The sequence below is a fragment of the Diceros bicornis genome, chromosome 7 (genome assembly GCF_020826845.1).
Source record: "Diceros bicornis minor isolate mBicDic1 chromosome 7, mDicBic1.mat.cur, whole genome shotgun sequence".
Classification (NCBI taxonomy): Eukaryota; Metazoa; Chordata; class Mammalia; order Perissodactyla; family Rhinocerotidae; genus Diceros; species Diceros bicornis.
This window is the reverse complement of record NC_080746.1, coordinates 68,010,914-68,068,910: the sequence shown is the minus strand read 5'-3', so window position 1 is coordinate 68,068,910 and position 57,997 is coordinate 68,010,914. Positions and strand designations below refer to the sequence as shown.

At 36.1% G+C, this 57,997-nt stretch overlaps 1 protein-coding gene, 1 long non-coding RNA gene and 1 other non-coding gene across 3 annotated transcripts; all 3 read right to left on the bottom strand.

The window, feature by feature from the left end:
• Nucleotides 1-5,061: 5,061 nt before the first annotated feature.
• On the bottom strand, nt 5,062-52,708 carry IPO7 (importin 7). The gene is made up of 25 exons (XM_058545958.1): nt 52,515-52,708; nt 37,571-37,652; nt 36,546-36,699; nt 35,541-35,699; nt 31,871-32,027; nt 29,976-30,065; nt 27,125-27,219; nt 26,926-27,010; nt 24,626-24,760; nt 23,849-23,948; nt 23,013-23,089; nt 22,737-22,853; nt 19,673-19,762; nt 19,070-19,235; nt 18,706-18,866; nt 17,494-17,622; nt 15,791-15,857; nt 15,582-15,707; nt 15,045-15,142; nt 13,091-13,186; nt 12,012-12,232; nt 11,708-11,913; nt 10,699-10,905; nt 8,790-8,906; nt 5,062-7,644 (listed from the first exon to the last, which is right to left on the bottom strand). Exons 1-25 carry the CDS (start codon nt 52,596-52,598, stop codon nt 7,547-7,549), a joined length of 3,117 nt encoding a protein of 1,038 aa, XP_058401941.1. The 5' UTR covers nt 52,599-52,708; the 3' UTR covers nt 5,062-7,546.
• On the bottom strand, nt 19,317-19,498 carry LOC131409185 (small nucleolar RNA SNORA23). The gene has a single exon (XR_009220864.1). It is a non-coding gene; the product is annotated as a small nucleolar RNA SNORA23 (small nucleolar RNA).
• On the bottom strand, nt 44,667-52,498 carry LOC131408868 (uncharacterized). Its single transcript, XR_009220818.1, has 3 exons — nt 50,057-52,498; nt 47,051-49,840; nt 44,667-46,434 (listed from the first exon to the last, which is right to left on the bottom strand). It is a non-coding gene; the product is annotated as an uncharacterized LOC131408868 (long non-coding RNA).
• Nucleotides 52,709-57,997: the final 5,289 nt, after the last annotated feature.

Sequence of the window (57,997 nt, the reverse complement as noted above, 5' to 3'; positions counted from 1 at the left end):
CTTTAGTGGTCTACAGCAGTGGTTATTAAGCACTTGGATAACTCCTTTGAGACTCAGAAGAAAGCTGTGAAAAATACACTAAAAAATTTGCAGTTTCGTAGGGCACGTAGACCCAGAGTTGAGTGTCGTCGGTCTGTAGACTAAACTCAGTTCAGTTAATCTCCTCTCTCAGCTTCCACACTGAAAGCATTAATTAGAACATACTTTTGGAAGTGTGTAGTTAGGTTACTTAAAATGTTCCTTTCCAATCTCAGATAAATAGTTCTCAGTATATACACTGCCATAAGCATGGATATGATACAACTGGTAATGTTTTGTTAGTGGCTGATTGCATGATTCCCTCATTTCAAGCTGGTCTATAGTAATTCCAGTATGAATGCAATTTTTCTCTTTTTACCAACTCTATCCACGGACCACCTATTAACCCCATTCATTCCATCTCTGAAAATATCACCCAATAGTGAGCTCCAAGTTTTATCAATTGTGGTTAATGTGTTAAGTTTAATTTAGTGGCAAAAAAGAGAAAAATACACTCTTAATCTACAAAATGTTATAAATCTAAAACCCCTGAAGATTCCAGGTGTCTCTTTTGTGTGTGTGTGAGGAAGATCAGCCCTGAGCTAACATCGATGCCAATCCTCCTCTTTTTGCTGAGGAAGATTGGCCGTGGGCTAACATTTGTGCCCATCTTCCTCTACTTTATATGGGATGCTGCCACAGCATGGCCTGACGAGCGGTGCATTGGTGCATGTCCAGGATCCAAACCCGGGCCGCCAGCAGTGGAGCTTGCACACTTAACCGCTATGCCATGGGGCCGGCCCCCTAGGTGTCCCTTTGAAACTGGCTATCTCCACAGGATTCTAGCTATCATTCTAACTTCTAATTACATTTGCTTAAATCTAAAGTAGAGCATTCCAGACAAAAGAAAAACCAAGTTTCATTAATATACGTAGTAAGTATACAGTGTTTCAGCTGTAGAGTTAAATAGTGGGTAGTCCAGAAATGAAACCACTGTTTTTCTTTTGTTTTGTTTTTTTTTGTGAGGAAGATCAGCCCTGAGCTAACATCCATGCTAATCCTCCTCTTTTTGCTGAGGAAGATGGGCTCTGCGCTAACATCTATTGCCAACCCTCCTCCCTTTTTTCCCCCAAAGCCCCAGTAGATAGTTGTATGCCATAGTTGCACATCCTTCTAGTTGCTGTATGTGGGACGCAGCCTCAGCATGGCCGGAGAAGTGGTGCGTCAGTGCGCACCCGGGATCTGAACGCGGGCTGCCAGTAGCGGAGCGTGCGCACTTAACTGCTAAGCCACGGGGCAGGCCCGAAACCACTGTTTTTAATGTGATTTTATTTTGGGGGGCAAACATACTCTTTGAGACAAAGTGAGAACATTTTTTTATTTTTTAAGGTGAAGCTTATGTCTCTAAAGCAGTAAGATTGATACCATTTTATAGAAAAACACTAAGTGCTGTAATTTTTTGGGAAAAAACGTTTGGCTCAAATTCCTAATACTGTGTATTACATTGAAAGATATAACAGAGATGCAACATTTACAGAAAAATAGAAGTTTAAGGATTCCACCCCCCCAACTTTGGCACCAGCTAGGCTGTTTGATAGGGTGATGAGATTTAAAAAACAAACTAGTAGCAAAACAAAATATTGGGGGAATATGATCTTGAAGACTATTTTTCCCCTAATATGGGGACAGCTGTATAACCATGAGTAATACTGTTCTTAGCTTGTATTAAATGCATAAACATTTCATATTACCCTTTGGAGAACTTGAACTAAACCAATTTGAGACTTTTAAGAAAGTTGAAAATTATTGATATTCATATAAATTAACCATTTTAAAGTGTAGACTTCATCAGTAGTTTCTAGTATATTCACAAGGCTGTGAAGCTATTACCATTATGTAATCCAAAATATTTTTATCATCCCCCCCAAAAACCCTGTACGCGTTAGCAGTCACTCTTCATTTCCTGCCCCCTGCCCCTGGCGACCGCCAATCTACTTTCTGTCTCTGATTTGCCAAGTCTAGACATTTCATATAAATGGAATCTTTTGCATCTGACTTCTTTCACTGTTTTCAAGGCTCATCCATGTTGTAGCATGTAACACTGCTTCATTCCTTTTTATTGCCAAATATCCAATTGTATGGATACCACATTTTGTTTATCCATTCATCAGTTGATGGCTAGTTGGGTTGTTTCCTCCTTTTGGCTATAATAATGCTAGTATGAACAACTGTGTACAAATTCTTGTATGGACGTATTTCATTTCTCTTGGATATATATATATATATCTAGGAGTGGAATTGCTGGGTGACACTATTTTCAACCTTTTGAGGAACTGCCAAACTTCCTCAACAGATAAGCATTTATTTATTTACTTATTTTGCTTCAGGAAGATTGTCTCTGAGCTAACATCTCTGCCTATCTTACTCTATTTTCTATGTGGGACGCTGCCACAGCATAGCTTGATGAGTGGTGTGTAGGTCCATGACCAGGATCCAAACCTTCGAACCCTAGGCCGCCAAAGCACAGCAGGCAAACTTAACCACTACTCCACCGGGTCAGCCTCTGGATAAGCATCTTATATCCTATCAGCAATGTATGAGGGTTCCAGTTTCTCCACATCCTCACCAATACTTTAATTGTCCACCTTCTTGACTATATAGACATGCTAGTAGGTGTGAAGTATCTCATTTTGACTCTGATTTGCATTTTCCTAATGACTAGTTATGTTGAACATCTTTTCCTATGGTGCTGGTCATTTGTCTTCTTTAGAGAAATGTCTACTCAGATTCTTTCCCATTTTTAAATTGGGCTGTTTTTTTATTGGGCTGAGTTCTCTGTATACTTAAGTATTTGCAAATACTTTCTCCCATTCTCTGTTTGTCTTTTCACCTTCTGCAAGGAGTCCTATGAAGCAGTTTTAAATTTTGATGAAGTCCAAGTCATTTTTCTTTTGTTGTGTGTGCTTTGGTGTTATATCCAAGAAACCTAATTCATAGTCACAAAGATTTATGCCTATATTTTTTCCTAAGAGTTTTATAGTTTGAGATCTTACATTTAAATCTTTGAATCACATTTTTGTATATAGTGTGAGGTAAGGGTCCAACTTCATGCTTTCGCTGTCTCAAAACCATTTGTTGAAGATTATTCTTTCCTACATTGAATGGTCTTGGCACCCTTGTTGAAAATCAGTTGACCATAAATTTAAGGGTCTATTTCTGGACTCAATTTTATTCCACTGGTTAGTATAAGGTGTCTATCCTTATACTAGTACTAGTCATGATTACTAAATCATGTTTGATTTCAAGATTGTTTTGGTTATTCTGAGTCCCTTGTATTTCCATACAAATTTTAGGAGCAGTTTGTTAATTCCTGCAAAAAAGGTAGCTGGGGATTTTATAGGAATTACACTGAATCTATAGATCAGTCTGGGGAGTATTGCCATCTTCATGAAACTGTGTTCCAATTCATGAACATGAGATGACCTTACATTTATTTAGGTCTTCTTTCAACAATACTTTGTAGTTTTCAGAGTATAAATTTTTCACTTTACTATATTTATTCTTAAGCATTCTTCATGCTATTGTAATTTTCTTAATTTTACTTTCATTTCATTGCTGCTGTATAGAAATACAACTGATTTTTGTATACTGATTTTATGTCTTGCAACCTTAAAGAAGTCCTTAGCTCTGTATGTGTGCGTGTGTGTGTGTGTATTCCTTAGGGTTTTCTGTAAGATCATGTCATCTGCAAATATAGTTTCACTTCTTCCTTTCCAATCTACATGTCTTTTATTTCCTCTTCTTGCCTAATTGCCCTGGCTAGAACCTCATGTATAATGCTGAATAGAAGTAGCAACAGAGGGCATGCTTGTCTGGTTCTTGATCTTAGGCAGAAAAGTTTTTAGTCTTCCATCATTAAGTCCATTAGCTTTAGGCTTTTGGTAGATGCCTTTTTTTCAGGTTGAGTAAGTTCCTTGTATTTCTAGTTTGAGTTTATTAAAAGGATTTAAAAAGGAACTACTTTAAAAGACTCTAATAGGAAATATTTACATATAGGATTCAAATAGTCAGTGTAATTGACAAATTTCAATCTATACATGAAAGCAGAATCTATAAATATATAAAGGAATTTTATCACCTGTGCCTTAAAAAACCTGGAGGGGGGATTACTCACAAAAGAATAAAATCCCTGGATTTCTAGCTGGGTGCCTAGTTTCCCTCTGTAATAACCACATGCACCAAAGTGTGAAGTGTCATTGCAAGGGTGGCCAACCTCATCAAGGATAAAACCTAGAATTCACGAGGGATGCTGATAAATAGTCACAATCTTCACCAAAACTTAAATTATATAGAACTTTTTTTTTTTTTTTTTTGGTGAGGAAGATCAGCCCTGAGCTAACATCCATGGCAGTCCTCCCCTTTTTGCTGAGGAAGACTGACCCTGAGCTAACATCTGTGTCGATCTTCCTCTACTTTATGTGGGACGCCGCCACAGCATGGCCTGACAAGCGTTGCATCGGTGCGTCCCCGGGATCCGAACCCGGGCCACCAGCAGCGGAGCGCGTGCACTTAACCGCTATGCCATGGGGCCAGCCCCAGAACTGACATTTTTATAACTGATATGTTTAATGTAATTTTAGGTCATTTTATAAACTTATGGAATGCCTACTATCCTTAAGGCATTGTGCTAGATTTTCCCAAAGACATGGTTTAGTCATATTAATACAATTCTTAATGACTTTTTCTTCACGCTTGCTTCAGGGGCTACATCAGGGGCTGAATAGCAGCATATAGCCATAGGGCTGTGGTTTGGCCACCCCTGCTCTATGCTTTGGTCTCTTCCAGGGCTGAGCAGAGCAGTCATTATCTTGATAAAGAGTGCAGATTAGTAATCACCATTTTATTACCTGCAGAGAAACAGATTAACTTCCTTTATTTAATACTGATAAATGATTTTTTAAAGAAAATGGATGGCTTAAGTTTACAAAAAAATCAAGATTTTACGCTGTCAGCCATTAAAAAAGACAAATACTGAAACTCAAACAAAATCAGAATTAACTTTTATAAATTAAAAAATAAGTTATAGGTCAATGAAACTGTGGGAAAAGCTGTATATTAAATAAATAAAACCTATATGCAATTAATTACAAGTTTGTAAATACTCTCAAAAAGTTATCCAAATGTACTTCCTACAGCCTTATCTAGAAACACTGACACATATCAAGATCCATAACCTGTTAAGAAACTATAATTTGATGTTAAATTTAAGGAAATACTGAAAATAATTGAGGTATATATTTGATGCATTAGAAACTACCATTTGAACACTAATATTAAATATAGTTTAATTTTAAGGTCTTTAATTTCCGTTAAAATCCATAAATGGAGATTACTTTGGATTGTATGACAGGAGACAATAAACTTGTTCTCAAAGACATGCCAATACATTTTCTTGAAATAAAACCTCAGCAAACGAGAATTTTCATACTGTGCATGGGAATAACTAAACCTTTATTAGATATGGTTTTCCAATAACAATGTGAAAATTGGAATTATCAATTCAAAGAGCAGTGAAGTCTGAAATTTAAAAAAGACTAGGTATTAGGGGATAAAAGGTAAAGGAAGACGAAAATGTTTAATACTATTCAATATCTCCCCTCTGTACACAATGTTGCATATATACAACTACTCCATTTTAATTTTACTGATTTTATATAATAGTGAAATCCCCTTAAGCAACCTAGAGTATACAGATGGTGTCCAACTTGGAGGAAAGAAAGTAGAAACACACTTGATTAACAATTTTCACCCACACATTTTAGACATTTTTTTTTCTTTTTTTGCCAAGATTTTCATAGTAAATTCATAAATATAGGAAATACTTTTCACTCCTTCAGTGTTAAAATAGAAAACCAAACAGTGCCAGCAGTAGTGGCTTAATTATTGGCATACAAGAAAAACACAACACCAATGGGTTTTCTTCATTATGCATTTTAAATATCAATATGTGCATTTGTTTCATTTTTACAGTTATAAATTTTCTAGTCTGTTATAGACAACAGCATTTACTAGTTTTTACTCCATTGAGATGTTGCTTTCAATTTGAAATTTGTGTGTATACATGTATATTAAAAAAAAAAACCCAAAGTATGACTCATCTGACAGATGTTTAAGATCAATAAAGACTTATTTTTGAACATGCTGTTAGGAGAGAGGGAAGTAAGCCACCCTCTCTACATTGTCTTGTTGCTGGCTTGTTTTTACAGTGGTATCAATAGTGGTTTTTGGAGGGAACCATGTACCTTCAGCCTATCTAGTTAAGATCAGATACCACAATCAATATGAGGGGTAGGAGACAGATGGGGAAAAGGGGGGGTGAGCAGGTGTCAAATTTTAAAGTTGTGCACTTTGCACTCTTTCTAGGTACAGGATAAAAACAGGCCAATGAGGAAAAAAATTTATAATTAGGAAAAAACTGCAATCAAATCAAGACATAATAGCCGAATTAAGTTCTTTTAATAGATTGCATATATAGATGTTTAGCCATACTCTTTGATCAACTCTTTAAGAGTAGAACTTTATATCCAATTTACATGCTTCAAATATCACCTTTCTTATTTGTTACAGTAAAGTCTTGTATCCAAATATCCATCCACTTGCACACTGAGAGCTTTAAGAAAAAACAGGACAGAGGGAGTTGCCATTTTTTAGCAGCAATGAAATATCACTAACCCCTTTTAACATACCGAATTCAAGTCACTGTCAGAGGTGAGTGCACCACAAAGTCATCAGGTACAAAATTGCTAGTTCATTTTTAAATTAATAACTTGAAATTACCCTTGCCCCCCACCCCATTACATCCCTTCTTTTTATAAACAGCAAACATTTTGCTATTTTATACATAGGCTAGCAGGCTTGTTTCAATATGAAAGTGCTAATTCATTTACAGATTTTTTTTTAATCAGTTATGTAGTGCTACAATAAATGTCCAATAATCTACATAGGAACAATCTTTGATGAATGAAAATGATGAAGATTGAATAAGGCTATCGATTACCTTATCTTATTTACATATAAAGAACAGATACCCAATGGTGAGGAAGAGACAGAAATTGGACAAATACTCATAGGTGTAAAAATTACATCTACCTTTGAGCTTATACTGTAAATGAGACGTTTTAAATAGTCCTGTAGCCCATGCCTATTTTTTCCTCAGAAAAAGAAAAGCTGCCTTCATGACATCCCCTCTTGTTTCAATTTCCACAGTGTCACTTGAACTTTCAGTCAGAATCTTACTTTCTTCAAAAAAATAAAGAAAATACCCCCCCCCCCCAGAACACCTCCCCACCAAATCCCTCTGGTTTCCTCTTCAGTGCCAAGTTCATGATCAGGTCCCACCTCCTGGGTTTTTTTGTCCATCTATTGATCAATTAGTTTAGAGTAGATAACATGAACCAGTTCTGGAACCGCTACTAGGAGGAACACAAGCTCTTCACTACAATCACACAGCAGGAAAGAAAGTGATAACTCAATTCATCCCTGGTGCCGGGCCTCCAAAATTGAAAGAACTTGGCACAACTGGAGCACTGAATTTGTATCCTCCATGCTTCTCAATCATTTTGGATTCTAGAAGACAAATAAGTGAAAGTTTAAAAGAGCATTCGATCATCTTACTACTTTGGAAAACAGAAGGAATTGACAGACATTAACAACAGCTTAACCACTACATTAGCCAGGAAGTTCCAAAGTTGGTCTCTGTTCTCCCTCCAAATGTATAGGAGCAAGAGGAGAGTATATTACGTAGAGAAAATAAACTCTTGTATGCTGTAGACTTCTTAGCCAATTTTCACTTCCCATTGTTAAAAAAAAATCTTTAAATACCCGATTTTGAGTCAAATCCTGAAATCAGTAGGATCCAATCTCCAAAGGGAATAACAGCAATGAATCTAATGCAGGCAAATCCGAATATAAAATACTTTAGAAAGCCGTGCCTTTATAAAGAGAACCCACCCTTCTTTGAATATAAAACTAGTTTGACTAATAGTATTAAGACCTATAGAAAACTGTTAGGCTGTGTGTCCTTTTTTGAAATGTATACTGAAATGTTTAAAGATGAAAATACATGATGATGTCTGGAATCTTCTTTAATATAAGAAAAAGAACAGTTTTCACAACTTTTAAAAATTTTACACTTTTTTTTTTTGCTGAGGAAGATCAGCCCTGAGCTAACATCCATGCTAATCCTCCTCTTTTTGCTGAGGAAGACCGGCTCTGAGCTAACATCTATTGCCAATCCTCCTCCTCTTTATTCCCCAAAGCCCCAGTAAACAGTTGTATGTCATAGCTACACATCCTTCTAGTTGCTGTATGTGGGCAGTGGCCTTAGCATGGCCGGACAAGTGGTATGTCGGTGCGCGCCCGGGATCTGAACCTGGGCCGCCAGTAGCGGAGCGTGCGCACTTAACCGCTAAGTCACAGGGCCGGCCCGAAAAATTTTACACTTTTAATAGAATTTTCTATTAAGCCATCACCATGAGCTTGAGCAACCTTTTTAAAGCTACTGCACATTGAAAGTAGTCTTCAACCACACTTAAAATCAGTAACTGTAGTCAAAACCAAAATTCATTTCTTCATTTGATCCCTTCAGATTAGAGTGAATTCCTATCACCTGCAACAACTGTAGCTTTTATATAATTTTAAATCATTTAATATTAAATTTTAAAGCTGTATCAAGTCATTAATTAAAGAGGGGTTGTGGCCAATTAACATACCATGGGCTGCTCTTCTTTGATCAGCCAGAGTTGCTATATCCTGTAACTGTTTTCTTTGTTCTTCATTAAGACCATGAGTCAGAGCCTGATACCACACAGGATTACGATTTTGTATAGCTATCAAAAAGAAAACAAGGGAAAAAAGGGCAATAGTAAGAGAGGCCTGGTAGTTCCTTTCTATTGTTTCCTCTATGCCACCTCCAGTACTGAAATTCTGATCTATTTTTATATTCTCCCAATAATAATCTAAATTACTTGTGAAACAAAAGATATAGGGGGGAAAATTCCAGTTTAGCTTTATGCCTCAAAAAAATCTAATCATTCTCATAATATATCTCTAACAAATAAGGATTCAGAGCCTAAACCAGTTCTAGGTAACAAACTAGGGAAACTTGTGAAATAAAATTAACCCAATTCCCTTAAAAGATTCAGAGTTAAAGCAACTTGAAAATGATCAAGGGTACTTTGATTAGAATTCTCAAATCCCTAAATTAAAAAACAAAAATCAGAAGCATTAAATAGATGCAAGAGAGGGGTGAATGATAAAAAATAAATCCTTTATTTTTTTCTGCATTGCCTATTCAAAAACCTTTCTTAAATACATCTACTGTCTTTCCATAGAAAGGCTGCTCTGAAAAAATTTAAATGCTCACACATTTTTATATTATAGCCTAAATAATGGTCAAACTCAATCTGTGACAAAGGGAGAAGAAATCTTCCCAGAATGTCACAAGACGAGGTGTTAAAATCTCATACTGTTTCATGAAAACATGCACTAGATAAGCTGATATATAATGTAGCAAGTCTGACCATGCACTTCCCTATTTCAATTAAGTAGCTATACAAAGGAAGGTGTGTGTGGTGAGTGAGAGAGAGAGAGAAAAAAAAAATGTTCTCTATAAAGGCTTTCCCCAAAAGAAAATTTTTTACAGAGTAATTCCAAGAATGAAAACTGATTTCCTCATGTACTAGGTGCCAGGTATTTTGTGGGGGAAATCTGACATTCAAGCACATGATTTTCTATTTCTACCTCATTGCATTGACTGTCCATGGGCCCTCTATTATAAACTATCCTTTATGGATTAACGTATATTTAAGTCTATAAAATACAGTCACAGACAAAAGCAAGTCAGTAGTTCTTGGCACCTCAATCAATTCTTGCTACCTGTCATGTACCTCAGAAACCATTCCTTTGTGTTTCTGCAACCATGCGTCAAAATTGCTTTGTCAGTGTGCCTTGGTTATCAGAGAATTTATTCTACATCAAAGTTCCTAATGCAAAGGAATGATAAATAGTCAGCATAGTACAAATATAGTGCCAGTTTTAATTTCTGGCTGGATGGTGGAACACAGATGTTATATTTTGTTGAAATGCAAGTAAAGGATGGTAAAGAACAAACTGGCACCTAGTATTCGGTAGCCACACACACTGTGACAAAGGAAAAAAGCAAAGGGATTCCAAGACCATTAATGTTATAAATGGTCAAATTCTCAGACAGGTAAGTGTGGGTTCGGCTGGAGAAAAAAAAAGATACACAAATACATAAACACTCAAAAACAGATAGGAGTGGATACTTCTGGGGAAAGCTAAGAGGCTAGAATGCAGCAGTGGGAAAGAAGTATTGTCACTGTATAAACTTTTTGAACTACATTTTCCTATAATGTGCATGTTTCAAATTTACAACCTAAATAAAAGTAAAACAACTGGATGAGGAAAATACTCTGAAACTCTATGGCAACAGTAAAAATAACTTTGGTTACTTTGCCTAACAATCCTAAATCATATTCTAGTTTGGGTTTGATATACTCAAAATCCCTTCTTCAAGGGGCAGACACAAACAAGAACAGATTGGTTCAGGGAAATGGATTACATAGAGCTATCTGAATTACATATAACAAGTTGACTTACTTTGAAATATAGCTTTAAATATCTGGTACTCATCAACAGGATTATCTTCATCATCAATGACTGTAGAATAGCCTTCCAGAGCAGTCTCCTCAGCATCATCTTCTTCCCAATCTTCATCATCTCCATCTTCACCTGCTTGCTTAGCCAGAATCTCCAAATATTCTTGCCCATCTTCATCAATATCATCTTCATCACTCCCCAGTTCCTCTGCCAAGTCATAAAATAGGTGCTTTTGTTAACAGTGAAATATTGTTACTCAACAAACTGACAGTGATTACTGCCAGTAAATTACAAATCACAAGTGAATAAATTCAAGGAAAAGTTCCAGGAATTGGTGTTTAAATACATATTCAGCAATAAATAGAAAAAAAATTCTCATAGAAATCCAAGAAACCCAGCAATGATGGTTAATACTAGAGGTTTGAAAAAAGATGGCATAATATGAGATTCAGCACTTGTGCTCTGGGCCTTATGGTAGGTATATACCAAACCAAATACCAATAGTAAAGTAACATAGTTCATGTTATCCACAGATCACTTTTGGTGAGATTTTTTTTTTTTTAAAGGCTGGCTAAGTTAATAAATGATAAAAGACAAAAATGGCAATAGCTATCTAATTTTGGAACAATTACAATAATTTCTCTTAACCAACATTCTATCAATTTATACTCTTGTTGTCTCTAGAGTCTTGTGGATGAAATGTATTAGCCCACATTTAATTAATTTTATAGTGCAGGTATACTTAGGTTTTAGCACTAATAGATGATAGATATTTGCCAACACTAAAAACCATAAATAACTAGAACTGCTTTACATGTTGGAGATATAGCTGAAGATATGCCTTACACTCTAGTGGGAAGATCAGATCATCTTTCTGTGAATGAATGAACATGAGAGCATTTGGCTACGATCCCATATGTCTTTAGGAGAATGGCTAAAAAAACAAGGCACATCAAGTGATATTTCCAACTAGGTAAAAGTCTGGCATCCTCCATCACAAATCCCTTACCTGTTTCATCATCATCTTCAGCTTCATCATCGTCATCACTGTCATTCTCGTGTTCTGCATGGCAGGCATATGCTCTTTTTAATCCATTAAATAAGAGGATAAAAGCTGGCAAAATCTGTCCAGAAACCTGATTTAACACTTGTGGTATTTGTTCCATATCAATAAGAGCACATAAGCCCAGAACACACATCTTTCTATCATGAAGCCTAAAAAATAAAATAAAGATTTTCTTCTTTTTCTTTTTTTTAATAAGCAGAGTTCCTCACAAAGTTAAATAAACAAAGATCCAATATATGTCACTTACCCCAAGAAACAATCAACATCATTAAGCCACTGTGTAATAAAATGATTTGTAACTGGTTCTACATTATTAGGGAAACGAAGATTTTCTAAGGTGTTGAGAAGCAGGTGTGGATTATAATACAAAGCTGCAATGGCAACTTGCAGGCACATTGTTCGAAGTTCACTTGTCTTCACTTCTCTTGTCAGTCTCTCTAAAGCTGCTTCCACAAATAAGGGAATGCACTGTAAAGAAAGATAGCAAAATATTCCAAAACTGTAGATAATAGCAGTCTAACTATCCTACCCATGATCCAATAGTTTTTATTGTTGAGGCATTTCACTTGGGAAAGGCAGGTCTTCACTGAGATATTAGAATCTCACCACAATAGCAACCATAGATTCACAATATTACTATCGACTAACCTTATCATGGTAATCATTTTGCAATATATACATGTATCAACTCATATTGGACACAAACTTATACAATGTTATATTTCAGTTATATCTCAATAAAGCTGGAAAAAAAAATCCTATTGAAACTGACCATGAAAATTTAATGACTATGGGCCGGCCCCGTGGCTTAGCGGTTAAGTGCGTGCGCTCCGATGCTGGCAGCCTGGGTTCGGATCCCGGGCGCGCACCAACGCACCGCTTCTCCGGCCATGCTGAGGCCGCATCCCACATACAGCAACTAGAAGGATGTGCAGCTATGACATACAACTATCTACTGGGGCTTTGGGGGAAAAATAAATAAATAAAAATTAAAAAAAAAAAAAATTTAATGACTAAATCTATCTTACTGCAAAGTGATCATGTGGCAAGCAATACTCTCACAACATACTATAAAAATATCTTAAGTCAAAACTTACCTTGCGTGATAAGTAGCCATAAAACTTGTCATTCATATTTGCATACACAATAAACATATAATTATTATTATATTGGTTAAATTTAAACCAATTAAAAAATGTTATCTAGGTGTCATAATAAACAATAATGTACAGAATACATAACAAATGACCAACAAGAAAAAAGTGGAGGGAAAGATTCCCTCTCTGAAGCCTCATATACAAATCATTAATAGTCAGCCTCACTGACCTGGTCAATGCCACGCCCTTTGCACTGTAGAATGATGACCTCTAACAATTTTGCTGCATGACACTCTGCATCTTCTCCTGCAACTCCTGTAAGAACCTGATCAACAAAGAATATAAATTGTAACAATGCACCACGAAACCTTTAAATCAGAATTTCCATCCCCTGTCTACAGTCTCTGGAGTACTTAAGATATTCTTATGAGGGCCGGCCCCGTGGCTTAGTGGTTAAGTGCGCGTGCTCTGCTGCTGGCGGCCTGGGTTCGGATCCCGGGCACGCACCGACGTGCCGCTTCTACAGCCATGCTGAGGCCGCGTCCCACGTACAGCGACTAGAAGGATGTGCAGCTATGGCATACAACTATCTACTGGGGCTTTGGGGGAAAAAATAAATAAATAAAATTATATATAAAAAAAAGATATTCTTATGAATATGAATGATTGCAATACTCACTGTACATACTATAGTATAAAGCACCTGTGAGGATTTAGGGTGGTTCATCTATCTGTCATATTCCAGCAATCTGGCATCTTGGTCGATATAATCAAAGCACCTCCCCTGTAGTGCCATTCTGGACTTTAGCATGTTGACAACCACTACCTTCGCATACAAATGTGGTAGCTAAAGCACCTTACCTTTCTTAGGCTCTTATGTAAAGAACTACAAAGAATTAAGCTGATTATTGCTAGGAAAACCTTTTCTATACACAAGTCTCATAAAATAAGAAATACTGACATTGGAGAGGAAGAGGAAGGAAGAGGCAGCCTGTTGATGGCAAATCTTGTCCCCAGACAATAAAAAACATGACCTGCTATGCTAGTTAGCATTAGAGGACTGTAAGTGTTAAGGGTAAGTGTTCCGGAATAGGAAAGCAGATGGTATAGATACCTCTGTTTCCAGAGTATTAAACAATATAATTGGCAATAAATAATGAGTAACATAACTAAATGATTATGTTGTGACTAAGTGTTCAGAAAGGAAAGATATCAATGAGAACAAGCACATCTAAAAATTTCATGGAGCAAAAGCATTTTTTAAATGCCTAATGTTAAACAGCCTGCGCCTCTTAATAAACGCTGCTAGAAATTCAAATGCTGCCAATTACATTGACTTTGATAACGAAGGACCCCAATTCAACTATTTTATCCCCTACCTCTTGTTTAAGAAAAGCATTTTTTTTAAAGTAGCATTCACCATAAATTTATCTTATGATTTTCTAAGAAATGGTACAGTACTTTTGACTTTTTCTTTTTTTGGTAGGGAAAGATTTGCCCTGAGCTAACATCTGTTGCCAATCTTCCTTTTTTTCCCCACTCCCCAAAGCCCCAGTGAATGGCTGTATATCCTAGTTGTAAGTCCTTCTGTGTAAGTCCTTCTAGTTCTTCTATGTGACCCGCTGCCACAGCGCACAGCAACTGACAGATAGGTGGTGTGGTTCCGCAACCAGGAAACGAACCCAGGCTGCCAAAGTGGTGAGAGCATGGAACTTTAACCACTAGGCCATCAGGGCTAGCTCTTGACTTGTTTTTTTAAATGAACCCTCAGATTTTACAATCTTGCTATTTACTAAAAAATTACTGTATAGCCTCCATAAACCCACAGTCTCCAAAGATTTTCTTTATAAGACATCTCTAACCATTCCTAAACCTTTCAAAAATCTCTCAAATAAATTCTTGATTCCTTCCTTCTTTCTGTTCAAAGCCTAGCAAATAATTAGGCTAAGGCAAGCTCCAGGCACCCTAAAAATGAAAAACATCAATTAAATGTCAGAGGGCAAATACTTGCCAAAGCCATTAATTACTATGGCATCTAGGAATCAGTAGACAGAATAGATAGAATCTTATTCTGTCAGACCCATAGAGTAATATGTTCGCCATAATGCGATATTCACAATTTCATACATTTTATAGCACCAGCGTTATGACATATGTTCTTATATTAACTAAAAATGACCTACCTTTTTGCACATACTGTATATCATTTCAAGATACTTGGTATCAGACAGAAGTGTGTCTGTATCAACTGTTACATAATTATGAAGCAGAGGCATCATATCTGTATTAATAAAAGCCATCAGTTAAATTAATATAAATGCTTATTTTCTGAAAAATCTCCTTAGAAAAAGAAACAAAATCTGAGATTATTTTGTCCCCAACATTAACTTTTAATTAAAGTATATTCATTTATAATTAAATGTAGAAATGAACCTATTATTAAAGTGAATTCCTTTATATTTAGTAGTTAAACACAAAGATTATACAAAGACGACACAGGGGGCAGGAGAGTAAGAATATGTGTTAAAGAAAAAAATGTAAAGTGATAACTAAACCAAAATATCTAACAGATATCAATGCTATGGGTCATCCTTGAGCATTAACCGCTACTGATAACTTATCCAAACAATGAAGCACTTAACAATATTCAAAAGTATATGTTCAAGTGATATATTAAAAATGAATCAAAATGGGGGAAAATCTATGCTGACTTGATTTACCTGTAAAGTAATCAAAGCCATCTTGCTGGAAAACTTCAAATACCAGAGGTAGTAGCTGCCACATCTGCGGAGACACCTGTTGACATGTCAAACTATGTGCTAAAGAGAAGATCTCCTCATAGAATTCTAAAAGAGAATACTGAGTCATTAGGACAATGCTTGCTGATGTGAAACAGCAGTAAATTCTTAGCACAATCAGAGGTATATACCTAAGACATGCTGTTGTAAAACAGTTCCAATGACCTGTAAGCAGATTCCCTCAAGCTGCTGGGTTATCTAAAAGAGAAAAAAGGATATGGAATTGCAGCACACTGAATGAATTATTAAATAATGTATAATGTAATCCACTGCATTTAAATATAAAGTCAATATTAAGAAATCATTTTAAGTCTGTTTTGAAATGACTCATATTATGAAATTGTAAATCAATCTGGGATTGAAATTTAATGAGATACCATTACAATGAGACAAACACCAAGGAATAACATGCACAGTTTACCTAAAAAGGAAAGGAAAAAATAATATCCTGGAAAAATGCAAATAATTATAAAAATAAAGGAGCCACAATCATTCTGCAGACTATAGATCTTTTTGTGTGTAAATATAGATTAATTCAGCCTAGATGTCATTGAAAAGTCACTGTCAATGGCATACAGAAAAATTGTTTGAAAGAAGGCATTATTCCCACCACTCCCAATAATTCTTAAGTCACCTCCATTTATGTAATTATATTAGCTATAGTGAACACCAGGTCCCCAAGTCCTACAAGACAGACAGAAAATACAAATTCCTCTTTAATTGTCAGTATGGTACTCAATTGGATCCCAAATCCCGAAAGCCACTGAAATGTTTTAAAAGGGGGGAGGAGGAATAAGATAAAATTTACTAATCAGATATAAAAGCAGGACATCCATTTCAAATACATATATTTAATATATTTTCAACTCTTCAAATATAGTAAACGACTGATTTGTTGACCATAATTAGCTACAGGATTCCTCATAGCTTCTGCCTATCTCCAATTATAATCTAGAATACAAAAATAGTTTACTGAAAATCTCATGTTGCAAAAGGCAATTTGTAGATAACTTGAAAACATATGATTTATAAATATAAATATCTGCATTAGAATTATAAACACCAAATTCAGGACATCGGTTACTTCTAAGGGAAGGAAGTAGGGAAATGAGATTAGGAAGTGGTACCCCGAGGGCTTCAATTACATCTATCTGAAATTGTTCTTCTTACCGGAAATAAAGTCTAAAGGATATATTGTAAAATGTTAAAACCTAATAAATTTAGGTGATGGTTAAGGGGTACTGGTTACAGTTTTCTCTGTTCTTTACTCTTTTCTGTATGTTTTAAATAATTCCATTTTAAAAAATTCATGATTACAATTCTCGTACCTTTCCAAAAGGCAACAACAGTAAAAGAAGAAAACTAGGAAGATGGTGGTGATGGTTGCACAATGTGAATGTGCTTAACATCACTGAAGTGCACACTTAAAAATGGTTAAGATGGTAAATTATGTTATGTGTATTTTACCATAATTAAAAAAATTTTTTTATTAAAAAAGAAAGCTAGGAAGAATATGTTTTCCGAGGAATCACCACACTTTTTGGATATGGGAAAGGTAACCTAAGAGGGAGCCAAATCCTTAGCCTTGAGGTAAAGACATGGTAAGACAAATACATCCTTCCTATTCCTTCTAATACTAAGGAACCTACAATATTTATAAGGTACCAAACTTATCCTTACAAAAGGGAGCTAATTAAAAGATGGCAAAATCAAGGTGTGTGAAAAGATGACCAGAGAATTATAAAAGTCAGAACCATCCAAAAAGCACAGAACAGTTGATGAAGAATGGCTTGAAATTTCCTAAAATGTTTACCACACTGGATCATTTTCTTACCTCTTTATGATCTTCAACTACACTAAGAAGTGTATCGATAGTATTGAGGATTCCCATAGCAGTAACTGCTTTGTCATCGCTTCCTTCTTCATCTGGCCCAGTCTGGATTACTTGATTAAATGTCATTGCCTAGATTCAAGAGAATATAATTTAAGTCTGCCATTTGGTTAAAACTTTTAATTTTTAAAATGTTCTCATTGGCATAAGACAACTGATCAGTGTCTCCAAATTGATTAATAATAGTTAAGAGCTTGGGCTCTATAATCAAATGGTACTATTCTGCCACTTACTAAGTGACCTTCAATAAGCTACCTGACCTGTTTTCTGACATCTCATCTGGGAACTTCACAGAGATAATGTGAGGATTAAATGAGGCAAGGCATAGAAAGTACTTAATATATTAGTCATCAAGGTTATTTTTTGTTGTAAAATTCAATCGTTTTGAAACAAACTTCCGAGAAGTAAAGGAAGGACTCATGACTAATAATCAGCTTAATATATTATAAATACAATATACATACTTAGTGAATGCTATTGTATTTATTCAAATGTCCTTATCCATTTCAAAATCAGCTGTTAAGAATATGCTTTTTTCACAAACCTCTTTGCCTTTGCTTAAATCTACAACAAATACCAAGAGTTAGATTCTTGAAACCTCAATACTTAGGAGGAATATAAACAGCATCAAAGAAATTATTGTATAGGGAATATGGATGGATAATTGTTGGGTACATCTTCATACTTTCTATTATCCTTAAATAATTTACATTGTTAATTCTCAGAAGTTTGGGGCTATGTACAGTAAACAGGTCAACTATAAAATAATTACTATTTATACAAATTTCATTTAAAAAATCTATTTATAACTATTATTGCTACTTCTTCTTTAGGTTGGTCAACAGTATTCCAGGCAACCACACAAACAAGGCAGTCATGATGCAACATAAGGTAGTAGCTAAGAACATGCATTGTGGACCATACAGCTCAGGTATGAATCCCAGCCCCACTCCTTCTAGCTTGGGCAAGTTATTTTAACCTTTTTAAACCTCACATTTTGTGAGTATAGAAATATTCCTCACATAGGATTGTGTGAAAATTAAATGAGTTAAATATATATCAAGGGCTTACAACAGTACCTGGCATACAGTAAGCTCTGTGAAAATACTTGCTATAAGGCAAGTAACGCATAAATGATTGGTTCAAATAACATACCAAATGTTGTGTCATTTCTACGGCAATAGGAGTAACTTCTTCACTATACTCGCAGATCATTTTCTGAATTACATTGGTAAGATCATCATTTTCTGTTTCTCTTATAATGTGAAGAAGAGCTTGCATTACAGGTCTGATGAATGGTGTAATGTATTCTTTAGCTGTAAGAGAAAAAGAGAAAAAAAAAATTCGGCCAAAAGAGCTGTAATTCCTTAAAACCTGATATAACATATGCCAAGGAGTAAAAAGTAAAAAAGAGACATTTTCACATAAAAAGGAAGATAATGTATCAAGTTTCTAAGATTATGCCATATACAATTATGTGTAAACACACTGCACTATTTTTGAGACATAAATCCTTTACCTTTTTCTTGATTGCTGATCAACACTTGAAGTGCAATGGCAGCTTCCACTTTCACAGGCATTTCCCTATCATCAATCAGACACCTTCGTGTCAGCTCTAAGGCCGTTTGCAGGTTCTGGTCACTTTTGAACTTCACTTCACAAAAATAGTGAAGGACCCAACAAGCCTTTTTAAAAAAACACAGTGAGTTATTATAGATGTCTTACATTAAATTCCCCCAAGGTACAGTATCTCTATTCCCAAAGTTCTGTGTGTGGGAATTTGGAGGCTGGCCAGTGGTAGATATGTCCAGAGACAACACTAGACCAGTACTATGATCCCAACTTACTCTTTGGCTGCATGATGTTTGTGTGGATAGCAAGATCTGAATGCAAAACACAGACAGACACTGCTATCAGACACAGATGGAAACTATGCACACATTACAGCAGCCATTTAAAGATTTACATGAAACAGAAGTCTAAAATGGAATCAAGTGAACATCTACAGTTTTCAGTAAACATTTTTAAAGTGAACATTCAAAAGTTTCCATGTAAAAGTCCACATAAGCAGTCATTCATTACACGACATAAATATACAAATTAATACAGCTTCAAAACATACCCTCGCTCTCATGTAGCCTAGTTCACTGCTGAAGAGAGGGAATACATGATTCTGCAACATGTATTCCATCTGATCTTTGTAGATCTTTTTCTGTAAATATAAACAACAATTATTTTTTAAAGAGTTCCAAATATAATCATCTCAAATGCCAAACAGATATGCCAGTGTTAAAAATGACCACTGTTGTCAAAACATATTTATTCTGGTTCTTTGAATCTACATCCAGTTTTCTAATTCTCAAATTTTACCATCATAAAAAACTTAACACATTTTTTTTAAATCTTTTTACACTCTTTAGAAAGTAATTATACCAAATGTTAACAGCAATGGTGTCTGAGTAATGGAAGTGTGGTTAATTTTACTCCTTACCTTATAAAACTTTTATAATAAAAAAAAAATCTCTGGAAAGGTTCTAAATGAACATAACATAGTTTGAGAAACACCCTGCTTTCAAGTTAATAATCTGGATGTCTAAAGAGATACTCTCATGAATCTTAGAGTATTTTCTAAATGATAACAAGCTTTTAAGAAGAGTTCCTTGAATAGCATATTAAATCAACATTAAAAACTGATAAAAAAACTAAGAAGACTAATGAGACCTAAGAACTAAATGCAGTGAGGGATCCTGGACTGGATCATGGGCCAGAAAAAAGGATATTAGTGGAAAATTTTGTAAACTGTAAAAGAGGTCTGTAGATTAGTTAACAGTATCATAGCAATATTAATTTCCTGGTTTGGAAAATAATGGGAACTATTTTTGCAATTTTTCTGTAAGTCTAAAATTATTTACAAATAAAAAGTTAAAACAAAAAATCTGAATGTGCCAAGACAGCTCACTCAAGATTCTCAGCCTTCTATACAACAAATAATCACTGTCTTTAATTTATATTTTATAAACTAAGAGAAGGACGGGTAGACAGATATAGAAAAGCTGAAAGATACACAAAATATACCCACAAATCAACTGTGACAAATTCAATGGAGCATGATATGGAGCAAGATTTCCTGGGAGTTGGATGGTACTGTGACTAAATATTTACTTACACTTTTTTTTTTTTTTTTTTTTTTTGGTGAGGAAGATCAGCCCTGAGCTAACATCCATGCCAATCCTCCTCTTTTTGCTGAGGAAGACCAGCCCTGAGCTAACATCTATTGCCAATCCTCCTTCTTTTTTTCCCTTTTTCTCCCCAAAGCCCCAGTAAATAGTTGTATGGCATAGTTGCACATCCTTCTAGTTGCTGTATATGGGACACGGCCTCAGCATGGCCAGATAAGCAGTCTGTCGGTGTGTGCCTGGGATCCGAACCCAGGCCACCAGTATCGGAGCGCACACGCACTTAACCGCTAAGCCACGGGACCGGCCCCCCACTTACACTTTGAATAGTTACCATTTATTAACTTTAAAGCAAAAACAAATTTCAGATCTTATTTATGAAGAAGTCAGAACAATGTGTACAATTAAGTTGAGGTTTCTAAACATAGATCTAATCCTGTCAGTCATTCTTTACTAGAAAATTTGTGTCAGGAAAGCTTGATGTTCCCAGTCTGCAAATGGTTGCATTCACGTTTACAAAATTTCCTTAAAGATCAATTTTTTGGAGAAGAAAAAACCCAGATTTTATAATTATCTTGCAACATGGAAAGAAAATAACACACAAAAAGAAGTACCCTCAGCACGAGCAACAAAAGAAAATATAAACTAGACATCATTTCAAAATCATATCAAAACTTCTCCTTCAAAGGACAACATCAAGAAAGTGAAAAGATAACTAACAGAATGGCAGAAAATACTTGCAAATCATAAATGAAAACAGTCTAGTATTTAGAATACATAAAAACTCTAACAATTTAACAATGAAGACAAATAACCCAATTAAAATGGACAAAGAATTTGAACAGACATTTCTCCAAAGAAGATATATGATAGCCAGTAAGCACATAAAATGTTTCTCAATATAATTAGCCATCAAGGATATGTAACTCAAAACCACAATGAGATACCATTTGACACCAACTGGGATGGCTATAATAAACAAGACGTAACAACAAGCGTTGGTGAGGACACAGAAACTGGAACCCTCATATAGTGCTGATGAAAATATAAAATGGTACAGCCACTTTGGGAAACAATCTGGCAGTTTCTCAAAATATAACCAGCAATGTGATTCCTAGGTATGTATTACCCAAGAGAAATGAAAACATATGTCCACATAAAAACATACACACAAATGTTCATAGCTCCATTTGTTTATAATAGTCAAAAACTGGAAACAAAGCAAAAGTCCGTCAACTAATGAATGGATAAATAAAATGTGGTATACAAATACAATGGAATATTATTTGGCAATAAAAAGGACCAAAGTACTGACATGTGCCAGAACATGGATGAACTCTGAAAATACTATGCTAAGTGAAAGAAGACACTCATAAAGGACCATGTGTTATATCATTCCACTTAAATAAAATGTCCACAATAGGCAAATTCATGGAGGAGACAAAAAGTAGACTGGGGTAGCCTAGGGCTGGGAGGTTTGGGGAAAAATGGGAAGCGATTGCTAATAGGGTTTCTTTTGGGGGTGATGAACAACTTTTGGAATTAGAGGTGATGGTTGCACAACTCTGTGAATATAAGAAAAACCAGTGGGGCCGGTCCCGTGGCTTAGAGGTTAACTGTGCACACTCTGCTACTGGCAACCCGGGTTCAGATGCCAGGCGCGCACCGACGCACTGCTTCTCCGGCCATGCTGAGGCCACGTCCCACATACAGCAACTACCAGGATGTGCAACTATGACATACAACTGGGGGGCTTTGGGGAACAAAAAAGGAGGAGGATTTGCAATAGATGTTAGCTCAGAGCCGGTCTTCCTCAGCACAAAGAGGAGGATTAGCACAGATGTTAGCTGAGGGCTGATCTTCCTCACAAAAAAAAAAAAAAAAAAAGAAAAAAGAAAAACCAGTGAACTTGTATATCTTAAATGGGCGAACTGTATGGTATATGAATTGTATCTCAATAAAGCAGTTACTAAAATAAACCACTTGCACAAACACACATAAAAGAAATACCTTCAGAAGTATTTCAGCTAAAGAGCCAATCATATGCAGGGCTCCATCTTTTTTTCGAGGATCAGCATTTGGTTCTGTAAGAATCTGGTAGCAAAATCCCATAGTCTTTTGTAGTACCTAGATTAAAAGAGAAAAGTAACACTTCACTGGATATCCCAACAGTCCTTAAAAAATATTAATGACAAAATGACTTACATGGCTAACATTAAAAACAATGTATATCTGAACAAATTTTAAACATTAAAGCAAAAGTTATCTACACATTAAATAACCTACCTCTTTCCTCTTACTACAGGCTGTAAACAAAAGTGTCTGGGCAGCAGTGGTAGGAGAAATGAAATCTTCAAACACATCTAGAAAATAAATTTAAAATTAATACAGAAGACAGTAATTTCAATTTCTTCAACAAACATTTTCATATAATTTACAAATGATGATGCTCTGTAGAAAACAAGGATATTAAAATTTTGCTAAATCTTCACTCAAGGTGAGTATGAAAATGAACACAGATCCCCATAAAATTTTGTAAAAGACATTTCTAAGTGTCTTTTCTGTACAAATTAAATGTTAATCCATCAATTTCTCCTAACGATTATTTTCTTTCCTACAAAACATTACCACTGTGAGAATCTTCATAATAGGGTCACAAAAAGACAAACCACTAAAAGTACATAAGATTGAAGGAGGACTAATACTCAACATTAGCCAAAGTAATATTCTTTAGTTCCATGCAGAAACTCCACGTGACTCCACCTTCCAGTACGCGTCTTCTCAATTCCCACACATATGATGACTGACATGGGATCCAAAAGTATAGTTTAGATACTTAGTGTTAAGGTATAATCTTGAATTTCTAAGTTTTGGCATGTGCCAGAAGCACATCCAATAATCAAAATAACATTATTTTATTTGTGTCTGCTAAAAATGAGATTATCATTATCAAATGCCATAACTAATGAATAGCCCCCAAAAGTCTAAACAATGGATAAATTACATTAAAACAACAAAGATTTTTCAGTACTAAAGGTGAGCCCTTAAAACCCTCTAGGTTTACTATACAAAACCTTAATTACTGACTCATTTTGTTTCTAAAAAAAGTGAAAATTCCTTACCAAACTTCATGCGTATATATTCATAAGGGTCTTCCTGCCAAAGTTCCTCATCAGCATCTGTATAGCACATCAATGGAAAAATAACATCTTGGATAATGCCCTGCAATTTAAAAGTTAAGAAGGTAACAATCATAAGTCAGTCTTCAAATTTAAACCTTCAAATTTCTGTTAAGTGCGAAAATAAAAGTAACCCTGTAATATGTATTTTAAAGTTTAATATCAAACTTTAGTAATGCATTTAATGCATTCTCAGGTCAACTATCAATATAAATATTCTTACCCTCTGTGCAACAAATAATTATAAAACAAGACGTGTACAAAGGTAGCAATTAAGTATTCTGAGGAAATATAATATGACTTTTAGTCCATCAAGTCCTACAGTTCTAAATAAAGCAAATAAATTACTCATAGAAATAGTATATAAACCAATTATCCTCAAAACTAATCTGGTAAAAGAGTCCTTTGCTTACTCCCAATTACATGACTAAAATGGTAACTAATCATAATCCAACAGAACTTAAATCCATAAGAACTTAAAGGCAAGTTTTAAGATAACAGTTTTAGATTAAAAGATAATCTGAATATTCACAAAATACCTTTTGTAAGTTTATGTCAAGGTGTTAAAATATCTCATTTTTCTACTATACTCTCAAAACAATTACCAAAACTAGATTAAGTAACACAGGTCAACAAAAAATGGATTTTTCAACCTTTATGGTAATTAATGTTATTTCCATTATATTTTCTAGAAAAAGATTTCAGATAGAAAATTATTACTTGTATATGAGGCTTCAGATTCTTCCAGGTGAGGGCATGAGAAACTCCTTGATTAATATAATTTAATGTCTGCTGTAAAACGCGAGGAGCCATATACTGCTTTTCCTTGTACTGATATAACACCTTCAATAAAACCTTTGAGAAAAAATTTTGATCAAAAACCAAAGTTTAAATAGAAATTTTAACCACTTATAAGCCAGCAAAAACATCTGACACTTATCTTAATACCTAGGTCGTCATCATAAAATAACAACCATATTCCTTTAAAAAGAAAATAATTTTTAAAATTATGTATTGGAGAATCAAGGCATTTAAATAAATAAATTGAAGTAATACTGTGTCAAAGGACTAGTTTCTGATTAAGTATAAAAAGAAGAGAAAACCATACGCCACTTATTGAACATACCACAATATTCTGAGACAGCCCTATATTAAAGTCACACTCTAGGAAAATCTTACCCAAACCATTCACCTACCTATCTAATGTGTGCCAAGAGTTCAAATTCTACTTCCTATCTCAGAACAGCAGTTGTCAAAATGTGGTCCACAGACCTCTCAAGAGGGTCTGCCAGGTCAAAGCTATTTTCATAATAATGCTAAGATGTTATTTGCCCTTTTTACTGTGCTGACACTTGCATCGATGGTATAAAAGAAGTGGTGGTAAAACTTGTGGTGCCTAATATGAATCAAGAGAGTGGCACTGAAGTGTACTAGCAGTCTTTACAGCCACAAAAAGGCAGAACAAGCTTTCCTTAAAAATGTCTTTAATGAACCAGAAATATTATAAATATTATTTTAAGTTTTGTTTTTTTTTTTTTTTTTGGTGAGGAAGATCAGCCCTGAGCTAACATCCATGCTAATCCTCCTCTTTTTGCTGAGGAAGACCGGCTCTTAGCTAACATCTATTGCCAATCCTCCTCCTTGTTTTTTTCCCCAAAGTCCCAGTAGATCGTTGTATGTCATAGTTGCACATCCTTCTAGTTGCTGTATGTGGGACTCGGCCTCAGCACGGCCAGAGAAGCGGTGCATCGGTGCGCGCCCGGGGTCTGAACCTGGGCGGCCAGTAGCGGAGCGCGCACTTAACTGCTAAGCCACGGGGCTGGCCCTATAAATATTATTAAATGGGAAGTATATATATATAGCACTTCTGCTACATGCCAAAGTACACTGGTTGGAGGAAAAGCTGAAAGAATAGCTTTGTCCATCAAACACTATCATATACTTGAAAGAAAAACTGATAGACAAATTATGGTTATTTATACTTGTGCATTTGGCAGATTTTTTCTCAATAATGAACAAAATGAGCCTGTCACTTCAAGGAAAATAACCAAAAATATGTTACTGGTATTAAAATCTGAGCTTTCAAGCAAAAATTAGAATTCTCAAAATCCTAGACCCACCACTTAGATCCACTTGATAGCTTTTCAATAATTAAAGTATTTCTGATGAGATCAGTGGTGATATTAACAAAAGTGATTTTTAAAAACTGCATAATGAAATATATTAACATTTGGAAAATCTGCATTAACTCAGTGAGTCAACATTTTCCAAATGACCAGTGCAGGATGTTACAAAATCATGTATGGATAAAAGACCCATTCAAGGTGCAACAGTCAAATCATTTCCAGTCAACATACATATCACAATGAGTGTTAATGTAATAGACTATGAAATGTTCATTGTTACAGTTTCAAACTGTACACTGCAATTAACCTTTAAGAAACTACCATTGTCAAATTTTGGTGTGATATCAAAGAATTTCCACAATTACATGAAAAAGTCTATTAAAACAGTCTTTCCTTTTCCCAATTCTTATCTCTGAGGCCAACGTGTCTTTATTTACGTCCACCAAAACAAATTAAAACAGACGGTATACAGAGGTAGATGAGTATACAGCTGCCTTTTATTAACCCAGACATTAAAGCTAGTAAAAATGTATAACAATGCCATTTCCTCTGCTAAAAATTTTTCACTTTGGAAAATAGTTACTTCTAACAAAAAACATGTATTCTATGTTATTATGTAAAAGGTCTGTTATTGTTTTTAAACTTTGTTTTAATTTCTAATATGATAAATATCACTAGGTATAACCCACATAAATGGAAGCTTGTTGGGGTTCTCAATAATATAGGAGTGTAAGGAGGTCCTGGGACCAAAAATGTTTGAGAATTACTACAGGGTTCAAAATGTTAAAAATTGCTTCATGCAATCTTTGGGTGCCGAAGAAACTAGAAATAAGCAAGACAGAAATTAACCTAATAATGCCATACTTCTACTTAAAAAAATTATCTTAGACTTACTTGCTGGACACCAACAGCAAATGCCTTCAGAAATACTTCAGCAAATTCATTATACTCCTTGGAAACATTGCCAGGGCTTCCATATCTAAAAGAACATTAAAATGCCCATTGTTTCTTTATGATGCTTTATAATAGCACTTATAAAACCAAAAGCTTGAGAACAATAAACTTAAATCATCATATATGGAGAGGAGCTTACCTTTCAAAAAGCCTTGCTAAGATATGTAAAGCCCACTTCTTACATTTCCACCATGGTAACTCAGGTCTATCATCTTCTTCAACTTGAAGTGTTTCCTTTAAAGAGAATTTATTTAATGATAGTAAGCGATGATACAATCTAAGAGGAACAGCACTAGGCGAGAACAGATTCACAAAAACGTGAATGCTCCTCCAGTGTTGGCCTTTCATAATAAAAAGCTAGATTTGGAAAAGTACTAACCCTTATTTAAATATAAGAGGCATTTTCACTACTTCACTACTTGGTTATAAAGGATACGCTTTTTTAAATTCTTATAAAAGACCCATACATTGTAGTCAAGGCCATGGCAGGTATCTTAATTAAAACCAGTATAGCTCAAATCAAAAGGGCATGAGAAACTCCATTTCAGAAATCTAGTTTCAGGAGTATTAGTATAAGTACACAAAGATAACAGATACGAGAACATTCATTTACAAAAGTATTTGTAATAGTGAAAAACTACCAAGAACCTAAACATTCATTAATAAGGGTATGTTTAATTATGGAACATCCATAAAAGACTACTATACAACCATTAAAAGAATGGATTAGAGCATTATATATTGACCTAAGACATCCATGACATATTTTAAAGTTACAATTGGGAAGTGAAACTGTGGAGCAACTAAAACTCCCATACATTGCCAGTGAGAGCAACGGTGCAACCACTTTGGAAATCACTTTGCAAGTTACTTACGAAGTTAAACATACACCTACCCTATGACCCAATTCCATTCTTTGCTATTTACTCAAGAAAAATGAAAATATGTGATCACAAAAAGACTCGTGTAAGAACATTCATAGCACCTTTATCTGTAATCCTAAAATCCTGAAACCACCCCGATGTCCATTAACTTGTGAATGGATAAATAAAATATAGTATATCCATACAAAAGATATTTCTTGGCAATAAAATGGAACAAACTACCACAACACAACATGAATACATCGCATACAGATATTAAGCAAAGAAGGTACTTTTACATTAAGTTCTAGAATAGGCAAAACTAGCCTATGGTGCTAGAAATGAGAATGGCGATAGTAGGGATGACCAGAACTAGCCACAAGCAAACATTCTAGGTGATGGTTACATGAGTGCATATGACTGTCATAACTCACTGAACTGTTTACTTATATTTTACTTTTATTATTTTTTGTGTGTGAGGAAGATCAGCCCTGAGCTAACATCCGATGCCAATACTCCTCTTTTTGCTGAGGAAGATTGGCCCTGGGCTAACATCCATGCCCATCTCCCTCCACTTTATATTGGACGCTGCCATAGCATGGCTTGACAAACGGTGCGTCGGTTCCCACCCGGGATCCGAACCTGTGAACCCTCGGGCTACCGAAGTGGAGCACACGCACTTAACTGCTACGCCACCAGGCCGGCCCCGAACTGTTTACTTATAATGTGTGCATATTTATGATTATAAATTATACCAAAAAAGGTACAGAATATATGAAACTTATAAAGTTATATTTTATACCTATTAAATGTGTACAGAAAAATACACAACAAACTAGTTCCCCACCGAGTAGAAGAAATGTCCTATTTATTTCTTCTGCACTGTTTTTTTCAAATAAATATTTGAGCAATAAACTACAAAACAGGAGGTTGGCCTCACTTATTTCACTAATAAAATTATGTTGGATAAATTACAAAACCCTTCCATGTCTCTGTTTAAATTCAGAAGGATTTTGAGGATTAAATAAGTAAGGTATGTAAAAGCACTTAAAACACACTAGGTAGCAGGACTTGTAAATTTTCCTACCTCTCTAAAAAACTAAATTATAAAGAAAAATTGTGGTTATTTTAAAAATCGTGATTAAATGTTAAAAAATAACAGTTGGATAATTCTGTATGTACTAAAAACCACTGAATTGTATACTTTGAATGGGTGAATTTTACTGTGAGTTATATTTCTATAAAGTTGTTATTTAGAGAAACAAGTAATAAAACTAACTACAAAGTTTGACCAACTTGTAATTCAAGTTCTTCCCCTGTTCATGGGTGTCTGACAAATTATTAGAATAAAATCTAGCTTTGGACTTTTTTTTTTTTGAGCTATAACTGATATACAGTCATGCATTACTTAACAACGAGCCTATGCTCTGAGAAATGCACCTTTAGGCAATTTCATCACTGTGTGAACATCATAGTGTACTTACACAAACCTAGATGGCATAGCCTACTACATACCTATGCTATATGGTTCTAATCTTAAGGGACCACTGTCATATATGTGGTCCATCATTATGGGGCTCATGACTGTATAACGTTGTATTAGTCTAAGCTGTAGAACATAATGATTTGATATATGTATATATTGTGAAATGATTACCATAGTAAGTTTAGGAAGGTGGTCAAAAGATACAAACTTCCAGTTATAAGATAAATAAGTTCCGGGAATACAATGTACAGGATGGTGACTATTAAACAATACTGTATTATATATTCAAAGGTTGCTGAGAGAGTAGATTTTAAAAGTTCTCATCGCAGGAAAAAAAGTTTGTAACTATGTGAGGTGATGTATGTTATGAGCTCTTAATTAAAAACTAAGAAACAGATGAATTAGGATGAAATAAACAAAGAGCTATATATAAGCACTTACACAATAATATATGAAATAACCCTTCGCAATTTTTTACTTACTATATGAACATATGTAAACAAAGAAACGGTGTCTCTTTACCTAGAAAAATTTGCATCATGAATTATAAGTTCATAAAGAATGTTACAGGAAATAATTGAAATTCTCAAAAGATAATTAAATGTTTGTGTTTAGTAACATAAGAGAACACACACACTTACATTAGGTACATCTCTGTTCACAACAGTCTTTAAAATTTCTATCCATTCTGTCAGGTTCTGTTGGTTTATCAGCTCCAGTGGTAGTGTATACTAAATTAAAAAATCAAGAAATCAATATTTTAAAATCCTTGCAAAAGAAAATCCCAGTTCCTTTTACTCTTCACAAAACCTACAAAAAGTATTTCATTCAATCCACATTTCCTGTTTTTAGTACATAGGCAAATTTCTTATCTGGCTGACTTGATTAGTTATCTACAATGGTGAAATGTGGCAATGACAGTCCTCATCCCTATCTTTTTATAAAATTACTCAGAATATATCTTATTCTCACCATAAAGTGTGATATTTATTGTGGATTTCTAATGAACATCTTTTATCAAGTTAAGGAAATTTCTATTCTAGGATTCTTAGAGTTGTTTTTTCTTTTAAGCAGGAATGGTTACTAAATTTTATCAAATACTTGATCTGGTATCTTAAAGATGGTTACAGGTCTCTCTTTTCACGTAATTTATAAGAGTTAATCACAAAAATTGATTTCTTACTGTTGATCCATTCTTGCATTCTTGGGATAAATCCTATCTCTTACTAGGCTCATACAATCAATATCCTATTTAGGATTTTAGGACATCTATTTTCACAAGTGAGACAGGGCTCTATTTTGATATCAGGGTATGCTAGTCTCAAAAAATTAGTTGGGGAGATAAATATTTTGTCCTATGCCCTAGAACAATTTATAAAAGAGCTTATTTTTAATCTAAAAGTTGTGATCCTACCAGTTAGGAAAAAAAAAATGAAAACAGTATAGATATTGTCTATCCAAATCACTTAAAAAATTATATAAGAAGGAGCCAATGAAATGGCATTAAAGTGCCCTTAGGTTAAGACTGGGAGACACTAGATTGTCTTTATAAATCTGGCAAAGACATACAAAATCCAACCAAACAACAGAATGAGTCAGTTACAATCTTAGTGGAGGTAAAGTCACAGGTCTATTTAAATGACATTTTAAAGTAAGTACATAGTATCATGAATTGAATCAAAGGTCCTGGTAGATGAGGTGAATCTTTCTATGGCTATATGGCACAAAAAGAACCAGAATTTTAATCCTGATCAAAAACTCTGTTTCATAAGTAACTATATTCCCCTGGGAATACAGACACAAACATTTCTTTAGTGGATATCTTTTATCCCAGGAAAATTTAGAACAATATACAAAAATGATGAAGCCCATTTATTGTACGCCAATTAAGCCCACAGTATTAGCATTTTTGTGTTAAGCTTAAGAATAGTTTTTGTAATTATTGGGACAATCTATGTATATTTGGCATATCAGAGTATGTGTTAGATGAGAACTGTAATCAAGTAACTGATTTTCAGAGTTGTGAATTCTTAACATGAAAAGTATAAGAAAATTTTACTAATTTTGTAAATAGCATTGGATGGTTTAAGAGAACTTAAGATTGCCCATTTATAATTTAAGATGTATAAGAGTTGTTTGTGTATTTGGAGAAGTGTGCTTGGTTAGACTTTTTTTGTGTGTGAGGAAGATTGGCCCTGAGCTAACATCTATGCCAATCTTCCCCTATTTTGTATGTGGGACGCCGCCACAGTATGGCTTGATGAGCAGTGTGTAGGTCCACACCCAGGATCCAAACCTGCGAACCCTGGGCCGCCAAAGTAGAGCACACAAACTTAACTGCTACGCCACTGGGTCAGCCCCTGGTTAGACTTTTAATATACTTATGATTTTGGCAATTTATATTTTACCATCAAATCATCCACTTAATCTAGATTTTCAAATGAAATTATTATTCAGATGCTGTAATTCTTTATCTTTCAATGTGGCAAATGGTAGACTGCCTTTTTATATACATAAACTGCTTTATAAAAATTACCTGAACAAGAGCATAGAAGATCTTGAAAATTTGTTTCTGAATGAGGACAGATTGATCAGACTGATCAGAAAGAAGCTGGATAAAACGGTCCTTTAGAACTGGCAGGAAATGCTGCATTGCTGCTACCAATGGACTCCGTTCCTCTGGTTTCTTGTACCTTTGGGTAGGAATACAAACTAATTCTGTAAGAATTTATTTCACAATTATATATATATATACACATTAACATATATATGTATATATATGAGATATAAATTTAAACTACTTGTTCGTTCACACAAATATAAACAAATACCTCCTAAGCAACTTTAGATTCCTAGAAAAAGAAAAACCTACTATGGAACCAAACCACCAGCAAAAGCAACTTGAGAAAAACCTCAAATAATAATAGGATATCTAAAATTTACTGAGCATTTATTATGAGGTCAATAATCTTCAAGGCCCCACTAGTATCCTCACTTCTACAGTTGAGAAAACTGAGGCACAGAGAAGTTAAATATCTTTCCCAGCACACACATACAGGTATGAACCTCAGCAGCTGAGATCCAGGGTCTGCCCTCTTAACGGCTTCACTGTGCTTTCTCTAATTGTGAATCTTGATAACACTGAGAAGCTACAATGATTTGGCTTTTAAACATTAGCGGCTGATATAAAATCGATTATATATCATCAACCTTAAGTAATGTACATAACGAGCATTACAACACAAGTGGCATCTATAAAATGGAAAATATTCTATTTCTAAAAGCACTATAAACCAGAATTTCTTTTGTAACCCATCCAGCAACAAAACCTGACCTCAACAGGCTATTTATGATCTTCATTTGTCCAATTTGGAATGAATATTCACATATTTTATAGCAGATGTAATAATAATGTGTTTGACTACTGGGTGGTGGTATAGATTTCAGTAAGAGTGCCACATAACGTTTATTATGTGAACCTTGTTACCTTTCTAAACTCTGAAAAACTCTGAATTCCGAATCACATTTTGCTCCAAGAATACGGGTAAAGAATTGCTGACCTAACTGAGACATTTCCAAATATAGATTCCTTAGCATTTTAACAGTATTGTTAAAAGGTCTGTTGGTTTATTTTTTTTAAAAATTAAATAATCGAATTTATAGTTTAGAACTATGAGAAAGAAACTCCAGCTTCCCTTATTAAAGAGTCAACAGGCAGAATAGCTTTGCAAAATACAGACTAATGGTTAAGAAGTCATTATTTTAAAAGGCACAGCTTATTGTTTTAGATTGGTTTAGATTATGTGAACTGTTTTAAATTGGTTTTCCCTATCAGACTCCAGTTTTATCTATTGGTAGCCTTTTTGAAGGGGAAAAATGTATTTAAAAATTGAACATATGAGCACATTTTTAAAAGGTCAAGATAGACCCTCTTAAAAGGCTAGATTCTTTTTTCCTCCTGGGTGAAATGAGAACCAAAGTAAATTGCCAAGAACAAAAAACACCAAGAAAAATGTTCACACTAATAATGATTGAGACTATTAAACAATTAACTGACAGATTATTTTAAATATTATTTTAATGTGCTGAGAAATTACACCTAGCATACATTTTTAAAGGTTATCTGTATGTTTCTTTGAGTCAACAAAATAACAATTTATAAAAGGAAGCCATTTGCACTCTCCAATCTGATTATACAAACTAATAATTATAATAATATTCTTTTAACAATAAAGGTGAGAACTACATTATGCACCTCTCTCCATTTATCTAACACATTAAGAGAGTTTGAATACTCATTCCATATTAGATATTCTTCTCTCCTATCTCCCTCTCTACATTGAATAGTAGACTGGAAGCTGGGTGATACTAGTTGGTAATCTAAGCCAAGGGGTATAAAAGTAATTTATGGTAGGAAACAAATTACTATCCCATAAGACCTGAAAGCTCCTGAGAGCATGAAAATGTGACACTAATAAAAGCCTACTACCACAAGTTAGTGTGTCAATCTGGTGAGCCATGCTAATAGGAAATCCTTAAATACTAGCTCATCACTTTTCTGTTTAAAAAAATAAAAGAAAATTCAATGGTTCATCAGTATCTAAAAGATCATATCCAAATTCCCCATCATGGCATTCAAAACCCTCTTTAACATGGTCCCAATTTACCAGTCCAAAATTATCCCCAACCTCTCAGCAGAAATTATCCATACCATTTAGTGGTCTCCTCACTACCCACTAAAGACAGTGTCTCATTCCATCTCTGTATCTTTCTTTCTTTGTTCATACTACTCCAGTGTGACAAGCCTTCCTCTTCAAATGCTCCTTCTGTGCTCCTTCAACTGATAAGCATTTCCTGAGGTTCTATGCTCCTGAGGGCCACAACTTCCAATTTCTCCATGAATTTTCTTAGCACTGCTTCAGTCCACACAGATCCCTTGTGAACACCTTGTGCTCCACAATTGAACACTGGCTGAAAATGAACTGGAATTCCAATACTGTAGCAGCCTCCTATGTCTCCCATTTAAAAAACCCCTGTCACACTCTCTCCTGCTACGATTATAGGACAGGAGAGACTTGAACCTCAATGACAATGACAGCTTATTATTGTTATTCTCTCTCGTTTTAGTCACTCACTTACCAGAACTACAACAACTGGCACTCTGACAGAGGTTGGAGCAACAGCTGGAACATTCCTTAGCAGGAAGATGGGTAGCTGGTGGGAACACAAGAAAACACCAGTACCAATGCTGTAAATGGTGTATTTCTCTCCTGCTCAGAACAAAAGCAGCAGTTCATCAGCTACTTTGAGTTGGGACCCAAAAAGGGTATCGGAGGCTAACTACAAGCCCCACAATTACAGGGCTCACAATGGCATCTGTGTAGCTGTTAGGACTGGAAATAAAGCCACCATCATGGTGTTAGTGTTCCTCATGCCTTCCTCATAGTTTTCTGATATCAAAACTTTCAAGTGCCTACCAATTTCATTACTGTCACTACACACTTAAGAGAAAATCCCTTCAACATCTGGCTTACTACTTTTAGTGCTACACCTCAACTTCCAAGGTTAGATTTTTTTTCTGATCCCTAAACCCAGATCTAAAATGATCCCTTGGCCTAAAACCTTTCTTGCTGATACTGATTACTTAACATGAACTATAATTTGCTCAAATATGCAAACACTGAAACAGGTGACTGTGAATCCCTCAAAACACAATGATTAAAAATGATCATGTGAAATTCCAACATATTCTTCTTAAAGAATTAGAGGTGGGTTCTTGAAACTTAACAAGAACCCAAATTAAGATAAAAATTCACAGAAAGCCAGAAGTAATAAAGAGCTCTAATATTCAATGTACTCTGATCCCCTTCACATTTTAAAAATATTTATCTTTAGCCCTTTTATCAGCACATATTGAGGAGCTCATATTGAAGAGTTAGAGATAACTCGGTTTTTGAATAGGAAAACAGATAATGATTAAGAAAAAAGGGCACAAGGAGTTATTTAGTTGAATCAACAGAAGAGCTTGCAGAATTAAAATAAGAATGCTATTTCAAAAACAAAACACTGAATTAAAAATCAACATATAATTTACTAATTTTAATATATATACCAAATGTAATTTTAGATGTTCAAACAAATTAGCTTAAATTTTCCAAACTTTTCCTACTTCTCAAAGCTCTATAGGAATTGAGAGAGACACTTACTCATAATTTTTCACAAGCTGATAAAGGCAAAGAAGAATTCCTAGCCAACAAGCACTGTTATCAGACTGAAGATAAAAGCCAATTTTGTCTACAATGGCAGTCCAGCGGCTTGGATAATCATGTTTGATGATATGATGAATACAGGTAGTAAGCTGTACCCTGAAAGTCAAAAATAAACAATAAGGAGGAAGAAATGCTACCTAGATAAAATTTTGCTAACTCATACAAAGAAAATGGCTATTTAGACAAAATAAGTCACTGAACAAAAACTATCTGTTAATACTGATTTAAAAGAAACTCAACAAATGTTACAAATGCAAGTGATTTTATTTTTCTTATTTTTCATCTCTATCATCAACTGACAAGTTTCATTTAGAACATCAACTATTCTCAATAAAAATTCTGCAAAATCATGGGGCCAGCCCAGTGGCGTAGCAGTTAAGTGTGCGAGCTCCGCTTCAGCGGCCGCGGCCCGGGGTTTGCAGGTTTGGATCCCAGGCACGCGTTGACGTACCGCTTGTCAAGCCATGCTGTGGCAGCGTCCCATATAACGTAGAGGAAGATGGGCACGGATGTTAGCCCAGAGCCAGTCTTCCTCAGCAAAAAGAGGAGGACTGGCATCGGATGTTAGCTCAGGGCTGATCTTCCTCAAAAAAAAAAAAAAAAAATCTGCAACATCATATAGAAATAAGTGTTTTAAAATATCAAAAGACTATACAATATAAAGTATATGACAACATTCTGTAGTTTTCTTTACCCTCTTTCATCTGATCACAGTATGTTTTGCGAGTTTTACATGAAGTTTAAAAGTTTTTGGTTTTATAAATATAAAATTCAATTGCAGTAAGAAAATAAAAAGGAATTCTCCTGTAACAGCATTTAAGTTTTCTGCTACAAAAATGACAGGTTTGAATGTTCTGAAAAGACCTCTCTCCCCCTACTCCACACCCCCAAAAAACCTTGCAAATTATATACTGCAACAATGGATAAGTTTAAAATATATACCTGATGAGTTCAGGAGAGTGGATAATGGCTTCTACAATATTTTCTCGAATACAATGTCGATCTTCTTCTGGAATAGTATAAGGGGATATATCCCCTGGTGCCGTTTCGCGATCAGGCCAATACTGTGTTATCATATTTTTCAAATAGATAACACCTAAAATATAGATCAAGAGAGTATTTACTGTGATGGCACTGTAAATATCCCTTATAAGTGTCCACACCTCAATTTCTTTCAGACCAACCATTGTTAGTAAAGCTATCCTTTTAAAAACAAAATACTGCATTCTATTATTTTAAAAGTTGATAATCAAAACACAAATTTAATACTCAACTACAATAATCACCCACAAAGTTATTATTAAACATATAGCCTAAGACAACTCTGCAAATAAACACACTACAAACAAAACTGTTAAGACTTTTTTACATCACATTTATTTAATAACACTTTTTATCCTGTTTTCTGTAGGCAAGCTATTTAGATTAATTTTACCAAATCAGTTTTCTAAATGAAGCCTCTAATGACAGAAACATGTAGACATACCAATATTTTGAAGACTAAAGGTAAATCAGAAGTAGTATGCCACATTTTCACAGACTTTGTTTGATACTGAGGGAACTGCTCAATGTCTTGTTGAAACCAGAACTAAGATATAGTACATTCTAAATGGTTAAAATGAAACAGTAAAAGCAAACAGCTGTGAGGAACAACTGCATAAACAAAGAGGTTTGTATCTTAGAATCATCCATCAGGGAGGGAAGCAGGAAATACATAGAATCTTTTAATAAACCCCATCAATTTCTCCTTCCAGCTTCTCTTTTAATTCAATGAAATATCACATTCCTTTAAACTCTGCCACCAAGTATCAAGGCACTTGCTGTTTGTCGGAAACACATGAGGGTAAACCAATTTTCAGGGAAGAAAAATCACTAACGGGCCATCCCAAGATATTTCTGCTATTCAACTATGAACCTTTTAAACAGTATATTTACATATACTCAAGAAAATAATTCAGGAAACTTGCCTGCCTGTCTCACAGGTAAATCCAGTTGTTCTGACATAGTAATCTGAAGCAGTGTTGAAACAAAATTCAGAGACTTGTGTGCCTACAAACAAAAAAATACATTTTAAATTTCTGCAAATAAATATTTTCAGTACTCTATTCCACTGCTTGGCTAGCACAAAAGGCTCTCCACAAGCTGGTCCCAGCCTTATTTCCTATCACTCACCTACAATGAACTAAAAAAAATTTAATAACCCAACTCCTAAAACATTTTGGATGTTTGCATTTGTCTGCATACCGCTGCACTTCCCATTCAGCCCAACTAGCATTCTTAACCTACACTGGTGCACTGGTGGCAGCAGCTCAAAAACAATATCCTCTGTGATACCTATTTCCCCAACTCAATAAAAATTTCTGCACAGAGATGTTCTACTAAGTTGCTATACACAAACTAAATCAGTAAAAATTAATAGCCTGGGGGGTGGTTTCCAAGGTACTAATAATGTTTTATTTCTTAATATGGCTGTTTTATATAAGGGTGTTCAGTTTGTGAAAATTAATTAACTGTACCCTTATGATAACTTTTCTGCATGCACGTTATATTTCAATAGAAAATTAAAAATCAATAGCTTTGAACACACAATAAAAGTAGGATACAAACTACATGATGATAATTTAATATATTTATAGGAATATGCAATGCAACATATACAGAAAAGAATGACATACACCAAAAATGCTAATATAGTTATCTCTGGGGTGATGGGATTATAGAGGAGCTAATCTTTACACATTTTCTATTTTCCAAATTTTATACTATGGACCTGGATCACTTTCATTAACAGTACAAAAAAGCTACTTAATGATTCCTAAATTGGCCATATTTGTTTCTCATTCTTTTAAAAGAACTAAACATTCAAGTTAGATCCCGTCTGGTATGTTTTGTTTCATTCCCTCTCCACTGATAAAAACCATCACCAATAATGTCATCTCCTCCCTCCAGCCCAAGTTTTAGTATTTTTCTGCACATGTTCCAATGAACAATAGTGATTTTTATTTTAGTTTCCTCTTTACAGACTCTTTCCCCTAAACATTCTACAAACATATTCTTAGAAGCAGAAAAATTTCCCTCTGGATATAAAAAATTTCTTCCACATTAGAACCTAGAGTAATATTTTACTCAGTTACTCCAAAAATTATTTATTTAGGTGTTCCTGGTGCAAGACACTATGCCAGGAGCTAAGGATACAGTGTGGAATGAGACAATGAGGCTCCATGACCTCGTGGAAACTTAACAGTTTAGTGAAGGAAAACAAGACAATCAAACAGGTAATTGCAATAAAATATAATGGAAGAAGTAGAGGACACTATGGAAGAATCAAAAGGAGAATCTCCTAACCCAGAAGTAAAGCTTAAATTTAAGACCTGAACAGGAGTAGTAGGTGGGTGAAGCGGAGGCATTAGCCCTTTCCAGTACTCTAAATAGATATGAACAGTTAACCACTACCACTTTCTTGAAACACCCTTCCATCTATGCAATTCATACACCACTCATCCTGGTCCCTTGGGCTCCTTGCTGCTTTCTCATCCTATATAATCTATAAATGCTAGAACCTGGTACCAGGACTCAGTCATAGGCTATCTTTTCCACTCTCTGGATGATTTCATCCAACCCCTGTCTTTAAATACCACCTATATGTCAAATATGTTATTTCCAGTCCAGATCACTCTAACAGATCTATTTAACATCCCTACCTTCATTATCTCACAGACTTCTCAGACTTATTATGTTCAGAGCATCTTTCCCCCTACAAGTTGTGACTCTACTTCCTTGTACCACCTCTCCCAACATTTCTCATCACTATCCTCGCAGTGGGGCTTTAGCGGTTAAGTGCGCACGCTCCGCTGCTGGCGACCCGGGTTCGGATCCCGGGCGTGCACCGACGCACCGCTTCTCCAGCCATGCTGAGGCCGCGTCCCACATACAGCAACTAGAAGGATGTGCAACTATGACATACAACTATCTACTGGGGCTTTGGGGGAAAAAATAAATAAATAAATAAAATTATTACTATCCTCGCAGTTATTCATGTCTAAAACCTGAATGTCATCGTTAATACTTCCCTCTTTTTTATCCCAATTCAGTACATCAGGCCTTGTCAATTCGATATCCAAAATGCTTGTATAATTAATATATCCACTTTCTCCATTCCCATTAACACCAACCTAGACCAAGTGACTGTCATCTCTCTTAATGTAACTATTTGCCACCCCCCCACACCATTCTCCATTTAGCAGCCAACAATCTTTAAAATTGTAAACCAATTCCCTTTAAATAAAGCTTTTACCAACTTTCTACTCTATTTCCCAAAGCCTATAAGGCCCTGCATTATCTTGCCCCTGCCTATTTCTTCAGCCTTATTTAAAGAAACTTTCTCATCCCCTATTGCCCCACTTTACCAGCCTTCCTTAGGTTCTTTCAATAACAAACATATTACCCCATTTCGGAGTCTTTGTACATGCTATGACTTTCTAACTACAACACTCTTCTCTCCAATGCTCCACCAGAGTTAACTAGTTCACAGCTTCACATTCTTTGGGTCTCAGCTTAAACATTTCCTTAGAGAAGCTTTTCCTGACTGATGACTCAAGCTAAAGTAGGGTTCCGCATTACTCTCATAATCTCCAGGGTTTTTTTCTTCACAACACTTATTACTTATCTGTAATTATTGTATTTGTAGATTGGCTTTACATCTGCCTCTCCTATTAATTAGACTTTAAGCTCCACTGAGAGTAAGGACTATACTGTTTGTATACCCAGTTCCTCATATGATTCTTGGCATTTAAGATAGTCAACAAATTTATCAAATCAATAAAAAAAAAAAATGCCTTGGAAGCAGTTGAGATCACCTAGGGGCAGTGTAGAGTGAAAAACAGTATTTATATTTAAGGGATAGACAAATGAGTCCACAAAGGACACTACTATCCATAGTACTACGGCACTTTTTAGGCCATTTATATTACAGTATATATCTTATCTCCTGCATCAAATGATGAACTCCTGGAACAGACTGCTGGAATCAGATACCCCTGGTTATAAATACAGGTGATGTCACTTCCTACATTTTTAACTCTTGAGCAAGTTGTTTGAGCAAATCTAAGTCTTAATTACAAAATTAGTATAACAAAAGCTACTTCACAGTACGGCTGTAAGGAATAAATAAAATATGGAAAATATTTTAGCAAATATCAATATATAAATTTTGCATTGTTTATATATCCATACACAGTAGAATCTCATCTTTCTCAGACAGTATGTTCTAAAGTCAGTAGGGTATAAACTGAATATCGCCAAATTACTCTTTAGTTCCTTAAATCACCCATAAAATATAGCATATGTAGTTTTGTATATATAACACTCTTTTGAGGTCCCAATACTGCAGTTTTTCCTTCTGAGTTGAAAAAGACTGCTTTCTATGATTGGAACCCCAAATGAAGTTGTTGGTTTATGTTTAGGAGTCATGTTAAAACAACAAAAACCACCACAACCAGTGTTTTAGTTGGCAGGACACATACATAGCTACATATGAGATAAAAGTGAGCACATGCCACTCACTGTATCTTCCTACAGTACAACAGGAACTCCATAAATGTTACATTAACAAAGGACCTTTATCAATTTCTAACTTCTTAAGGTTTAAATATAAAAAATGGGGGCCGGCCCGGGGGCACAGTGGTTAAGTTTGCGCTCTCTGCTTCAGTGGCCTGGGGTTCGCAGGTTCAAATCCCAGGCGCAGACCTACACACCGCTTGTCAAGCCATGCTGTGGCAGCATCCCATATACAGTAGAGGAAGATGGGCACGGATGTTAGCCCAGGGCCAATCTTCCTCAAGAAAAAAGGGGAGGATTGGCATCGGATGTTAGCTCAGGGCTAGTCCTTCTCAACAGAAAAAAAAAAAAAAAAATCCATAAGAAATCAGACTACTTAGGTACATACCATGTGATTCTATTTATATGAAGTTCAAGGACAGACAAATCTAATCTATACTTAACAGAAGTCAGAATAATGGTAACCTGGAGGAAGAAATGTATTGTCTGGGAAGAGTCTCAAGGGAAAGTTCTAGGCCAATAGAAATTATATATACATATCTTGATCTGGATGATGGTACCTAGGGAAAAACTGACAGCTGTATATATTTTTGAGCTTTTTATTATATGTAAATTATCCTTCAATTAAAAAAAAATCACCAAGACTACTTTTACCTGAACATTCACAGCAGCATTATTCATAATAGCCTGAAAGTGGAAACAACCCACATAACCATCAAATGGATAAGCAAAATGTGGCATATCCAAACATATGATAGAATATTACTTGGTAATAAAAAGAATGAAGTGCATGTTACAACACGTATGAAACTTAAAAACATTATGCTATGTGGGGGCTGGCCCAGTGGTGTGGCGTAGTGGTTGGGTTCACACACTCTGCTTCAGCAGCCCAGGGTTCGTGGGTTTGGATCCTGAGCACAGACCTGCACACTGCTCGTTGAGCCATGCTGTGGCGGCGTCCCACATACAAACTAGAGGAAGACTGGCACAGACATTAGCTCAAGGACAATCTTCCTCAAGCAAAAAGAGGGAGACTGGCAACAGAAGACAGCTCAGGGCCAATCTTCCTCAACAAACAAACAAACAAACAAACAAACAAACAAAAAAAACCATTATGCTATGTGAAAGAAGCCCATCACAAATGACTACATATTGTATGATTTCATTTATATGAAACGTCCAGAATAGGCAAATCTATACAGACAGAAAGTACCCTAGGACTGGAGCAGGGGGATGGAGAGTGACTGCTAATGGGTATGAGGTTTCTTTTTGGGGTGATGAAAATGTTCTAAAGTTTGTGGTGATGGTTGCATAACTCTGAATATAATAAAAACCACTGAATTGGATACTTTAAGCAGCTGAATTCAATAAAGTTATTAAAAAAATCAACAAAACTGAACTGTGAAAATAAGCACTTAGCATTTTACTACTCTATTATTCTAAGTCACTTTGACTGCCTTCAAAAACACACAAAAGTAAATCTAAAAAGTGCAATTGACGAAAAAAGTGTTACTTTCAGACAGCTGAGCTAGACTAAGGGTAAGAAAGAAAGGCTATTTCTGTCAGCAGGAATAGCACAAGCAACTCAACCTGGGACATCTATCTACCTGTCCCATACAAATTTCCATCCAGCTGAAATCCCAAATGCCTTGTATTCTCCCAAAGGTAACAAGTAGACTTGACGTAAAACTAAATATCAGGGGGCAGGCCCCGTGGCATAGCGGTTAAGTGCGCGCGTTCCACTGCTGGCGGTCCGGGTTCGGATCCAGGGCGCGCACCGAGGCACCGCTTGTCAAGCCATGCTGTGGCGCTGACCCATATAAAGTGGAGGAAGACTAGCATGGATGTTAGCTCAGGGCTGATCTTCCTCACACACACACAAAAAACTAAATATCAGACATCAGATTCTCAAGAAAACTGAGACAGAAAGTAGGTTAGCAATCGCCCCTGGGACTGGGATGGGGATTAACTGTAAACCGGAAGGAGGGATTTTACTGAGGTAATGGAAATGTTCCAAACCTGGATTGTGGTGTTGGCAGTATAACTTCATAAATCTACTAAAAATCACTGGTTTTCACTTAAAACAGGTCACTTTTATGGTATCTGAATTATACCTCAATAAAGTTTAAAAATGAAAAAAAAAAAAAGACTATGGATCTGTACAATTATAAGCACAGATCACAAAAATGCTTACATTACCTGTTCAAATGAGGAAAAACCGTTCTTTTAAGCATTGGGTGGTGTCTAACAACTTTCTGGCATTCTTGGGTATAGCAAACTATCACATATGTATAAGGCTTTCTATCACATTAACTATTATTATATTTATTATCATCTATTTAAAAGATATTTATATTTTTATGGTAATTTAAAAAATAAACTTAAAGGGCCAGCCCGGTGGCGCAGCGGTTTAGTGCCGGCGCTCCACCTTGGCGGCCCTGGGTTCCCAGGTTCGGATCCCATGCGTGCACAGAAGCACGGCTTGTCAAGCCACGCTGTGGCAGCATCCCATATAAAGCAGAGGAAGATGGGCACGGATGTTAGCCCAGGGCCAATCTTTCCCAGCAAAAAAGGGGAGGATTGGCATCGGATGTTAGCTCAGGGCTGATCTTCCTCACAATAAACAAACAAACAAACAAACTGAAGTAAAAACATCACTAGCATCAATCTTTATCACAAAAATCCTTTAAAATTTGAGTAATTATGGTATTATCCCCAACAGTTTTGGCAAACATGGATATAGGCCTCAGAAGATGCTACAATAAATCTTTTATATGAGTCAAATATAAATGTAACTTCTGCATGATGGCACTAATTATAGGCCCCTCTTCAAGGTCCTGGCTTCTAGCAGTCAGAGAACTAGGAGAACTGAAGCAACAAATGGATCATCATACACCATTTTTTTGTTGCTATTAGTGCTGTCAAGTTGATTCCGGCCCCTAGTGACCCTGTGTGCAGCAGAATGGAACCCTGCCTGGTCTTTTTGCACCATCCTCTCACCTTCCAGAGCTATATCAGACAATGCTCCGCTACTATTCATAGGGTTTTCACGGCCAATTTTTTCAGAAGTGAGGGCCAGGTCCTTCTTCCTAGTCTGTCTAGTCTGGAAGCTCCACTGAAACCTGTCCACCATGGGTGACCTTGCTGGTATTCCAAACACCAGTGGCATAGCTTTCTGCATCACAGCAACACACAGCCGCCACAGTATGACAACTGACAGACGTGTAGTGTGGTTCCCTGGCCAGGAAATGAACCTAGGCTGCAGAGGTGAGAGTGCTGAATCTTTTTTTTTTTTTTTTTTAAGATTTTATTTATTTATTTTTCCCCCAAAGCCCCAGTAGACAGTTGTATGTCGTAGTTGCACATCCATTCCGGTTGCTGCATGTGGGACGCGGCCTCAGCATGGCCGGAGAAGCGGTGTGTCGGTGCTCGCCCAGGATCCGAACCCGGGCCGCCAGCAGCGGAGCGCGCGCACTCAACTGCTAAGCCACGGGGCGGCCCGAGAGTGCTGAATCTTAACCACTAGACCACCAGGGCTGGTTATACATCATTAAGTAGAGCTAAAAACTGCTAATACTCAAATTTAAAAGCTGCTAACCATAACACAAACTACCTTTTTAGGCAACTTCTTACCTTCCCATTATTTGTCATCAACCCAGATAATTCGACATTCACCCTTAATCCATCTCATCAAAATTCTTCAATGACCCCAACTCCATCTCCATCTCCTTTAACTCTACTCCACTTACTAGTACTTACACCTTGCCAGACACTATACGGATAAAAGACCACTATAAGGTAGGTTGGGAGATTAATTCTAATTGGACTAATATGTAAAATTTTGAGTTAGACCCTAAAGGACTTAAACCTACAGCGATGAGGAGAAAAGATTTTTAAAAAGAAAAGAAGTATGGGTTATGTTAAAGAGATTATTAGGAGAATGAAAGAGAATAGTGAAAGACAAAAATGAATAGGTAAATTGTGACCACATCAAGAACTCGTGTGAACTTTTAAAAAAAGTTTTTACATGATCAGATCTATGCTGTAGGAAAATAAGGTCTTGAAGCAGCAGGAAGGATGTAATTCTAGGATAGATCACTATAAAACATTACAGGTGGAAAACTATCATTACAACAAGTAATAATAGGCCTGAAAAACTTCTACTCCACAGGCAGCTTCCCCTGCCCCTCCCCAAAATAAGTTTAACTTTACAAAAGAAAAAAATGAAAAACACATATACTCATATAAACAAATTTTCTCTGACTCTACTAATACCCTTTTAACCTACAATCTTATCCTCACCCTGCTACTAGCATTCCATTCACTAACTCTGTAATCAGAAATTGCTTTCTCCAACGTCACCAATATTTTAAAAGCTTCTCCCCCACAAAGTCTTCATTTTGTTTTAACTTCTCTCATTTAGAAATGTCAATAATCCTTTCCTTTTCTAACAGCTTTCTACTTATTACGAAAGTAATTCATGTTCACTGGTAGAAAATTTATGAAATTCATTTAAAGAAAAAGGAAACTAAATTACCCGCAACCTTCTTATTTGAAGTTCCTTTTCTTGGCTTCCTCCTACTTTATGGACAATACTCCAGTCTCCTTTTTCCCATGTTTCTCAAAGTCCTAAAAATGGGCATGGCCCCAAGTGTGGCCCTCCAGTCCGCCCTTCACCTCTGGATCATACTCCCTTCCTCTCAATTCGCCTGCAGAAGAAAAATCACTTTTCCATCGCTGTTTTCTCTCCTAAGCTTCAGTTTCACATTCCCAATTGCCTGCTAGACATTTTCTCCTTGATGTTTACCAGCTCCTCAAACCAGACTTAAAACTTATGTTTTCTCTAATATCACTTTCCCCATTAGACCCACATTTTCCAATGTAATCACCTAATGTCAATATCTTTTAAAGCTTACTTTTTAAGAGGTAAATTTTTATTATTTCTCTCCACTGGAATGCAACCAAAGAGACTTGCAATTAGCTACTGTACTTTACACCATTTATAAGGAAGAGAGAGGCTCAAGGGTACTGCGACATCAGAGTTTACATAAAATGAATACAACTGGATAATTTCAAGAGCCAAGGGATTTCTAACCCCTCTGTTTTACTAAAGAATTTGACAAAGGCAAATACTATATCTATTTTACCTACATGAAATATGAGGCATAATGAGGTTAAGTCATCACAGTGGTAGAATCAGGACCAAGCTGAGGCTCTTCACTGAGTCCTCTTCCTGCCTTTCATTAAATAGCGGTAATACTTGAATGCTTTCCAACTAAGGAGTTTAAAAAAATTTCTTAATTATAAATTACTTAGTGACCAAAAGAAAAAACCCACTTTAAATCAAACTCGTCATTAATGTGCCACTGACAGAAACAAACGATAAGTAAAATGATATATGCATCTACAATACCTGAAAAAGAAAATCGTTTTCTTACAAATATTAATAAGGTGTTATCTTTCTTTCAGATCTCGAACACGCTGTGTCACTGAATTACTTCCTGTCTAACAGCCAAAGTATCCAGGGACTTTCTCTCGCCCAAATTCAAAACAGCATCTATTTCACAATATTCCTAATTCAGGAATGTTACCTGCTCAGACTACAGACGACTCTGTTTTCAAAAACATACACTATATTCTTACAAATATTTTACTGAATTTCTAGACATGTCCTGTAAACATTTTGCACTTTCCAGATTGAAGATTTTCATTAATTAAGCATTTCATTAAGTCCTTTAATAATATGAAATCAAATTAGCCACTTATAAATAAAATTTATCACTTCCAGTAGTGATAGTAACCATCTGTGAAAACCCCAGAAGTGACTCAGTTTATGAATGTAAAACATAAACACAAAATATCAAGAAACTATCAAAGCTAAGTCCACTTACTTTTTACATAAAGCATGTGAGAAAGTGTCATTTCTGCCTACATAACCATCTTATAGCACATTAAGCTCAGGAACTGAGGATTTAAAAGGCTTCTAGGTAAGCCTTCTAATTCCACTTAGGGCATTTTTCTTGGCTGCAAGCATAAAAGGGAGAGAATATTGATACTGAGATCATATCTGCCTTAACCAAAGTCAGATTTAATAGTTTCCTCATCTAAAACTTACACATAGCTCTACCATAGTCCTGACCACGTGTATTATGAAGGCTGTGTTGACTATACAGCTCCAGAAAGGCAGGAATCATGAATTTCTTTGTATCTACCATTTAGCTCAGTGCCTAGTACAAAGATATTTGCTATTAAATGAACCAGAATGGGAACTGTCATTCAGAATAAGTATTTCAAAAAAATTTTTCCTGCCATAACATCTAAAACTTCAGTTCAAATGTAAGCTTCATGAGAGCCAGGACTCTGTCTTGTGTACAGTATTGGAAAGCCAGCATCAACGGCAGTATTTGCCACATGATAGGCATGCAAATATTTTTTTTCAAATATTTTTAAATAACAGAAACAATTATTTGTTAAGTGTCTGCTTTCAGCTAATACCAAAGGGTTTAAAAAAAAAAATCTTGATTTAAAGATTCCCACTGGAGATAAGTTCAAAATCAATGAACTTTTAGAGTGGAAGAGACAGCAATCACCTAGTTCAAATAAAATTAAAATAGCTAAAATAAAATGTAAGGAAGAATATATAAGATTAGGTGTTAAAAAGATGAGTTTTGAATTCACACAGTACCACAGAAGGTCAGAGTAGGAAAAGATGGCATTGATAAGACTTATGGATAGGAAAAATTTAGTTCTAGGTGATAAAACCTTAATAGGAGGGATGAGCAGCATGAGTAAAGGTTTGTATACAGAAAGGTTTCCACTGAAGAACACTGGCAGCTAAAGCAGGAGGAGAGCAGAGAGACTGTTGTCTTTCATAATAATCTGCCAAAAACTTTCAGAGATGTTTTATCTTTATCTTACGAAAGAAGAAACAAGTATTTCTGAGTGTGTGTGTATGTGTGTATATATACATGTAGGAAAGGACAGTCTTTGTATCCCCAAGAGCAATCAGTCTCTGGAACATAATAATTAATGTTGAATGAATACTAAATGTCACATATTTTAGATTACCTAAACAAATTCTGAAAAATTGCACTTCTAGATATACAGAAGTCAACTGACCTCAAAGTATAGAATTTAAATTAGAAGTGCTAATAGATCCTTGTAATCAAAATCTATTTCAAACATTCAAAGATGAGTATTCCAACATTTCTGACTACTATTCAAGTTCTTATTTCTCTTCACGTTCAACAACTATTTACTGAGAGCCTATAATATGCCAGGCACTGTGCTTATAATTGTGCTGATTTTCATGTTACAATAAGGCTATCTACCAGTGGTCTCAGTGTCCACAGAACAGGCACTTGTGTTCTTTCTCGATTAGTGCTATCATTTTCCACCAAAATGTACAATTACTAAGTTAGTAGACTGAGGTAGGAAATAAAATGTATGGCATCTTGGATTGGCTAATCAACTGGCACTTACGTAGTAGTTCAAATAACATGGAGAGAACTTAGTAGGTGCCAAACACTTTCCTAAATTTTTTATATGCATGATCTCACTCAACTCACATAACACAATGACATACATACTATTACCACTTTCATTTTATAATTTGTGTGTGTGTGTGAGGAAGATCAGCCCTGAGCTAACATCCATTGCCAACCCTCCTCTTTTTGCTGAGGAAGATTGGCCCTGGGCTAACCTCCGTGCCCATCTTCCTCTACTTTACATGGGACGCGGCCACAGCACGGCTTGACAAGCAGTGTGTCAGTCCACAACGGGGATCTGAACCTGCGAATCCCAGGCTGCTGAAGCGGAGCACGAAAACTTAACTGTTATACCACTGGGCCGGCCCCTACTTTCATTTTAAACATAACAAAAATGATGCTTAGAACTAACTTCTCTAAGATCCCCCAGCTAGTACAGACTCTTCAATAGTTAAAAAAAAAATTAAAAAATTAAATGGCAAATGGGGTTTTCAATTATACATCCAAGAATACTTGTACTTGCTAATACTTGTACTGGTTTTCTCCAGTCTTTGAGACAAAGCTTGCTCCATGAAGATACTTCAAATGGGGACATGACAGTGGGTTCCAAAATTATAACAGCAGTTCTAAAAAAAAGGATCAAAATTCATAATATATTACGGAGTAACTCAGTAGGGAATACTAAGTCAGATGTATCTTGAAAATATCTGCCAAAAAGAGTCCTCGATGTGGTCTCTAGCATCTAATGGGACTTTCTTAATTTTATCTATATGTAATATAAAAAATATATAAATACCCTAAAAATCTGTGAGGTGAGGGTGGCATAATAGAGCTACAGCCTATACAGTTATCTATTATAAAAAGAAGTCAGTAAAGCCTAACACTGACAAATGGAAGAACTGCAATAACAAAAGACAAAAATTCCTGACCCCCCCCAAACTCAAAAATTATACTGGAGAGAACAATAAGTAAAAAATGTATGATAAATCAGTGCTATAGAGAAAAATAAATAAGCGAAGGGAGCTAGGGAGCATGTCAGTCAGGGATCTCCTCAGTGATATGGAGACAGTTGAACAGTGAGAGAGGGAAGTGACAGAACAAGTCTGGGAGATAACTGAGTAAAAGGGGCTCCAAACAGATGGAAGAGTTAAGGGCAATCACTCTGAGGCAAGAGCACTTTTTTTTGTTTTTTAACTATCTGCACATTGGGCCGGCCCCGTGGCTTAGTGGTTAAGTGCGTGCGCTCCGCTGCTGGCGGCCTGGGTTCGGATCCCGGGCGTGCACTGACGCACCGCTTCTCTGGCCATGCTGAGGCCGCGTCCCACATATAGCAACTAGAAGGATGTGCAACTATGACATACAACTATCTACTGGGGCTTTGGGGGAAAAACAAATAAATAAAATTAAAACTATCTGCACTACAATACTTAGATAACATCTACAATTTTTACAGTTATTGATTGATTACTTGACTTAGCTGAAGAGATTCATTCAAATGTCAATATCTTTTTCTTTTTAACTAAATGAACCAAATTATAGCTTCAGTTGAATGAGACATGGAATGATTGGTTCATACTATCTTAGCCAAAGCAAGTTACCCAAAGCAAGAAAAGTCTGCCAGAAATAAAATGTTACTTCCTCATTCTTACTAGTCAAGTTTCAAGACTGATCTGGGATCTACTTCCTAAATCAAGGTTCTGCCACAAGAAAGTCAAAGCAAGAAGTATTCAAATAGAAGCACTTCATTAAAATAGAACGAAGATTAGAGATGAGAATATTCTAATTAATAGAAAAGTTACGTTAGGAAAATTACTAAAAAATCTAGGTGCAATAATTGAATGAAATCTGCAAAATGTAAAAAGCTAACAATCACAGAAATATAGGCCAGATACCAAATTTTCTTTGGCAGAAAAGATAAGCAGTGTTCACTACTACAGAGTATTCCAAAACTCTAACAGCAGCTCAACAGTCAAGTAAAAAATGCTTTGAATACTATTTTGATTATTTATCTTCCAAAAACCAGCTTGTGAAATACTTATCCCAGGCTTCTATTAGAAGATATATTAGCGAATATAACTCGGCATTCAATACCTACTTGAGGAATAAATGAATTTCAAATTTGCAGGAAGTATTATTTATCCAATTTTTCTACGAGGGAACCAACTCTTTAATAATTTTTAAAATTAATAATTACACACAAGTATGTTTAGTCAAAATAATGTGCTATTAGAGCAAAGTCATGGTAGAAATCACAACGGCTAAACTTTTAGGATGTCTAGGCTATACATGCATTAATATTTCACAAACAAAATAATGTCATCTTAACCTGTGTCCATCACAAAACAAAATAAAAAGTGATCCATAATTCCCTCCATAGTTTAGCAATGGTTCAAAGTGAGAATCTGTTTCAACTCACTATTTTATATCCAAAAGAAATCTAAGCTCCTCCCAAGGTGACTTTGAGCATAAGAATTTGAGCATCACTCTTGGTATGATCTAATAATGGTTTCATTTACATATAAAATATTCAACTTTTTATTTTGAAATAATTTTACAGTTAATTTGTCTAAACTCTGTGGGTGGTCGTCTTAAAATATAAGTTCTTTGAGGGCAGGGATCTCTAAAACAGCATTGTACATCCAAGATGTTCAATTAGGAATATTCTTGCAGCTTTTCAAAGTCAATATAAATAACATGTTTAAATGATTTACCTACCAGCTAAGAGAGCATAAAATAACTGAATTTCTACTTTAAAGAGGGACTTCTTTTTACGTTAAAAAAAAAAACCTCACTAAAGCTGGCAAATTCAGTAGTATACCAAAAGACAATTATTAACTGGCATAGGAAGTTACCGCGGACCTTTTAAGAAGCCTTTAAAATACTCACTAAAATATAAAAGTTGCAGAAATTTAGAAAGAATGAATGAAACTGAAGACAGTACAATAAAATATCCACATAATAAGGCTGTTTTCCAAGGGGTGGTCCCCCAAAAACATGGCAAAAAAAGAAACCAACTCTCAGCGAGCTGATATAGAGCTTGGCACGTTTCAAGGCACTCTGTCGTACGCTGTCTCACTGGACTGTCACGGCACCCCTGTGGCCTAATTTCATGAATGGGAAGAAACTCAGTATCTAAAGGTTAAGGGACTCGGCCAAGGTCAGTCAAGAAATGAGTGGTGCAGCTCTACCTAGAAGGATGCGCTCCACCTGACACTTGGCACTCCATCGCCCTTCCTCCCCAACCGAGGCATTATTAGAGCAGAAGAGCAGTGAATCAGACTCCCCTGGGTATCCCGCACCACCCTCGCCCTGCCAGGGGCGGGGGTCGCCTCTGAAAGCGTTTCCCAGCACTCAGCCGGAGCAGAGAAAGTTGTGCAGGTCACTGATCAGCCCAGGGAAGCGACAAGCGACAAGCTGGGCAGCCCCCAGCGGACCAGCTCTGCATTCCCAGGAGCCCCTGCAAGCCCGGCGCCGGCGAGAACGCTCCCGGAAACGTCTGAGAAACCTCCCGGTGAGCTTCGCCCCCTTCTGGGCGCGAGGAACGAGCTGGGAATGAGCCAGAGGGCGGCCGGCCACCCGAGCCAGCCATGTGTCCAGCCCGTCACGCCCGCCTCGCCTCAGCCGGCTCCTCATGCCTCGACCGCAGCCAGAGGCCCAGCTCAGGATCCGACGCAAAGGCTGCCTTGGCCGCCGCCACCACCACCGCAGCAGCCTGAGGCGCCCCGGCGTGGCAGTCGCCGACAAGTCCCCGCCCCACCCCTCCAGTCCGGCCGCTTAGCGACGCCGTCCGCGCCTCCGGCCAGGCCAGGAGGGCTCGGCCTGCCACAGTCCGCCCGCCCGCCCGCCGCCGCCAGCCCGGCGTCCTTACTTCATTGAGCTGGCGCTCCGCGGCCTCACGCAAGGCTGGGTCCATGGTGCCCCGCAGGGCCTCGATAATGGTGTTGGGGTCCATCGCAGCGTGGACTCGCTCAAACCCGGGTCTCGAGTGCTACTGGGCCAGGAATAGCGCCGCTCACTGCGCACATGGACCCGCCGCGCTCCGCAGCGGCAACCGGCGCGAAAGGAAAGAGAAGCGCCAAGGCCCCGGATAGAACCTCTTCCCCTCGGCGTGGAGGCGGGAGATGCTCCGGCCACTTCCTGTCGCTGCGCCAGCGGAGCACCTTGGGAGATGTAGTCCACATGTGCAGTCAGTAGCCCACGTGGCCCTGACTGTCGCTCCTACAGACAGGTCTTGCTATTCGAAAAGAAAAAATGGAGTTCGATAAATATTTTAGTGAATAAATGAAGAAAGGAATGAACTAGTAATGACTTGTCGGTGCTGAGCCAGAATTGAAAGCTCAGTCTTCATGATTCCAAAGCCAGTCCTCTTTGCACTACTACATATCTATTTTAGATTCCAGAATTAACTTGTACATCATGGAATTGTGACAATCACAGCGTAGCACAATGTATGGAAAAGCACCTCACACATAGAAGGTGCTCCAAAAATGTTAATTCTCTCTCCCTGAAGCTGAAAGGGAGAAGGAGTGGTGGTGTAAAACATGGTTTTTAAGCGATAGTACCGGGAACTGGGAGCCAGCAAGGTTTGCAGACCTGCAGCTGGAGTGGGGCCTGTGTCTCATGCTTCAGAGAGAATAGAGCTCATAGGGTACTAGACCCTGTCTAGAAGCCACAGTTATTTTATCCACACAAGAAGCTTGGCTCCGAGACCCTTCAGAAGCTTAGCTGGCAGCATGATTAGCACACCCAACTTATTTGTAGGTTTATTTCTATTTTGTCAAGCTAGTGACACAGAGAATACGACTTATATGACTGAAAATTTGGATGTGAGCTCCTCCAGGTCAGGGACCATATCTATCTCAATAAATTAATGTGTGAAGATTAAAGAAAAAAGCACTATGTTAGGCCAGTATAAACATAAATAGGAAAGCTTGCCTCACTCCTCAATCCCAATTCCTAGTGTTACAGCCAACATAGATATCTACACTGTCTTGGGCAAGGTTAGTCTGAGGAATTCAGAAAAGTATAAAACACAGGGTTTCGCAGCTGGTTTTGAGCTGGGATGGGTTAGACAAAAATCCAGAAGAGAGAAGGAAAAATGCAGAGGTGATTTGGTTAACCGATCTTATAAACAATGGTTCTGTTGCTCAAACAGAAAAAAACATGTCTGGCTGCAAGTAAGAAAGAGGAAAGAGAGGTTCAAGGAGTGACCATAATAGCTATAATATAAGAGAATGGAAATAATTAATCTTCCCCTTACAGCCCTCTGTTGGAGGCTTTTGTGGGTAAACACTAATGACAAGGCCCTTGATGGTAAGTACCTAGCACCCAACGGCATCTTAAAGGCCCAAACTGACCTGTCTAGATTTGGGGAAGACATCCCATACTATTGAAACTCTTCATCCTATACTTCCTATGTTAGGCCTATTTCAGACATCCAAAACATTTCAAACAAAATTCTTCATGAAATTTAGTTTTTTCAATAAAGGTAATCATTATATTTGTAACTAAGTGGAATTCATTTTAACACATTGGTGAGATTTTTACTCTAAACGATTCAAAATGTAAGGGGTAAAAAAAGACATGAAAGCTAAGAAAAGAGCTACTGATTATGTTCTGAGGCATGTACAAACTGTGCTGCCTTGGGTAAGACTTTTATCTCACTGGCTCTCATTTTTTGTTTCCATCTGTAAAATGAATAAGTAATCCTGTCCTAGTCTTCCAAATTTATTCTGAGAATCAAATGAGGTTAGAAAGTGCTTTGTAATTATAAAGCTCAGTACAAAAGAATAAATTGTTATTGGTATTCAGGAAAGGGCTGAGGAGAAAGGAAGGTAAGAGGGCAAGGAAGGATAGTCAAAGAAAGTGAAGAAATGACTTTCTGCAGAGCACCCTTCCCAGCAGCTGTAAATCTGACATTCAGCAGCTTGGTACATATGTGTCTAAAGCTTAGCATATGCAAGGAAAGGTAAAAGACAATTTTGTACTGAAATTGTCACATGAAGACCATTTTAATATTGCATTTCTTTTAAGTACACTCACCTACAGAAAATTGAAGTTCATGCCCTAAACCATATGAAAAATTTTAAAGATCAACTTCAGGGTATACTTTACGTAAAATTCAATGTTTTCCCAAAGATACATACCCATGTAACACCACCATTACCGACTATAGATTATCTCCATCAGCCCTTCCCAGTCAATCATTACATGCTCACCTTGTGCCACATATACCCACAGATGTGCGTTCTATCCATAGCAATTAGATCTGCCTTACCTCGAGTTTCATGTAAGTGGAATCATTCAGTAATTGCTTTTTGTGCCTGGCTTTTTTCACTCACTGTAGTGTTTCTGAGATTATTTCCATGATGTTGAGTGTATCAGTAATTCCCTCCTTGTTGCTAAATGGTGGTCCTTTGACTGGATATACAACAATTATCCGTGCATCTGTTGGCGGACACTTGGGTCATTTTCAGTTTTTCACTATTGTGAATAAAGCTGAATGTACAATCATGTATAAGTCTTTGTGTGGCTATGTGTTTTTATTTCTCTCCTAAATAGTTAAGAATGGAATGGCTGGTTTGTATTATAAGTGTGTATATAACTTTATAAGAAACTGCCAAATCATTTCTCAAATTGGTTGTACAATTTTACATTCATACCAGCAATATATCGGCATTCCATTGTTCCACATCTTCACCGACAGTTTGAATTCTCAGTCTTTTTATGTGTATCTAGTGGAGTGGATATATAGTGGTATGTCATTATGCATGCCGTTATGCACAATATGCATTTTTCTGATGACTAATAATGTTGAGCATCTTTTCACGTGCTATTAGCCATTTGTATCATCTTTTGAAAAGTGTCTGTTTTGCTCATTTTTAACATTGGGTTGTTGTCTTACTGCTATTGAGTTGTAAGCTACTCTGGGTACAATTCTTTTTGTCAGATTTCTGTATTGTGAATATTTTCTTTCGGTCTGCATCTTTTCGTTTTCTTAATTGATCTTTCAAAAAGCAGTTTTCTATTTTGATAAAGTCCAATTTATCTGTTGTTTCTTTTATAATCGTTCCTTTTATGGTCTATATAAGAAATCTTTCCCACTGGAAGATTGTAAAGATTTTCTCCCAGAAATATTATAGTTTTAGCATTTGCATTTTGTGATCCAGTTTGAGTTAATTCTTTTGGTTATGGTGTGAGATAAGGGTTGAAGTTAATTCTTTCTGCATGTGGATATTCAGTTAATTAATACAGTACAATTTGTTAAAAAGTTTATCCTTTGACCAGTGAATTACCTCGGCCCCTTTGTTGAAAATCAATTGACCAAATATGTATAGATCTATGTTTGAACTCTCTATTCCGTTCCATTGATCTATTTATCTGTCCCTATGCCAATATCACTATATCTTGATTAATGTAGCTTTCTAGTAAGTCTTAAAATCAGATAGTGTAAATCCTCCAACTTTGTTACTTCTTTTCAAAATTGTTTAGACTTTTCTAGGTTATTTGCATTTCCAGATACATTTGGAAAATTCAGCTTATTAATTTCTAGTTTAAAAAAGTCTGCTGAGATTTTGATAGATATTGCAATATCTAATGCAATATGCATATTTAATCTATACATCAATTTTGATATAATTAACATCTTGACAATACTGAGTGTTCTGATCCATGAACATGGTATATCTCTCCATTTATTTAGATATTTAAAAATTTCTCTCAGCAATATTCTTAGTTTTCAATGCACAGACCTTGCACGTATTTTCTTAAATGTGCCCCTAAATATTTAATGTTACTGTTAATGATATTTTAAAATATTATTTTCCAACTATTTGTTGCTTGTATGTAGAAATACAAATGATTTTTGTATTTTGACCTTGTATCGTGCAATCCTGCTAAGCTAACTTATTGATTTTAGCAGTTTCTTTTCTAAATTCCTTAGAATTTTCTGTTTATATAATTAGGTCTTCTGCATATAAAAGCAATTTTTCTTTCTTCCCATTTTTTAGCCATAGGTTTTTCATAGATTCTCTTTATCAGATTGAAAATTTTTCTTTTTTTTTCGCTAAGGAAGATTCACCCTAAGCTAACATCTGTTGCCAATCTTCCTCTTTTTTTTTGGTTAAGGAAGTTTAGCCCTGAGCTAACATCTGTGCCAATCTTCCTCATTTTGTATGTGGGTTGCTGCCACAGCATGGCTGATGAGTGGTATAGATCTGTGCCCTGGGATCCGAACCCATGAACCAGGGCCACTGAAGTGGAGTACACTGAACTTAACCACTACGCCATGGGGGGGCTGGCTCTCTGAAAAGTTTTCTTTTGTTCTTAGTTTTCTTGGAGTTTTTAACATGAACAGTGGTTGACTTCTGTCAAATGTTTTTTAGAGCTATTGATATGATTATATGGATTTTCTTCTTTATTCTGCTAACGTGGTGAATTCTACTAATTGATTTTAACATATTGCTTTCCTAGGATAAATGTCACTTGGCCATGATATATTACCATTTTTATATATTGCTGGATTCAATTAGCTTTTTTTTTTTTGAAGGTATTTGCCTCTATCTTCATGAGGGATATTGGCCAGTAGTTTTTTTTTTCCCCTAAATGGCTTTACCTGGTTTTACTATCAGGGTAATGCTAGTCTCATAAAATGTACTCCTTCCTCCTTTGTTTTCTGAAAGAATTTGTGTAGGACTGGTATTATTTCTTTCTTTAATATTTGGTAAAATTCAATAGTGAAACAATCTGAGCCTTAGAGTTTTCTTTTTGGAAAGATTTTGAATTATAAATATAAGTTTTAATAGACATAGAACTAATTAGATTTTCTAGTTTTTCTTGAGTTACTTTTGGCAATTCATGTCTACCAAAGAATTTGTCCATTTCATCTAAGTTGTCAAATTTATTAGCATAAAGTGGGTTCATAATATTCACATATTACTCTTTTAATGTCTGTAGTATCTGTTTAATGAGCTGCAGAAATGATAGCTCTTCTTTCATTTCTGATATTATTAATTCATGTCACATTTTGCTACTTCTTACCAGGTCTGGTAATTTTTTATTAGATGCTGGATATTGTGAATTTTATGTTGTTGAGTGACTGGATCATCTTGTCTTTCTTTAATGAACGTTGGGCTTTGCCCTGGTAGGCAATTAAGTTATTTGGGGTTCAGTTTGACATTTTCAAGTCCTGTTTATAAGGTTTTTAAGGGTACGTCTAAGTTAGTGTTTATTATAGGGCTAATTTACATTACAACTAAGGTGTGGCCTTTTGATGTGGCCTTTTCTATTAGTGTCTCAAGTGATCAACAAGGTCTCTGTAGTCTGGCTAGTGGGAACTCTGGGATCCCAGCC

What these genes read in the sequence shown, in the direction of transcription:
- IPO7 (XM_058545958.1), bottom strand. Translation starts at nt 52,598, where the DNA reads ATGGACCCCAACACCATTATCGAGGCCCTGCGGGGCACCATGGACCCA. An exon ending in CACTCTCCTGAACTCATCAG is followed by an intron (nt 35,700 to 36,545) that starts GTATATATTTTA and finishes TTTGACTTTCAG; the next exon opens with GGTACAGCTTACTACCTGTA. An exon ending in GATCAGCAATCAAGAAAAAG is followed by an intron (nt 18,867 to 19,069) that starts GTAAAGGATTTA and finishes TTTCTCTTACAG; the next exon opens with CTAAAGAATACATTACACCA.